We start from the raw sequence: 72,089 nt of genomic DNA on the forward strand, positions 1-72,089 counted from the left end.
TTACTTAAGTCAATGGGAGAGCGCTCTCCCATCGACTTATTGCATCTTCACCAGACCCGCTAAATCAATGCCCGCTGCATCAATCGCAGTGGTGCCAATTTAGCCCATAGTATAGACAAGTCCTCAAAGTCTAAATGAAATGTTTCATTTCTGGTCAAGCATTTTGTTCAACCCACCAAAAATTTACCAAAAAAAAAAAAAGGGGGGGCGGGAGGGGGGGTTCAGTTCAACCTGAGGTGATTTCTCTTTTCCTTTGGAATTGCCAGCAAACCAAAAATCCATTATTCGGCCAGCTCTAGCCAGAAAGACTCTCAATAACTTTATTTGGCTTTGGACGAGGCCTTTAGGTGCTTCATCTCTCACAGCCCTGGCCCGCAAGAGGCTATGATGTAATAGCTCAGCACACAACTGCGAGACGAAAAGCAGAGGCTCCAATTCGAGCACATTTTAAAATGTGTGTGTTCAAGGAAAGGACTTTTTAATGTTTTAATAACAAAATATTACAAGACATTTTTCTCCATACCCGGTGCCTGCTGAGCCATCATGCTGGGCCCATATTTATGGCACTGTAAAACACAATGAAGGCAACAGCACTAGGAATACTAATAGCCTTAAGTTTATTACACTAAGGCTGAGTGCTTCATTTTAATTGCATGGAAACATTTAATTTGTTAGATGAGGTGTCATGTAGTTTTCCTCAGGCACCAGTAACTCATATCCACACAGGGACAATCTAACAAACTAAGGGAGGTTATAAAATTACATGGATTTTTCTGTTTCTTTCCTTTTCTTGTGGGCAGGTTCTTCTGCGTGGTAAAGTTAAAATACCGATGGCTGCTGCTGGTTGTTGGGAGGAACAATTGGATATTCCCCTAGAACGAACCCCCCCACCCAAGACAAGACTGATCCTGGAAGGCACAATATTAGATTGTAAGCTCTTTGGGGAAAGCTCTTGCTGGTCTATACCGCCAGACACAGACTAATGGCACTCCACTGTTTATATAACACACTAAGTAGGCTGTGTCCCCACTGTTAGTAGTGGGTTCACAAAAGAGGATAAGAGCCTACTACTGCTATCAGCCAGACCCGCTGACAGCAATTCCGGGCTCCAGGGCAGAACAGTCAAGGGGGACGTTGTGTGCCTGACATTTGGCCAGTGCTGTGCTTGCGCTGGCTGCTGCCTGGTGAGCTGCTGGCTGCACTGCTGGCTGCGCTGCTGGGCATGCTTTTCTGGCATCGCCAGGGCTTCCACATGCCTGCCTCTTGGCCTTTGCTGACGCCGGTACCACCCCGCACGCGCCTAGGAGCCCTGCCAGAGGTGACTGTGTCCCTCCCACTAAAGGGGGGTACCAGCTAAGGGTTGGGGACAACACATGACCCCTCCCATGTGACCCCACCCCCAGCCCAGGGCCCCCCGTGATCTTCCCATCCCCTCCTTCCCATCCCACGTTACCTGGGTGGAGGACTCTGTCCTCCTGCTGCGCTGGCCCAGCTCCCCCCGGCTGTTCGGCTGCTCTTCTGGCAGCCAGGCTCCAGAGCCACTCCTGGAGGCTGCCCAGTGCAGCACAGCAGGTGCCTGGGAGAGCGCCTGGCGGTGGCAGCAGCAGGCCACCCCCTCCTGGGAACCACCACCTCTCCTGGGGACAGGAGCCGCCTCTGAGCATGCCGGGGAGGGCTCTGGTTCACTTGGCCACTGTCCCTAGGGAGCTGAGCCCCAGGGCAGCCGCTGCACTGCACCAGGCAGCATGGCCGGAAGAGGAGAGGCTCTGGCCCCACCTCTTCCTCTCCACAGCTGGGGCCCCAAGTAGGCATTTGGGGAGGGCGGGCAGCCGACCGTTCCCACCCCCCACCTCCCCGTGTCGCCTGTACCCTGCAGCCCGGGTCCCTGGGCAATTGCCCCCCCATCAGTGGGCCTGCTACCAGCTGATGGCATTACTCTTTTAGTTCCAATAGTAGAGAACAAATGACTTTAGTGCTGAAGGCTGTGGATTCAAACTCCAAGGAGAGGAAATCATTATGGATCGGATCTTCAAAACAGCCCCCTTCCCCCAGCCCTCACCCTATTTCAGTGGCAAAGTTTAAAAGAGGAGGGAAAAACCAAATGTGCTGATTTTGTTGGAGAAACAGGAAATTTCACAAATTGAAAGTTTGCTTGTGAAAGTCTCAGGTTTTTTTTTAAAAAAAGCACCATTTCTGTGGGATTCCCCCCTCTCCCCCGTTTTCCAATATGCCCCATTTTTAATGACTACACAGGGGCAGAGCAATGGAGAATCAAGCCCAGTATGAGTAAGGGTGGCATAATCTGGTCCTGCTGTACTGAGCCACACATGGGCAAAGTACAAATAGTATTAAAAATGGCCTATGTTTCCTGGGTATATGAAGCGGCTCCGCCCAGCCCAGAGACTGTAGTGATAAGGAGGGCATAAATACGTGAAACAGACAGAATTTCACCCCACCTCACTTGTCTCCAGTGCCATGGTTTCAGTGACTCGTGTTAGATTGCTTCATGCATTGATCCAAGAAGCTTTGACCCTGACATTAGAAAAATTCATACTGGAAATAAAAGGCGATTTTTTACCAGGGAAGGTAAGTATTCAGTGGAACAGTTTCTCAGAGGCTTTCTGAGAGATACACTCTAGTTCAACCACCACTCATTGGGTTCACTGGTGCCACTGGCATAGGAGGGAAGAATAATTCCTTCTACTGCAGGAATCAAAACAGTGCATTCTCTGACCTGTGCTAGGCAGGAGGTCAGACTAGATCAGTGACACTCAGACCTCAGTGGTTCAGGAGCCAAATTAGCGATCAACACTACTCAGAAGAGCCAGTCGTGTGAATTCATGATTTACTATAGTACTGTTCATATTTAAATAAACGATAAGGAAAATATTTAGTTATATATTTATTCTCACAACAAATAAGTTAATAATTTAGTGCCAGTTGATCACTTAACTGGCTAATAACATAGTAAAAGCATTCTGATTGGTTAATAATTAAATCGCACAGTGTGTTAATATCATGTGCTACAAAGAGCCACAGGAGACACATTAAAGAGCGACTTGTGGCTTGTGAGCCACAGTGGGAGTATCACTGGACTAGATGATCATCATGGTCCCGTTCAGCCTTACAGTTCATGAATCTATGAACTAGACACCCTAACTGTATCCAAGTATGACTCCCCCACTAGCTGCATAATACCCAGCAGTATGTTAATGAAAGGCCTGGGGAAGGTGCAAATAATCCAGCCCGTTACCTTAAGGAATGTTGCCTCCAGGAAGTTGGAGATTGTACCTTAGCAGTGAATGCAGTACTGGTATATGCCCGAGTACACTCCCTGCATTGTCTGTCAAGCGAATTGAAGGGAAATATGAGTAACTTAGTGCTGGACACTGATGTCAATGTTCTAATCGACTGTAGGTTTTTCCCATTGCTAAATGTCAGCGCTGAGGTTGTCAGCCCATCTGAGCTCTTCGCTCCATCAGACGCCAATGGGAAGCTTTTTATAGAAAGTTTGTAGGAGGTGTCTGCCAGAAAACACACCAAGTGCAGGAAGCAAGTCACGGAAAGACAGAGAGAAGGCTGCGAGAGGGATTTTTCTATTGTCTGAAGGAGAGAGGCATAGCGATGGGCCTGAAACTGGAATGCCTCCAGCAAGAGTTTGGGTTGGTCTTCTGAGGGTAAATTTTGGGATTGCTTCTAAGGAGAGCCATGGCAAGTGAACGCCAAAAAGGATTTTTTTTTTAAATCAGTATTCAGTAGCATTTTAAACAAGTTCTCTTCATCTTTGATGCTGCTTTTTGTGTGTGTTTTCTGAGATTAGCCTAATGAATGAGTTTGCTAGGAAGAATATCCATTAAAATGTGTTGTTTGGAACAGACATTCCAGAACATTCATCCAATGGGTGAGCATCAGACACCACCAATTTGGTTGACTTAATATACCTGCTCTACACATACCCACCCACAACCTCATGCCTCATTTGAAGCTTATTATGTCTAATTTAAGATGATGTATGATGTGCAGCTCTCAAATGGTGCTGTTACCATAGAAATGGGGATAAACAATGACACCATCAACACAGTAAAGTGTCCACTTGGAAATATCCGCATTTGTTTCAGTTAGTTTAATGACTCTGTGTTATTTCTAGACATAAAATTGGATTTCTTTATGACCTCAAAAGCATCACAACAACAATCTACAGGGTAAAACAAAATCTAATAATAAATTTGCACAATATTATTGAAATGTAATAGCGCTGGTAGCATTTTCAGTCAACATCATTATCATCATCTTGTTCATCATTATGACCTCTAACGGGAGTGCATAGGTTACCGCAGTCTTCGCTGCCTTGGCACGTACGCAGTTCAGTTCAAGGAAGATCATTCTAACTACAGACGCAGTTGATTGTGCAGCAACCTCCACTGGTACAGGCACAAATATGATCTGGTAGAACCTCAGATACCATTAGGCCCGTGAAGAATACGGGAAGTAGTTCATCATCCACATTTTTCCATCCATGTTGCAATGGTGATCCAATTACCGGTTTACTAATGTGCAAAGACATCCAAATTTGTGTTTGTCAAGATGCTCTTTTGACATGGTCCTCAAAACTGTCCTCACATGGTGGAAGTTTGGCCAGTGATTTGTCCTATTTAATAGCTAGACTGAGGCACCAGCAATTCGTTTCTGTGGCTTCCAACTTCCTTGCAGCAGAAATTGTGGCTTGTCCATCATTTTCCCCCAACTGGGCAAGATCTCTGAAGCAGTAAGCTCCCTTTGTTTTGACAACATTAAACACAGATTCCTCCCCACCCCACCATTACCAAACAGGGATGATACAGAGTCACATCTTGTTAATGCGTGTACAGCAGGAGGTATGTTACAGAAAAACAAGAGGAAGGGCATCAAAAATTGTATGCACAAGCAGAAGCAATGCATGTCAACTGTGCTGGTAATGGTGTCTGTTTCAACCCACATGTTGTGTTCCATTTTTCTTGGAAATGAGTGAAGAGCAAGGACATCTGTAACAGGTGACCTAATTACTATGGTTCCTTTGATAGCAAGAGACCCAAAAGCCTTATTGGCACATACAGCAGGAAGCAGCATCTTTGGATCTGCTTCCTCCCAAGTATTGTACAAGCCTTGAGCTTCTACAACACCTCCCCTGGTGATGGACTTTGCTACTACACCACTGGAAAAACCTCCAGCAAGGAGGAATGTTTGGGGTGGGGATGCTCCTACACTCTCAGGTGCATTTTGAATCATATATTCAGAAGAATTTTACAAATGACTGCTTGTTGGATGCCATGTTTAGAACCATTTTCCATGGAGGCACAGGGCGTTCACCAGTCACCTGGTATTTCTTGCATCCAACCTGAGATCCTGTCCAGCACTGTCTTTCTACAGCTTTCACAGAGTTACTGTTGTCATATATGTCAAAGACTTCCATTACAGAATTAGCTTGGTCAAATCCTTTTAGGACCTGCCTCAGGTACTCAGCATCCAATTCATCAACATGTCCTATCAGAATCAAGTGCAGCTCTCACAAATCTCTCCATTTGTTCCTCACCAACTTCTGCTATTTTCAGTAGAGACTTGGTACTTCTGATGTTACAAGCAGTCCAGTAGATATGTTGATAAGCACCTCTGGATTGATTCAGGATCACGGGTTTTTCATATTGTTGATGGCATAGTTAGAAAGAGCTGTAACATGCTCTTCATTCCTCTTCAATGCAGAAACAAGGATTTGTTTGTGGACTTTGTCTTCACTACTTCTTTCTCTCATAGCTTTTCCATATTCCTTATATGAAGCTGTGTATTGTCATCTCTAACACTGACCTATGCATAAGTGTCACTGAACTAAAAATCTAGTTTCTAAAATATTTCAAAGGTTAGTACCCAGGGCTGGCCCACATCATTTTGGCACCTGAAGCAGGGAGCTCAAATGATGCCTCCATGCCCCCTCGCTTGGGCCAAAACTTTGAAAGGTCTCAATTCTGCCTTCTTCCTGTTCTAGTCCCCTCAGGGTAGCGCTCTGCTACCTACCCCAATAAAGGAGAACTAACAACTTAAAATGCTTTGTTCAATATTTTTAAGTAACTCTTAACTTTCAAACGCCTGAACAGCAAATGTAACTTTTCTTGTCTGCATAGTAAACACTGGCATTTTTATCTGTTTGAATAATCAAAGTGGTGCTTTCTGTGTCTTCTTGATTACAAAGATTTGAACTGCTTCCTGCTGAAGGTCCACTGTCTGGGCCAGCTTATGCTCTATTGAGATGGTTGCAAGGCCGACCAGCCTCTGTGTCATTGTGGAGCATAGATGTGTTTTTATTAACTTCAGCTTGGAGAAGCTGCGTTCTCCACTGGCAACTGTTACAGGAAGTGTTAGAAGTATGCGCAGAGCAACAAAAACATTTGGAAAGAGGGTGGTCATCTTTTTTGTGCACATATATTCCAGAACAGCCTTTGGAGTTGATCCTGCTGAAATGTATCTTGAAAGGGCTTTCAGTTCATCATCTAAATCACTTGCATCAATATTGCACATATCATGTGTCACTGTCTCTAGTGCCCTGCATTGCTGGTGTAGGTCTTCTTCAGGCATAGTGAGGAGTTTTGGAATATCATACAACATCCCAAATATACTGCTGTGTTCCTTGAGCTGCATGAAATGTTCTTCAACTGACTGTATTGCACAATTTAGCACCTGGTTAAAGAATTCAACTTTGAATTGTTGTTTGGGGTCTCTTATGGGATTATCCCGTGCCTCATAATCAAAATGTCTTCTTCTTCGGTGACTCTTGTATTCTTGAATGGGTGGGAAAATAGCTTCAGTGTGAAGTTCCTCTGCCAACTTCTGTGCATTCTTCAGAACATTTTGAAATCCCTCATCTGACTGGTAAGACTGTAGGTATGACTTTACTTTGTCCAGTTGTTCCATTGCTCCAGATATATCAAAGTCAACACCTTGGAGTGTCTTGCTTACAACATTTATTTCAAACAGTATGTCATGCCACGACACGAAGCCACACAGAAATTTGAAGTTATGTATGTTTCTGGTGATTCCACTTCCCTCAGTCACTGTTCTCCCAAGAACAGTTCCTGTCACAGCATTATCCTCCATAATGGCAACTATGGCATCATCTATCTTCCCAATTTGGTGTTTGATAGGCTTTATTGCCTCCACTTGACTTTCCCATCGTGTGGCACTCAGTGGTTTCAGTGTCAGAGAGGATGTTCCCAAATGTTGCTTCAAAATTTGTCATTGATGAGTTGATGCAGAGAAAAATACATAGATGCTTTGAATTACATTAAAAAATTCAGCAGCCTCACTAAAAGCTGATGCTGCATCACTGACCACCAAGTTCAATGAATGAGAACTGCATGGGACAAAAAAAGCTCGAGGGTTTAACTCTCAGATCCGTGTGTGCACTCCTCTGTTCTTTCCTCTCATGTTTCCTCTAATTATCGTAGCCCTGACCTCTCCTGTCAGCTATCACAATTCCCGTATCATCCAGCTTTTTAAGAAGCACATTTGTCATACCAGCTCCTGTAGTATCATCAATGTCAATAAATTCCAGAAAATGCTCTCTGACAGTCACCATTGCAGGGACATTTTCACTAGGTTCTGTTGTTGTTACAAAACGCACCATTAAAATCATTTATTCCGTATGGCTGATGTCAGGTGTGCAGTCCAGAATAACAGAATAATATCTTGCTGACTTCAGATCTGCCACAATCTTCTGTTTGACTTTTGTTGCCAGTAACTGTATGATCTCATTTTGAATTGTTTTTCCAAGGTTGTGGTGTGTGTACATTTCTTGGGTGGTGACTCTTCTTAGGGCACATCTACACTATCCTCCGGATCAGCGGGTAGTGATCGATCTATCGGGGATTGATTTATTGCGTCTAGTGTAGATGTGATAAAATTGATCCCCGATCACTCTGCCGTCGACTCCAGAACTCCACCGTGGCAAGAGGCGGAAGCGGAATCAACAGGGGAGCGGCAGCGGTCGACTCACCGCCATCCTTACAGCCAGGTAAATTGACCTAAGATACGCCGACTTCAGCTACACTATTCGTGTAGCTGAAGTTGCGTATCTTAGGTCAACCCCCGGCCCCAGTGTAGACCTAGGCTTAGATGCTTCTGGAGTACAGCATCAAACTCAGTCATCAGCTCCACAATTTTAAGGAAGTTTCCATTGTTTGGCACATACAGCTGATCTGAAGTGCCACGCAATGCTAGGTTTTGGGTAGCAAGCATTCTCACAATGGCAATGAGCTTTTTCAGAATATTTTGCCAGTAAAGAGACTGATGCAATCTCCTCTTGATGCTGATCATCTATGGTGGTCTTTAACCTTAGTCTCATCTCAAGCTCTTTCCACCTGTGGAATGCTCTCTGGTGATTTGCTGCCTTCTCATGGCATGCCAGATTTCTAGCCAGATTTTTCCAGTCCTTTGTTCCTGTAGAACCCAAGGTGGCTGGAATATTAGACTGGAAGAGTTTGCAACAAAAACAGTATGCAGCATTCTGGGGTTTTGAGTACATAAGCCATGGCCTCTCCACTTTGTCACCATTGGGGATTTCATACCAGTAAAGTGTTGGATGGAAACTTCTATTTTCATTGTCTTTGGGAAACATGAAGTTTTTCACTTGCTGTGTCCCATGCAGTAAAAGGAAGTCCCTCAGGCTACTGCTCAAGTGGGTCCACAGTCCTGGATCATCTAGACTTAAGGAACTAAACTCAGCAGCAGCTGTTTCTTGAGCCTCCACCACACTCTTCTCTGATCTACACTTTTCTTCAAGAATGTACATGGTTACATCCATTTGAAATGGAGATATGGATGCTGCAGTAGCTGCCAGTTCACCTGCACTCTGACTAGCTGGAAGATCAGGCATCTCTTCACCACCCACATCCTCGCTGGGGCCGGAAGGCTCACCGTGAACATTTGTGTCTATGTAGCTCAGGAGAGCTCCTTCCTGCTTAGTCAGAAAAGCTTCCTTTGCTTGCTTTCTTCTTCTGAATGCTGCCCCAGAGGGGTGTTTTCTTCTTTCACTCATGACTGCTGTTCTGTGCCAGCTATAGTGGCTCTCAACACTCAGTTGAAGGGGACAAATAAGCAGGCTGGTAGCAGGGCCTGAGTGAGGGAAGATATCAGCGTCTGAAGGGCCTAACTGGCCCCTACTACTTCAGCTGACTGCCTGTTCTCCTCAAGTGGGTTCAGGGAAGCAGCAGGAAACAGGAAGCTCCCTGAGAAGCTGGTGTTAATCAGTCCAGGCTCCTGGGGGTGCTAGATAGGTACATAAGAGGGTCCTCCTCCTCTCTCTCTCTGCAGCTCCTGCTGCTTTCTGTTATTCTCTCTCACCTTTTCTCCTGCCTGCCTGTTATGTCTCTTGTGCCCTCCTTCCTCCAGCACAGCACTCCACCAGCTCTGTGCATCTAGAGCAGAGCGAATACATATGCACCAGGAGCAGACACCATTTTCTACACTCTGGGTCCTAGTGGCGCCCTCCCCTCCCCCCAGTCTGGCACCTGAGGTGGCCGCCTCAGTTCGCCTCATGGTAATGGCCAGCCCTGTAAGTACCGTGTACATAGGCAATTACAAATTAAAACCTTCCAGTAGGCAGACTAGATGCTACATAGCAGTATAAGAGCTTACAAACAGAGAAGCATTACCTTAGGAATTTAAATACATTTGTATCTACTCCCTATGCAGTACACACTGTGGGCACACAATCTACTGCTCCTGGTTCACAACCGTCCGTGTGAGATTAAGCTGGTCAGCAAATTTCAATTGGAAATACAGAAACCTGTTATAATCCCTTATGGGATTATAAATGGACACAAATCAGATATTAGGAATGGCAATATACAAAAACCTGTAGGAGAACACTTCAACCTCCCTGGCCACACAATAGCAGATTTTAAGGTGGCCATCCTGCAGCAAAAAAACTTCAGGACCAGACTTCAAAGAGAGACTGCTGAGCTTCAGTTCATCTGCAAATTTGACACCATCAGCTCAGGATTAAACAAAGACTGTGAATGGTTTGCCAACTACAAAACCAGTTTCTCCTCCCTTGGTTTTCACACCTCAGCTGCTAGAAGACGGCCTAATCCTCCCTGATTTAACTAACCTCGTTATCTCTAGCCTGCTTCTTGCTTGCATATATATACACCTGCCCCTGGAAATTTCCACTACATGCATCCGACGAAGTGGGTATTCACCCACGAAAGCTCATGCTCCAAAACGTCTGTTAGTCTATAAGGTGCCATAGGACTCTTTGCTGCTCTTACAGATCCAGACTAACACGGCTACCCCTCTGCTACTTGTTATAGTCCCTTGTGAGACTGTAACCCACACATTTTCTGGATGTGGTGTTCTGTCCCTTCTAGTGGCCCCAAGATCACTGAGAGAGTAATGAGTCTGCTAAAGCCTTAGCTAAGGGCCATGTGGCTTTTGGCTCATGCATTGAGGTCCCAGGTTCAATCCTGCCTGCCAACAACCAGGGTCTGTCAGTGTTACAGGACATTTTGACAATCCAGAATATGTTCATGCATTACAAAATGTCGATATTCACCATTTTTGCCACATACTAAACAGTTTCATTACTTCTGAAAAAAAAATACTTGCCCATGCAAAACCAATAAAATGTTGTTTAGTAGCTTTGACCAATGAACGCCACATTTAGGTGTTGAAATTACCATAAACTGTTGCAGTGTTTTTGGAATTGTGCAAAAAATGACACTCTCTCATTTTGGAGACCATTGTTTCACCTCGCCTACAGGCTTACTGCACTTGGCAACTGCACATCATGCCTTGTCTAAATGTACAGAATAGAAACTTTCAAATGGTATGCGATGTGGGTATGTGTAGAGTGAGTCTGTTAAACTCCAACAATATGCCCCTTTTTGGAGAATTGCTGTATGCCTACAAAGGGAATCTTGAATTCATAGATTTTAAGGCCTTGAAGAGACTATTAGATCATCTAGTTTGACCCTCTGTATAACCAGTGACTGTCATCCAATTGTTCCTATATTGAGCCCAATAACTTGTGTTTGACTAAAGAATATCTTCCAGAAAAGCATCCAGACTTTAATGCAAACATTAATGTTGTACTTTGAAACCCAATTCTTTAAAATTACTCATCCAATTGAGAATGAAAACAATCATGTGGCCAGTTTGCATTAACCAATGCAGCTCAAAGGTACACGCAAAGATGCATATATACACGCAGACACTTATACACAGAGCTAGGTGAATAATGGATTCTGAAAAATTAGAAATCATTCCAAATTTTCAGTGAATCAAACAAGTTGGAAAATTCATTTGGGTCAAATTAAAAGTTTTGTTTGGCCCAAAATGAAATGTTTTGTTTTGATTTCAAGAATTTAATGTTTTTAATATAAAAAAAATTAAAGGAATTTTCAGAACAGAAAATTGTTTTGAATTGAAAAATTGAAACATTTCATTTAGAAAACGTCAAAACACATTTTTGGGGGTGGGGGTCAGTGAAACTGACACTAACTTGCAAAACATTTTGGGCTCAGAGAATCAATGTTTTTTGCCCTCCTGCTAAAAAGTCACAGGTGAAAAAGGTCACCCAGCTCTACTTATATGGCCCCTCTTGCCATAATAGTCAAGCACATCAGACATTAATAAATGCATCATCACACGATACTCTTCTGGGGAAAGAGAACATTAGCCCAGTTACAAATGAGGAATTGGTAGTGGAGAGAGAGTAAGTGATTGTCAGGATCCCAACCAGGCCAGTGGCAAACCCAAGGCTAGGAGTAGCCAAGGAGTCATACTCAGCTCTAGGCCAGGGCAACATCCAAGTCAGGTTTCAGGGTCTGAATCGGGAGGTGACGTCCAAATCAAGCCAAGGTGAAACCAGGAATTCAAGTAAGGACCAGTCATGACAGCAACAGAAAACTCACACTGTTTTCCCTAGACACTTCCTGGAAGGCCCCTTGGGTTTATATAGGGCAGGGAGCCAATCATGAGTCATGGGGCTGCTGTCTGTCAAACCCTTGAGGCGGAACTTCCCATGGTCTGTGTCCACAGTGGGTCATGGGAAGTGGAACACACGCTGGCTACAGCTGCTGCTGGGTGGCAGCCTGGAGCTGTCAGCTGCTTGGTAGCTCTTCAGGCCTGTATTCTTTAGAGTGGTTTGCCGTAGGTCAGAACCAGCTCTCTTGACTGCTAGTCCTGTGCCTTCCCCACAAGGCAATGCTTTCTCTCTCAAATAATACTCCTCACAAACTTCTTATGAATAAACCTAAAGGCCAAGAAATATTCACAAGGTCATCAGCAAGCAATTTGGAATAATGGGCCATTCTGAGAAAATCACAGGCTGCTTGCAGACAACTCATGAACAGAAAGAGGCAAAGCTCAAACAAATTAGTCACCAAAAATCCTTTCAGCTGGGTTTATTAATGCAATGCAATTGTCTTATCCCTGCCAGAGATGCGATTGTCTGATGTGCATTGATAATGTAGAAAAATTCAGCAGCTAAGATTTTCAAAAATAAGTTCAGGGGCGCTGGAACAATTTGTATAGTGGGGGCGCTGAGAGCCATTGAACCAAACTGTAAACCCTGTGTCTACACTGTGGAAACCACTTCAAGCCAGGGGGGAGATGACAGCCCCCCAGTAAACCTAGTTCCAGCACCTATGCTAAAGTTAGGCTCCTAAAGTCTATTTTTACCCACCCAAGTAGCCTGTTTTTCAAAATTACTGAGTCCCCAGTAGCTTCCACTGAGTTCAGTAGGCTCTTTTGGATGCTCAAAATCAGGCCCCCTAAGCCCCAGTTCAGAAAGGGGTCTCTATTCAGAACAGCATGTAAGCACCGATTAACTTTAGATGTTTAGAACTTCAAGGGACTTAAGCATATGTTTAAAATTAAGCACAAACTTTAGTGGTCTCCTGAACAGGGAAGGACTTAAGCATGTACTTTTTGTTTTCCTGAATCAGGGCCTTAGCTAGGTGCCTGAAAAAGTCTTTTAGAACTTAACTGTACACACCCACTTTTGAAATTCTTGGCCAATGGGCCAAATTCATCCTTGTGGGGAACTCCATCACTACAGAGGATTTGCACCAAGGAAGAATTTGGGATGATGTGGCAAAAGACATACACAGATTTGGGAGGTTGGGTTTTTTAAGGAAAAGACAAAGCTACTTGGTGTCTGCTTTGAATTTCAGGCAACTGCTTAGCAGACCATTTTCTTTCCCCTAATCTACAGTACAGTCTCTAATAACAAGCTAAATTACTATAAATTAACGTTAAATGTCAAAACGACAGAGATGTGCAGAAATGCAGAAGGCAATCTCTGTGCAATTGGGGCTGTTACGGAGCGGCTTTTATCCACTTTGCTTGCATATTAAGTGCTCTTCCTGGAAAGGGTAAAACAACTCTCCATACTTAAAGGCTTCCCCACTTCCCCTCACTGGATATGCTGCCATGAGTTCGCATTTCCAAGTACCAACAGAGCAGTAATCATTATTAGTCGTCCATTGTATTGCTTTTTTCACTTGAGTATTTGCAACATGTTCCTAGAAGAACTCTTTCCTCTCAATATACAAAGTATCAACCAGCCAAGCAAAGGAAAAAATTAGGGAACGTTTCCCAGTGGTGTGATCCATTAGGCTGTGGAAGGGAAGTGGTAAAGTCTCTACTTATGTTGTTTCAAACTGGTCTAGAAAAAGAACATCCAGGGAAAAGTTCAGTATTGGCTAGTTGGTCCCATATGACTAAGTAAGGAATGAGGAACAGGGCTGGTGGGCAGAAGACCTTGATTCTATTTCCACTCCATGCCCAGGCTCAGCTTCTGGGGACAGGAGCCGACGCTGAGCATGCTGGGAAGCTGGGGGGAGGCTCTGGCTCGCTTGGCTACAGACCCCAGAAGCTGAGCCTGAGCGAGGGGCAGCCGGCTGCTGCCGCAGCCAGGTGCTCTCCCAGGCAGCTACTATGCTGAACCGGGCATCGCCCCAGGCAGCGTGGCTGGAAAAGGAGAGGATACGGCCCCGCCCATTTCCCGCCCGGCTTCTGGAGGGGCACTTGACCCTGCTTGAGGGTCAATTGACACTTTGTGCCCGTCCCACGAGTCACATCATCCCTGATAGGTCAATATTTTCAACCACAAAGAGTGACAGAGATTGAGGCCAAAAAATTGCAAATTAGGGGCCTAACTGGGGCTTTCAATTCTCAACTTCGGGGACCAAAGATTGAGCCTGTTGGGCTAAGTGATTTACCCAGGGTCATACAGGAAGTCTGTGGTAGAGCTGGGATCAGTATACCGGTCTCCTGCCTACCACCCTGTGTTTTGGCTCTGTAGCCATCCTTCCATCGTTCACAGAGAGACGGCAGCATTATAAGGTTGGAATTCCTATGGACCTATCTACAAACATGTCACCAAGGAGCAGTGCTTTCTCTTTATATGAAAACTACGTTGTAGGAGTTAAAAATACCATTGGATACTACTTTTAAGTGGGATTAACTCAGCAGAGCTCTCAATCCCGGTGCTGCAGAATTAAAAATGCTCCCTAGCTGAGGTCACCAACAGCAACAGAATAAATTATTTTTGCCAAGTATATTTGGAACTCACAGGAAGATCAAAGGTTCTGGAGCTAGAACTTTTGAGGCTCATTTGGCTCTAGCACAGCACAAATTCTGGAGCTGTTGCAGGCTTCTGTGTTTGTTTCCCCGGTGGTTCTTGAAGGAGGGCAAGAATTCCTTTCGAACAAGACTCTCTATTGTTTGCATAGTTCAGGCTGTTATTTAGTAGGCACACACCCACTTTACTCATAGGGAAAGCACAAGAGACATACAGACCTATAGAAAAACAACAAATCCTGCAAGCCAATCCCTTGCTCTCATGTCCTCACCACTTTGAAAGCCCTCTGGAGTTTGGGCCGTCCTTCCAGGGGTCCCACGTCCTTTTTGCACCCCTCTCCTCCTGCTCAACTGCCAGGTTCTAGTCAGGGTCTCTCTTTCACTCCATAGCTTGGTCAGGTCTGGGGGTCAAAAGACTCCCCCACTCAAAGAGCATGTCCCTTTTTTAATAGCAGCTCCTAACACTTCTTCCTTTGATTCTTCTTTTCTGCTGGGGATTTACCATTGCTCCAACCCTACCCCCTGCACACAAGCTAGCAGAATCAGCTTGGCCACTCTCTTTAACATCCTATTGTTCTACCGGCCAGAGTAATTCAATGTTAATTACCCGCCTTAGGTATTTATATGGCACCCATTAGCATAGTATCAGAGTGCCTCAAAATGTTTAGTGTACAACACCCCTATAAGACAGGGATAATATCCCCATTGTAAAGATGGGGAACTGAGGCACAGGAAGACTATGTGAAATGCCCAAGGTGGTACAGGAAGTCTGTAGTGGAGCAGGGACTTAAATCAAGAGCTTGTAAATCCTACGCTAGTGCCCTAACCACTCTACCAACATTTCTCCAACAAGTGCTTGATTGTCCGTATCAGCTTCCAGACAGGGTTGGAGAGCTTAGTCTTTGCTACCAAATGGCTGATTCAATATGCACAGAATTCATAAAATCAATCAGAATTATTAATTTTAATACAGACAGATTCCCCAAAGTGTTATTGCTGGGTTTACTCTTTTCCATGATGCAAGCAGTACTGGAGCCAGAGTGCCCAAGACAGGACACTAGCATAAACGGACCATGGGTCTAGTCTGGTATAATGATTCGTATTTATCTGATCATGCTACCCTGGAAATCAATGGGAATTTTGCCTTTAACGTCAATGAAAGCAGGATTAGTCCCAAAACTCTTAACACCCAGAGCCTCTTGTGAGTTCTTCCTCCAAATGAACCATTCATAGACTAACAGCAAAGGAGTCGGGCACTGAAGAACTAGCCAAATCCATTATGCAGTGTGGCAGGAACATAGTTCCACTCAGAGATAGCCCAACAACAGACTGACCCAATAATACAACCCAGATTTGATGCTAAGGATGGGAAACCTCCCAGAAAGAAAAAGGAAAGGTTGTAGGTTGAACACCAGAGAAGGCTGCTGCTCCTGGTCCATCTCAAGAAGCAGCCTTCTGTTAACATCACCATCAGTTATGAGGTGGAACCTTTCCGGACGTATCCCATACTGTGCATCAGACACACCCAATGTGTTTACAATAGGTACATGAGCTCTGACAAGCTGACTGCTCATTCTGGCCTCCTTCTGGACTTAAATCCCTCCAACTAGTGCACTCACTTATGAAAAACGTGAAGCTATCTACCAGGAACCTCCTACCTCATCTCTTGCCTCAGTTTCCCCATCTGGCGGTGCCTGGATTTCTTTTTCCATTAATACAGTCGTCTAATTTAGCCTTGTACCTAAGTCAGGGAAATTCCACCCCTTCCAAGGTAAACAAGAGTCCAAACAAGCAATAGCTCCAGGAAGCCCTTCTCCATCATCTCCAGCCACAGCTCTCGCTGGAGGGTCTGTGCAGGCTTCCCAATCTGATGCCAGGGGATGAAGAGATGGGCTTCTTTCCATCATTCTCCACTGGAAGCCTGAACCCTAGGCCTTTAGAGGGAAGGAGATGTTTGATCTAGTCTCCGCTCCAACACCTAGGGTCACTTCCTTCACCCAGAATGAAACCCCTCCGAGCAACCCCATCACAATCCCTGAACTCTCCCATCCTTCACCGATATCTCAGTTCCCTCTGTAAACACCTTTAATTACCTCTCGGGCTCTCTCCCAGACCCATTTTGCAGAGACTCACCAGCTATTAGTGCTTCCTTTGCTGCTTTCTTCCTGGGAACTTGGATTAGATGAGCTATGGGTCCAATCGGGAAGGGTAACTCCTATGTTTGCTATGCACTGGTGTTCTATCAGCTGCTTTCAGCACTTTCAAACTCACACGTTTCCAATTAGGTGTTTTGGCTTTTTACTGGTGCACATGGTAACTGGAAGAAATACAGGATTCCAATATAAGTTACACTACATAAAATTCCTATAGACGTCATCCGGCAGGATTGATTGAAACAGGCAATTTATCGTGAGCTACAAAGTTCTTCCCTGAATCAGTGACTCATGGTGTCCTATAAAACACACACTAAAATGTCATAATGACCTATCACTATTATTCCTTCCCTAAATCTTCCCTGCGAGAGGAAGGTAGTTTGCCCAGCGAGGGCGGGAGGACTCATGCTCACTGCAGCAAGAGAGCAGGCACTTGACTCATCCCCTGCAACCTGCAGCAGATCCGCGCAGCTGACATTCTGCATCATTGTCAGCCGTGTCTCTGCTGCACGGGCAGGTGGGAAACGTGGCAGGGAAATATTTTAATAGGACTGATCCTGCAAAGTGCTGAGTGTAACTGAGAGGCATTGGCCCCTCGCGGTCCTCACTCATTTCCCTGGGAGTGGAAGATATTGAACATTCTGCAGAATCAGATTCTAGGCTAGTATTGCTATGTGCGTGAGGGAACCCCAGCAGCTAGGATGCTGCTTTCCACCAAAAAACGTCTGCCCCTGTTCTCATCAACATCCATGGGAGTTTTGTAGAGCTGGCCGAAAAGGGGTTATGATATTTTTATGGGGTTTTATTTATTTATTTTTCAATTTGTTTAGGTCCAAATTTCCCATTAACTCAGGATAGCTAAGTCCAAGGCTGACTGCGAAGAGTTACAAAGGGATCTCCCCAAACTGGGTGACTGGACAACAAAATGGCAGCTGAAATTCAGTGTTGATAAATGCAAAGTAATGAACACTGGAAAATGTAATCTCAACTATACATACAAAACAATGGGCTCTAAATTAGCCGTTACCACAAAAGAGAAAGATCTTGCAGTCATCTTTGAAAACATTTGCTCAATGTGCAGCGGCAGTCAAACACGCTAACAGAGTGTTAGGAATCCTTAGGAAAGGGATAGATAATAAGAGTCAATATCATATTGCCACTATATAAATCCATGGTACGCCCACACCTTGAATACTGCGTGCAGATGTGGTAGCCCCATCTCAAAAAAAGATATATTAGAAATGGAAAAAGTACAACAAAAAATGATTAGGGGTATGGAACAGTTTCCATATGAGAAAAGATTATAAAGACTGGGACTAAGGGGGAATATGATAGAAGTCTATATAATCACGACTTGTGTGGAGAAAGTGAATAGGGAAGTGTTATTTACCCCTTCACATAACACACGAATGAGGGGTCACCTGATGAAATGAATAGGCAGTAGGTTTAAAACAAACATAAGGAAGCACGTCTTCACACAACGCACAGTTAAGCTCGTTGCCGGGGATGTCGTGAAGGCCAAAAATATAATTGGGTTCCAAAAAGAACTAGCTCAGTTCCTGGAGGATGGGTCCATCAATGGCTATTAGCCAAAATGGTCACGGATGCAACCCCATGCTCTGCGTGTTCCTAAGCCTCTGGCTGCCAGAAGCTGGGACTGGATGACAGGGGATGGATCACTCAATAATTGCCCTGTGCTGTTCATTCCCTCTGAAGCATGTGGCACTAGTCACTGGTCTGACCCAGTATGGCTGTCCTACCATTACCCCCTCCCCCCCAACAAACATTGAAAACTGCACAATTTTAGGTTTTTGAAAGTTGTTTTTGGCAAAAAAAAGTTTGGTGTTCAGTACAAGTGTTCTAAACTAAACCCCAAATATTTTTACTGAATTTTTGGTTTTGGTTTTGGGCAAGATAGAAAGAAAGAAAGAAAGAAAGAAAGAAAACCTGAAAAATTTTGGCCAACATGAAAATTGTCCATAACATTTTTTTGTTTTGGTTGAGAAACTATTTTTTGTCAATAAAATGTTTTAATGAAAATATTTCAACCAGATCTGAAGTTTTGCAAAAGGAAATTCACACAAAATGGCTGAGTTTTAACTGTCCAGTCAGAACTACATGACTCCAATGAGTTATCATCTGTAACCCTTCTGCCAGGCCGAATTGATAGCAGCAAGGGCCGGGTTCAATACATAGGGGTCCCTTCCCCACAATGTAATGCAAACCAGCTCGAGCCCCCACCCAGTGACCTGGGAAAATCTTACACACACCCTGGGCGCCTCGAGGAGGCAATACTTCCCCTCTCGCAAGCACAGAGTCTTGGTGTAGCAGAAAAGGTTTAATTACATGAGATAAACAACAAGCATTAAATTGGGAAAACACCTCAACTAGAGTTCATAGACCAAATCATGAGCAAAGACCCACCCCAGCAAACTGGGCCGTGTCCTCTTCCCTGGGCTCTTGAGTCCAGCAACCCCCAAATCACCCCAAGACTCCAAAGTCCAATACCCCAAATGTCCCTAGAGTCCAGCAACCCAAAGATCACCCACAGTCCCAAAAGTCCCGCAACCCAAAAGTCTCTGTCCTGGGTCAGTGCAGCCCCAGAATTCAAGAGTCTCTCTGCAGGGGTTTTCCCCCCGCCAGACTGGGTAGAAAGGGGCACCTTATGTGGTCCAAGGCCAACTGCCCTGCCTCTCCGTGGGATTCTGCTTCCGCCTTCCACACGAACTGCTCAGCTCTGCTCCGCTCTGCCAGCTGCTCTGCTCCATCAGCCGTCCTGTGATCTGCTCCAGCCATCCATGCAAACTGCTCAGCTCCGCTCACTCCGTGGGCTGCTCCAACATCCCACAAACTGCTCCGCTCCGCCAGCTGCTCTACTCCGCAATATAGCTTCAGGCTCCCCCACTAGTTAGCACAGCTCTTTAGTGATTTCAGCTCTTAGTGAGTTCAGCTCAGGACCCTGTAACTTAGATTCTTAAGGGAATCAAAAATCAGCTCTGGTATTCAACAGTGGAGAGAGGAGGAGGTGCAATTGATGTTTCTGGCTCACACAAGGAGCCCACTCCCTTGTCTAGCGAGTGCCACTCAATTGATGGTGAGACTCCCTGTCACAAAGCAGTTTCACAATTCCTCATCCACACAATCAGGGTGACAACACTCCACTCCTTCTGCCCCAAAAACAAAGAAACTGGGGATCCCACAGCTGCCAAAGCAACCATCCCAGGCTACCGTGAACTATGTCAGGTGGGGTGGGTGTGCCTATGCAAACACAATCAGCCCCTGAAATTCTTTTCCACACTCACCATAATTCACCACCAGATGTCAGGGTAGAGCTCATCCTGACTCTGCTTACAATTTGTTTTGCACTGAAAACAAGAAATCTGGCCCAACACCCACTTCAGATCTCTGAAGAACTTGATCGAGAGTCACTTATAGTTTGTAAACTTCTGTCAGCTTTCTCTGAGGGCCCAACAGAGCAACTGGACTAGTGTTCAATCTTCTCTCTGCGCATGCCATCTAGGGAGACAGGGGTATCAGCCACCTTATCTAAGAGGGAAGAATAAAGCAATGCCATGAAATCTAGCTCACATTTGCCACATAACTCATCAATGAAAGGGCCTCACAACGCCAGACTGTTAAAAATGCCTCTCTCTCATGTAACACTTTTCATTCAAAGTGATCAATGGCTCCATGTCTAGTTGGCAGCCGGTATCAAGCGGAGTGCCCTAAAGGTCGGTCCTGGGGCCGGTTTTGTTCAATAGCTTCATTAATGATCTGGAGGATGGCGTGGACTGCACTCTCAGCAAGTTTGCAGATGACACTAAACTGGGAGGAGTGATAGATATGCTGGAGAGTAGGGATAGGATACAAAGGGAGCTAGACAAATTAGAGGTTTGGGCCAAAAGAAATCTGATGAGGTTCAACAAGGAAAAGTGCAGAGTCCTGCACTTAGGACAGAAGAATCCCATGCACTACTACAGACTAGGGACCGAGTGGTTAGGCAGCAGTTCTGCAGGAAAGGACCTAGGGATTACAGTGGACAAGCAGCTGGATATGAGTCAACAGTGTGCCCTTGTTACCAAGAAGGCTAATGGCATTTTGGGCTGTATAAGTAGGGGCATTGCCAGCAGATCGAAGGACGTGGTCGTTTCCCTCTATTCAGCACTGGTGAAGCCTCATCTGGAGTACTGTGTCCAGTTTTGGGCCCCACACTACAAGAAGCATGTGGAAAAATTGGAAAGAGTCCAGGAGAGGGCAACAAAAATGATTAGGGGGCTGGAGCACATGACTTATGAGGAGAGGCTGAGGGAACTGGGCTTGTTTAGTCTGCAGAAGGGAAGAATGAGGGGGGATTTGATAGCTGCTTGGAACTACCTGAAGGGGGGTTCCAAAGAGGATGGATCTAGACTGTTCTCAGTGGTACCAGATGACAGAACAAGGAGTAGTGGTCTCAAGTTGCAGTGGGGGAGGTCTAGGTTGGATATTAGGAAAAAACATTTCACTAGGAGGGTGCTGAAGCACTGGAATGGGTTACCTAGGGAGGTGGTGGAATCTCCTTCCTTAGAGGTTTTTATGGTCAGGCTTGACAAAGCCCTGTCTGGGATGATTTAGTTGGGGGTTGGACTAGATGACCTCCAGTGGTCCCTTCCAACCCTGATATTCTATGATTCTATGAAAGATCTCAAAGTGATTACTAATTTTTAATAGATTTATTGTCACAGCACCCCTGTGAGGCAGGGCAGTGATATTATCCTCATTGTACAGATGGGGAACAGAGTAATAGAGAGGCTAAGTGACTTGCTAAAGATCACCCAGGAGATCTGTGGCAGAGCAGGGAACTGAATCCAAGTCTCCCAGCTCCAATGCTAAGGCCCCTACCACTGGGCCATTCTTCTATCCTATTACCCTAACCCTTAGACCATCCACCCTCGTTAGCTGAGAACACATAGGAAAGATTTCAGGTTGACAACCAGCCATTTCCTCTTGTTTTAGGTGTTGTTAAGGAGCTCAAAGAGCGGTGTAGTCCAGACTCCACTGTAAGGGTCACATTTTCAAAATGAGGCAACTAGATTGGGCCCATGAAATAGTCAATTAGTTGTGCAGACAGGCAATTATGTATGCAAAAGAGGTGATCATGCATGCAACTCCATCGGTGTAATTTTCCATTGGGCCATACCTTGGGTAGTCATTTCCATTAATGTAAGTTGAATATAAAATGCTGTAGATCAGAATGTCAGCTTTCTATAGCCACTTCCCATTGAGTTAAGCAACTACAAAGGGTGCAGGCCATGGGGAATTAGACCTTAAAAGTGCTATTTCCAATTAATGTGCAATTTAGACAAAGTAATTCCAAATCTCCTCCACATTCAGATCCTTGAGTTCTTCAGTCTAGTCCACTTCCCTAATTCCCTTCTTTTTAAAGTTTGCCCTTTTGAAAACAAGGACCCTAGTTTTGTCGAATTAGCTCATGATCCCTCAAACCAAGGTTGTCCCCTACAGCCAGTTCTTCTATGAGGTCCTCGCTACTTACCAGCACGAAGTCTAAAAAGGCCTCACCTCTTGTTGGTTCGGTGACTATTTGGTGAAGAAATCTGTCAGCTATCACACTAAGGAATATCTGGGCCCTACCATTATTAGTAGCACTTGTCCTCCAAGCTATATCTGGGAAAAGAAAGTCTCCCATAATCACACAATTCCCAGTAGTATTTATTTCATTAAAATATTACAAAGGTTCTATCCACGCCCAAATTGATCTTTGGGGTCTGTAGCATATCCCAAGCACCAACCCAGTGGAGCCACTGTTCGCTTTCTTCCCCAAAGTGATTTTGACCCAGACAGATTCCGTTTTATCCATTCCAGCACTTCTAATTTCTTTACAATCTACCGCTTCATAAATATTCAGTGCTACCCCACCACCTTCACTTTTATTTCTGTCTTTCGTGAGCAGCGCATACTCTTCAATACCTGTACTCCAGTCATGACGACTATACCACCGTGTTTCTGTTAGCCCCATAATATCTGGTTTCACCGTCCCCACAAGCCCATCATTTCAATCAGCAAAAGAACCAATCTCTCAAGATTATGTACTATAAATAAGGCAGTGAGTCTTTCAGGGAGGTCACGGATTTCGTGACTTTCCAGGGCCGCCGTGACTTCTGCAGCAGCCGGTGTGGCTGGCTCTGGAGCTGCCTGAGCAGCTCAGGCATCCCCAGGGCGAGCCACAGGGGCCACTGCTGGGGCAGTTTCGGGCCGCCGCAGGCTCTCTACCTCCCAGAAGCAGCAGTGGGGGTCCCAGTCCGCCACACCCCCCACCTCCCAGCAGCAGCGAGGGTCCTGGACTGACACTGCCAGGCCCCTCCCTCCCCAGCACCTGTGGTGCCATCGGGCAGCAGGCTGCCTCCCCCAGCACCCAGGATGCTCCCAGAGCACCCGCGGCACCTAGGGTTGCCAACTTTCTACTAGCACAAAAGTGATCCCTCTTGCCCCACCCCACAAAGCCCCACCCCTTCTCTGAGGCCCGCCCCTGCTCACTCCATCCCCCCTCCCTCTGTCGCTCGCTCTCCCCACCCTCACTCACCCGCTCATTTTCACTTGGCTGGGGCAGGTTTGGGGTGCAGGAGGGGGGTGAGGGCTCCAGCTGGGGGTGCAGGCTCTGGGGTGGGGCTAGGGATAAGGGGTTCGGAGGGTGGGAGGGGGATCAGCACAGGGGCAGAGGGTTGGGGCACTGGGGGGGGTGAGGGCTCCACCTGGGAGTGCAAGCTCTGGGATGGGGCTGTGGATGAGGGATTTGGGGTACAGGAGGGCGATCAGGGCTGCAGGGGGTACGGGCTCTGGGGTGGGGCCAGGGATGAGGGGTGCAGGGTGTGGGTGGAGGCTCTGGGCTGGGGGTGCAAGCTCTAGGGTGGGCCCGGGGATGAGGTGTATGGGGTGCAGGAGGGAGCTCGGGATGCAGGAGGGGACTCAGGTCTGGGGCAGGGGTTTTGGGTTTGGGAGGGGGTGAGTGTTCTAACTGGGGTTGCAGGCTCTGTAGTGGGACCAGAAATGAGGGGTTCAGGGTGGGGGAGGGGGCTCCAGGCTGGGGCAGGGATTTGGGGTGCAGGTGGAAGTGAGGGTTCTGGCTGGGGGTGCAGGCGCTGGGATGCAGCTGGGGACGAGGGAGTTGGGGTGCAGGAGAAGGCTCCAGGCTAGGGGGTGAGGCAGAGGGAATCAGAGTGCAGGAGGGGGCTCTGGGTTGAAGCAGGGTGTTGGGGTGTGTGTGGGGGGGTGAGGGCTTCAGCTGGGGGTGCAGGCTCTGGGGTAGATCCAGGGATGAGGGGTTTGGGGGCTCCGGGTTTGTGGGGGAGCTCTGGGCTGGGGCAGGGGCCCGGGCTTACCTCAGGCAGCTCCTGGGTCAGCGATGCTGTGGGTCTAAGGCAGGCACCCTGGCTGTCCTGGCACCACGCTGCACCCCGGAAGTGGCCAGCAGGTCTTGCTCATAGGCAGGGGTCCAGGAGGCTTCACGTGCTGCTCTGATCCACAGGCACCCTCCTCCCCAGCTCCCATTGGCCATGGTTCCTTGCCAATGGAATGCAGAGCCGGTGCTTGGGGCAGGGACAGTGCTCAGAGCCCTGAGGCCCCCCAGCTGGGAGCCGGACCGGCTGGCTGCTTCCAGTGCGCAGCACGGTGCCAGGACAGGTAGGGACTAACCTGCCTTTAGACCGGCAGCACGGCCAACCGGACTTTTAACAGCCCGGTCAGCGGTGCTAACCGGAGCCACCAGCGTTTCTTTTCAACCAGGCATCCCGGTCAAAAACCAGACACCTGGCAACCCTAATAGTGAGCCAGACCAGAATCTGGAATTGATGCCAGAACAAGGAAAAAGTGTTTCTAAATATTCTTGCCCTTTCCCCCTGACATATACATTTTATTGACTTTTACTAAATCTGTTCATGATGTTTTTTTAATGGCGGACATCAGCAAATTTAGTTGGGATTGGCAACCAACATGCATAGAGAAACACAGTAGCATAAAGGTCACTGAAGTGAGACATAAGGCGATAAAAACCTTTTGATTTGTATAAATGGCATCCAAAGAGGTTTTTTTCTACTTCTTTTCTTGTGTCCTAATTCTACAAAGAGAAACACACACGCTTAACATTAAGGTCGGAGTAGTCCTACCGGAGCTGACAGGACTATTATTTATTATTAGTAGTTTGTCTTTGCACGATTGGGGTATCAGCTAGTAGCGCTGGTTGGAAAATGGCTTTTTCCCTCTGCCCACAAACGATTTCAACAAAAATGTTAAAGAATCATTTTTGTTGACATTTGTTTTTTTCATCAAAATAAATATTAAGGTTTGTCCAGCAAACGCCTGAATATTCTGGAGAAAAACATTCTGTGTTAATTTTCATTTAGTTGAAGTTTCATTGTCGGGGGAGGAGGCGATAAATGTTTGGATGGAATTTTTTTAACCAACTCAATTAATCATAAAGGTATTTTATTTCTGTGCAAGTTTATAACATTTTTGAAGAGCAGTTGTGAGGCTATGACATGAAGAGGCTGTGGGTTTTGGTTTTTAAAACACCACCTGATATTCCACTGTCTTGTACCTTGTGTCATCACTGACACCAGTGCAAAGAGTGTGTAAATCACTACCATCCTGATGATCAGGCAGCACTTTGCACAATACACAGTGCAAGTCAGGGGAGAATCAGTCCTCAATGCTATAGTTGTTTTAAAAATGAATTGCTAATGCTTGTGAAAAAGGCTAGAATGCAGAGCCATCAATTTAAAGTCCTCTACTCAGCCATTGAGCAGGGAAAGTTTTCCCCAGAGTGCATTGCCAGCATAACTTTCACAAGAGACGTGCATTTTCTTTTTATAACTCATTGCATTTTTTGCCTTTCTGCTGAGGCTACCAATGAGCGCAAGCTGTGACAGGGACACTTTGCCACTCATCAGTGGTGCTCATTTCACATAGGCTATAACTGAAGACAGCTCTCAGAGGGAAATAACTTCCACCTATCATTGATCTGGGATGGACTTGAACTGATGACCTAAAGGAGGGAAAACCCATAGCCCACAATTAATCTCCCGCACCAGACCTTTGCATAGTGCTAGGAAATTTGTTTCAGATGGAGTCTTGCCAGGCAGAGCTACATATCTTGATCTGCTGGTAAATCAGGTTCACGGCTGCTGAAATGAATGATGGAAACCTTAATGATTCAGCAAAGGGTTAAAGAACATGCAAGTCCTCCAGAAGCAGTTTAGCGCAGTGATTACAGGCAGGCAATTGGGAAACTGCACATTATCGCCGCTGAATGAGTGACCCCTAACGTCATGATGACACATCACCATTGTCCCGTTGTAAAATATTTCCTTTGGGAGCAGGATAAGTGAGAAATGAGCTCCCAAATGATTGCTATGGGGGGAGCGGGCGGGGAGGAAAGGCTGTATAGGCTAAGAGCAAATTACTCTGCAATTCAGAGAGTGATTTCGGGAACATGCTGCAGGGATAATGTATTCTGAGTGGCTCGAATTTCATCTAATTCCACCTCATTGTGGAGCATCTTTTCCAGTATTTTTATGACCAAACACTGAGTGCCCATTTTCCTTATTCTTAAGCTTGCAGTTTGACAGTACACTGTGTTCATGTTTATTTGCAGGAAGCCTCTTTACAGCAAATCCCTCCCCAGAACTCTCCTCGGACATGATGCCTACAAAAAAATTGGCAACAGTTAGGCGGCTGCTGTTCTGACACCACTGCCCCTCAGGCCGAACGATCCTGTCTCATTCTTTCCTTATTCTCCCCCACGGGTCTGTATCGAGCTGCTGTCTCTTGTCTTAGGTACTTAGACTGTAAACCCTTTGGGAGCAGGGAATATTTTTTGTTCTGCCATTGTACCTAGCACAACAAGGGCCGGGTCCATGACTGGGGGTTCGAGGTGCTACAATAATGCAATTAATACACAAGTGTGTCCCTAAGTAGAATCAAAGAAGATCAGGGTTGGAAGAGACTTCAGGGGATCATCTAGTCCAACCCCCTGCTCAAAGCAGGACCAACCCCAACTAAATCATCCTGCATGAGCAAAATATTCACAAAGAAACCACCAATCTTGCCTTTAGGTTTCATTAGCGACTGAGAACTCAAGACCTTTGCTTCCGTTCAACCCGGGTGCGAGAGAGTGAACACAGCTCCACCTCAGTGAAGAACCTGGAGTTGCATCCACTTACGCAAGGGCTGAACGGGGCCTGATGTCCACTGAAAGCTCTTCAATTGGTTTTGAGCTGGGAGAGAGAGACAAGGTGGGTGAGGTAATATCTTTTATTGAACCAACTTCTGCTGTTGAGAGAGACAGGTAGTTGAAGGCTGCTATCAAATCCCCCCTCACTCTTTTCCTCTGCAGACTAAATAACGGAGTTCCCTGATCCTCCCCTCATAAGTCATGTGCCCCAGCCCCCTAATCATTTTTGTTACCCTCCACTGGATTCTCTCAAATTCTGTAGTTGGGGGACCAAAACTGGACACAATACTCCAGGTGTGGCCTCACCAGTGCTGAATAGAGGGGAATAATCACTTCCCTCAATCTGCTGGCAATGCTCCTACTAATACAGCCCAATATGCTGTTGGCCCTCTTGGCAGCAAGGGTGCACTGCTGACTCATATCCAGCTTCTCGTCCACTGTAATCCCCAGGTCCTTTTCTGCAGAACTGCCGCTTAGGCAGTCAGTCCTCAGCCTGTAGCCGTGCGTGGGATTCTTCCTTCGTAAGTGCAAGACTCTGCACTTCTTGTTGAACCTCAGATTTCTTTTGGCCCAATCCTCCAATTTGTCTAGGTCACTCTGGACCCTATCCCTACCCTCCAGCATATCTACCTCTCCCCCCATCTTAGTGTCATCTGCAAACTTGCTGAGGGTGCAATTCATCCCATCATCCAGATCATTAATAAAGATGTTGAACAAAACCGGCCCCAGGACTGAACCCTGGGACACTCCACTTGATACTAGCTGCCAGCTAGACATCGAACCGTTGATCACTACCCATTGAGCCTGACAATCTAGCCAGCTTTCTATCCACCTTATAGTCCATTCATCCAAGCCATACTACTTTAACTTTCTGGCAAGAATACTGCGGGAAACTGTATGAAAAGCTTTGCTAAAGTCAAGATATATCACATCCACCACTTTCCCCATATCCACAGTGCCTTCTATGATGAGATAACTGGCTATCAGGTTGGTCAGGCATGACTTGCCCTTGGTGAATCAGTGTTGACTGTTCCTGATCAGAATGTGACCAAATTTATCTGCATGTGAGATTTTATAAATTAGAAGTTCTGAAGTGCAGAAAATTGATATAGGAAGCTAGGGACATGAGAGAAAAATCCATTGCTGGAAAGGCTAAAGACAATAAGGAATTTGTATATTGGGAAAAGAAATGCTAGGCACAGTATGGGCCCATTATTAGATGGTGATGGTAAAATTGTTAACAATGCACAAAGGCAGAAGTGTTCAACAAATACTTCTGTTCTGTATTTGGAAAGAAGCAGGATTATGCATGCAGATCTAGCCTTGCCAGAATTTGATTTCTATAATGTTAATGGATAATATTGATGTTTATTTTTAAGCATTTTTTCTGTTTCTATCAATTTATATTTTCACAGTTGTGGGAAACTGATGGGGGAGGGTGAGACAATAATTATTTATTGACAGTAGACTTTGAGATCAAAGAGATAAAGCTTTATGACTGCTAAAACCCAAACTGTCAACATCACGTGTCACAATGTACCAAGTCAATATTCTTAAATCAAACTCAAAAAAAGTTCTCAAACAGCGTTTTTCTTCCTTTGCCTATCTGTAAATTTCAACTGTTATTGATAGAAATATGTTTCCATTGGCTTGTATATGCACAGTGAAATTGATGTTTACTGATAGAAGGATTAGATGTTTAAGTTAACTCATATTACATGAGGATGATGAAGTATTTTCCAGTCTGAAAAGGAAGACAGAACATATCTGCTAGGGGTGTGACAGAGCTGGCCTCTGGAGTGTCCCCTTGTGACCCAGTTGGGCACTACTCACCCTGTTGCGGGGGCTCTGACAGCCGGTTGCTGCATCTCACAGGGTCCGGCACCGCGGTGCTATAGCCTACCCTTACATCCCACCTCTTCCAGGGTATTAAAATCTAAAACGAAAGCAATGCTAAGAACTCAAAACAGGACTCACCAAGGAGTCTTCGGCCGGACCCCTTCTACTTAGGGCTCGTTTTCATGCAGCCAGTGCTTCATTTGGTCTCTCTAGAGCCAGTCATAACATCTAGTGGGAGGCTCATGCAGGCAGTAAGCTGTCTCAGACTCTGGGCTGTATCCAGGTTTTCCTCACCAGGAGAGGCACAGAGCTCTGCTCTCCTTCCTGGCCGGTCCCAAACTAAACTGGACCTTCTTCTGTTAACTTCCCCACCCACAAGTGACATCTGCTGCCGGTATAGTGGGGAGGGGCCAACTGGGTCCACAGGCCCTCATTAACCACCTCATTGCCAGGATAAATATTTTTAAATCAGCAGACCTGGATATCTTGCACCCAAGAGTCCTAAAAGAGTTGGCCGAGGAGCTCACCGGCCTGCTGCTGTTAATTTTTAATAAACCTTGGAGTACCGGGGAAATATCAGAAGACTGGAAGAGTGCTAATGTGGTTATATTCCAAAAAGGCAAGCAGGATGAGCTGGGAAGCTATAAGCCAGTTAGCTTGATATCAATCCCTGGAAAAGTAATAGAAAAGCTGATGCAGGATTCAACTGATAAAGAATTAAAGGATAGGAAAATAAAAATGCAACCTACATAGATTTATGGAAAATAGCTGTCAAACAACCCTGATTTCATTCTTTGATGACATTACAAGTTTGGTAACTGTGAAGATCCAATATACTTTTGAAAACCATTTGACTTAGTACCACATATTCTGATTAAAAACTAGAAGCATGCAGTATCAGTAAAGTACATGTTAAATGGATTAAGAACTGGCTAAGCAACAGATCTCAAAAACTAGTCGTCAATGGGGACACATCACTGAACAGGGGTGTTTCTAGTGGGATTCTGCAGAGATCTGTACCAGTCTTGCCACAATTCAACATTTTCATAAATGATCTGGAAGTAAATACAAAAATCACTGCTGATAAAGTTTGTGGATGACACAAAGGTTGGTGGAATAATAAATAATGAGGAGGACAGGGCAGTCGTGCACAGCCATCTGGATTGCTTGGCTCACTGAAATGAAATATGGTTTAATACAGCCAATATAGAGTTATGTACGCATCTTGGAACAAAGAATGCCAGCCCTACCTACAGAATGGGGGGCTGTATTATGCAAAGCTGGGGCGCTGAACGGGATTGAGAGGTTACAGTGGATGAACAAGTCACTGGAGCTCCCAGTTCAATGCTATTACAAGGGCAGCGAATGCGATCCATGGATGTACAAACCGGGGAGTCACGGGTAGGAGTAAGGAGGCGATTTTACCTCTGTGCCCGGCATTAGTGAGACAGATATGGGAATAAGGCATCCAGTTCTGGTGTCCACACCTTAAACAGGTGGTCAAAAAATTGGAGATGCGGCAGGAAAGAGCCACAAAGGGCTGGAGAAAATGCCTCACAGTGAGAAATGGAAAGAGCTCCATCTGGTTAGCTTATCAGAAAGAACAGGGGTCGGCAACCTCTGGCATGCGGCTCGCCAGGGTAAGCACCCTGGCAGGCTGGGTCAGTTTGTTTACCTGCTGTGTCGGCAGGTTCGGCCGATCGCGGCTCCCACTGGCTGCGGTTCCCCGTCCCAGGCCAATGTGGGAGGTGGGAAGCTGTAGCCAGCACATCCCTCGCCTGCGCTGATTCCCGCAGCCCCCATTGGCCTGGGACGGCGAATTGCGGCCAGTGGGAGCCACGATCGGTCAAACCTGCCGACGCGGCAGATAAATAAACTGGCCCGTCCCGCCAGGGTGCTTACCCTGGCGAGCCACGTGCCAGAGGTTGCCGACCCCTGAGAAAGAAGATTGAGAAGTGACTTAACGACAGTGTCTAAAAACCTTCACAGGGAGTAAATACCAGATGTTAGAAGGGCCCTTTAATCTAGTGGGAAATGGCAGAACAAGAACCAGTGTTTGGAAGCTGAAGCCAGATAAATTCAAATTAGAAAGCAGTAAAAAAAATTTTTAACAGTGAGCGTGATTAAAGAATGAGGCTTGTACACATCCAGCTCTGTCGCTGACCTGTTGGGTGAGTGGGGGCAAATCCCTTCCCTCCCGCCCACTTCTTTTCTGCCTTGTCTACAGGAGGAACCATTGTGATCCTCTCTGACCGCCTTCATAACACAGGCCTGGGAATCTCACCTGCTAATCCCTGCATGAAGCCCATAGCTTCTGGGCTGAGCTAGAGCATATACACAGAAAAACACCCAGTCTGGATTTAAGTATTTCAATGGTGAATTCACCATATCCCAGGTGAGTTGTACTTTGTAAGTTCTTCAGGGCAAGTACTGTCTCTTACTATATGTCTGTACAGTATCTAGCACACCAGGGCCTTGATTTTTGTCTGGGTCTTCCAGGAGCTACTCTAGTGCAAATAAGAATGAGAGTGAGAAGAAAGCAAAGGGAGAAACAGAGATGGAAAAAGAACCTGTGTTTTGAGGATACCTGCGAGTAACTCTCATTGCACACAGCTGGCAATGAAACCATGCTGCTGGCTGGGCATAGTCCATCATCCTTGGGAGAACTCAGCGGAGCATCATGCCGCAAATGGAACAGGAACCACATCACAGAGAGTCATGGAGTATAAGGCCAGAAGCTTTCCTCTTTCTTGATCAGTGTTTCTCTCACTACCTAGTCTCACGCCCGTGGCTTCAGTGGGATCTCAGCTGTCCGTTCACAAATTGTTATGGAGCCTTCCAGGGAGCATCACCTGGTCAGAAACCCAAAGAGACTTAACTGCAATACCAATGGGCATCTGAACTGCCAGCCGGGACTCAGAGCTCATCACATCCAAAAACTGAAAGTCTCCTCACTGACGGAAAATAAGAGGTTTCAGAGTAGCAGCCGTGTTAGTCTGTATTCGCAAAAAGAACAGGAGTCCTTGTGGCACCTTAGAGACTAACAAATTTATTTGAGCATAAGCTTTCGTGGGCTACAGCCCCCTTCATAGGATGCATGCAATGGAAAATATAGTAGGAAGATATATATACACACACAGAGAACATGAAAGAATGGGTGTTACCATTTTGATTACCACTACAAAAAAAAAATTTTTTTTCCTCTCCTGCTGGTAATAGCTCACCTTAACTGATCATTCTCGTTAGAGTGTGTATGGTAACACCCATTGTTTCATGTTTTGTGTGTGTGTGTGTGTGTGTGTGTGTGTGTGTGTGTGTGTGTGTGTGTGTGTGTGTGTGTGTGTGTGTATCTTCCTACTGTATTTTCTACTGCATGCATCCGATGAAGTGGGCTGTAGCCCACAAAAGCTTATGCTCAAATAAATTTGTTAGTCTCTAAGGTGCCACAAGTTCTCCTGTTCTTTTTAGAAAATAGGAGCCATCACATGGCTTCCAATAAAACTAGAAATGAGACCAGGGGTTTCCAGGCAGGCTCTGTGCATCCCTCACTTTGTTTTTAACATCTTTTTTTAAAAGCAAAAATAATATTCCCATCCCATGACGACAATAACGTCTATTCACTGCTATTTACTCTTAGCTGATATTCACCACTCTCAGGCTGACACTGGCAGCGGATTTCAATTACAAGGGACGGGGATGTGGTGGCAGGGAAGCTAAAGTCTATTGGTCCGATCATTAGTGGGTGCAGATTGGCAAAGCTCTGTAGAAGCCAATGGAACTATTATACCAGCTGAGGATCTGGGGACATGTTGATTAAACCCTGTCCTCTCTTTCCAGCCCTTCCACAGCTGTGAACTCCTGCCATGGCATAAGGGAGATTGATTCTCATCATCCAGAAGCATTGGGATGAAATTAAACGAAGGAGGATTTAGGAAGAACACCTGGAAGAATTGCCTAACAGTGAGATCCGTTAGGCTAGAGAATACTCTCCCAGCAGAGAAACCACATCATTTGGGTCATTGAAACCTAAGCTGCTCAAAGCACTGGACAAGATGCTGTAGGGAACAATCCTGCTCTAGCCTCGAGTAAGTACGGGCTCTGGCTGAATTGCTGCAATTGTATGATTACCTGCTTCTGAGTGAGTAATCTGTCTTCCCAACTATATGCTATCCAAGCAGGGCATCAGCTATCTGAATGATTATCCAAGCAAACACTCTCCCTCTTGAAATCTGGGAAGTTTTCCAGCTTAATTAACATTAACATTTGTTTTCACTAAGCCGTCTGTCACGGTGCCACCACAAGCACTAAATATGTGCTCTGAGCACGGGCAGGTAGGATGCATTTCAGGTGGACCATGCAGTTTTATTCCCAAGGGTTGTTCCTTAAAAGCTTTGTTACGTCTCAGCACTTTAAAATTATCCTTTCTTTGAATTGCAGATGTTTCCCTCGACACGTGGCCTCACCATAAGCCCCACGTAGCATCTATGGCTCAGCTTCACCCATAAATTAACCCTGGGCATTTCTGCTGGTATTGCTGTTGATAGCAGGGTAGAAGGGAAAAGATTTAGAAAGCAATGAAGCATGAGAGCAATTGGCAGAAGAGATGGACCAAGAGGCAAGGAGCTATTTTATTGTTGGTACATGTTTGGCTAATGCTGTATCTAACATTCTCTGTCCTCTTAGGGCAGGTCTACACTATGGGGGAAAATCGATATAATCTACGCAACTTCAGCTACGTGAATAACATAGCTGAAGTCGAAGCATCTGATATCGAATTACTTACCGTCCTCACGGCGCGGGATTGACGTCCGCGGCTCCCCATGTCGACTCCGCTACCGCAGTTCACATTGGTGGAGTTACGGAGTAGACATGAGCGCGTTCGGGGATCGATATATTGTGTCTAGATGAGACGCGATATATCGATCCCCGAGAAATCGATTGCTACCTGCCGATACGGCGGGTAGTGAAGACGTACCCTTAGTGAGCACACACCACTCACCAACAGAATGGTCCGTAGGTGAGAATAGCATGAACCCGTCACCCACCTTCACCCTCTTTCCTCTTATTCCTTCCGTGGGTTCGCTGCTCACCCCCACATGCCTAGGCCAAGGGCTATACGATCCCTCTGCCCAGAACCCAGTGCAGATGTTGGAGGGAGTTTGCCAGATGTGCGCAGGCAGATGCGATGCCCCAAACGAGGGAAGGCAAAGGGAGGAACTGACCCAAATGATCAAGCCAGCAACGCATTCTCCTTGCTAAAAATCGGTTAAATTCTTTGGAAAAAAAAATCAGGCGATTGAGACCCAGACCCCCGTAGGCAGCTTTCAACTTGCACAGCTCATCGGATCACTATTCGTCTCCCTGTCCTAGGCAGCCTTGCAAATGTCATGTTTTCCCATGGCCAACCTGCTCTTCAGCAATTTATTTGGGACAAACAGGGTCCTTGTCAGCATTGGGCATGTTACACGCCTTTGCTTTGCAGCTGTTTGTTCAACAGACGTATTAATCGCTGCCCTGGCGAGGGGAATCCCACTCAGCATTAGCGCTTGTGCTCTCTGGCAGCAGGTCCCAGACGGAGTGACAAAGGGGTTCCATTGTGCCTGGGTTGCAGTGAGAGGAGTCTGAGCCAAACCCCAGATCTGGCTTCATACTCAGCGGCTCAGCCCCGTCTCGGGCTGGGGTGCTAAATGGAGCTGTGAAGAGGTTTTTCAAGTGAAACCCGGTGCCCGGCAGGCTGAGTTTGGCTTGGGTTCACTTTGTTCAGGTTTGCCAGGGAGGGATTTATGGAGTTTCAGGTGGAACTTGGTGGGATTTGGGTGGTAGGGGGGAGAAGGGGAGTTTCCATTTGAGATATTGTGTCTGTTTGATGCAATCAGAATTTGCAGTTGGCACTCAGCAGTTTGCAAGTTCACAGGCATTGAAACAGATCACAACGTTGGCAGGGACCCCTGGGGTTTGCCCAGCTCTTCATTTAACCCATAAAATACCAGATTCCTCAATTCCTGATCCTTCCCACAACCACCTCAACTGCTCCCCCTTCCCCTCAACTGTCCACCCCCTCCCCTCACAGCTCTCTTGCCACTCCCAGAATGCCCCTTCCTCCCCTGCTCATTTTCTTCTGCTAATGCCCAGTCTTTCCACTGCCACAAACTACCCCAGCATCTGCTCTCCCGCTTCACAGCCTCCCACCTGGCAGTTCCCCCACCCAACTCTGGACCTGCCGCTCCTCTGAGGCATCAGAGAACCTGCTGTCCCCTGGAATTCGCACCCCTTGCAGGACTCACCTGCCAGGCCTACTGACTCTCCCTGGAGCCTTGCACAGACCAACTACGCTCAGTGTTTAACTCTGGCCATCTCTGTCTTGGGGTGCCCAGCTTCCGACTCTCTGAGCACCCACAACTCCAGCTGCAGCCAGTGGGGCTTTTGCCTGGGCGATGGCAGAGAATGCAGCGGCCAGGTTTGACCCTAAATGAATGCACATGAGGAAAGGTCTCTCCGGTGGGCTAGGAAAGTCTGTTATGGATAGGAGAGTTTGCTATGGGCTGAATATGACCCCCCCCGGTCCTACCTGAGTCACTGGCCTAGACCCTGGTTGGAGGCAAGAGGGAGAAACTCCCCCCAGTGAGGTTGGTGAGTCGGCTGGCAGCTACATACAACCCCTAACGCGCCCATTCTATGTGGGGTGGGCTGTAGGTATAACTCATGCCTGCTTAGTGTGGCATTCTGTCCCCTTCCAGCAGGGCCGGCTTTATGAACTGCAGGGCCCGATTCAAACACCCGGTGGTGGTCCGGGGCTTCGGCAGCACTTCAGCGGTGGGGGCGCCGCTCTGAGTCTTCTGCGGCACCGAAGGACCCCCCGCCACTGAAATGCCACCGAAGACCTGGAGCAGACCCCCCCACACTGCACCGAAATCCACCGAAGACCTGGAGCGGACACACACAACCCCGCTGCCGAAATGCTGCCGAAGACCCGGAGCACACACACACACACACACCCCTGCCGCCGCTGAAATGCCGTTGAAGACCCAGAATGGACACCCCCACACCCCACCCCACCCCCACTGAAATGCTGCCGAAGATCTAGAGCGGACCCCTCCCCCCACCGCCAAAATGCCGCTGGGTGAGTAAATCGGGCCCCTCTTAGGCGTGGGGCCCGATTCCCCGCAATCGGGGGAAATTGGCCTAAAGCCAGCACTGCCTTCTAGTGCCAGCTAGACTAGCTAGAGATCGATGAGCCTGCTACAGCCTTGGCTAAGCAAAGGCAGGAGAGGCTCATGCCTATTTTAGCACAGGCAGTGGAGGCTCATGCATTAAGCTCAAGAGGTCCCAGGTTTGATTCCAGACGATGACGACCAGGGTCTGTCAGTGTTACATAGGGGCAGATCCTCTGGCCCCATTCATACCACTTCTGAGCAAAACATTAAAACAAAAACAACAACAAAACCACAAACCTTCAGGGAGCTGTGCCTCCACACTGCGTGGCCATCTGGAATCCACCTCTCCTCCTATGAACAGTGGAACCGCACTGATTCCACTCCCTATGGTTCCCTGGGGCTGGCTTTGGTCCTGGCTGCACTCGGAGTTCACTATTGATGGTCCTCGCTGGATAGATTGGGTAGAACAATGGTGACCCAGGCTAAACCACCGAAGAGAATGAAGAGGAACGTTCCAATAGCGTGTTGGAGATGAAGGGCCTTTGAGAAGGCCATGGTGGGACCTGAGAAGGGATGATGGGCTGGACAACACACTTGGAAATAACCTGTAGGGAATGACAAGTGATACAAAGGTGAGCCACATTTTCCCTTGATGCCAGGTCTTCACTATCCAAGAATACTATTAGGCACATAAGAACCCTAAAGCTGTTTGGGTGTTGGAGGGGAGAGAATCTCAGTGGGACTCCTTAAGGAGCAAATTGCTTCTCACCAGAATCAGGTCCTTCATTGTAACACTAGGTTAGTCTTCAACTTCATCTGCCTAGTTAAAAAAAAAGAAAAAAAAAAGAAAAAGAATTAAAAAAAATTCACTGCAATATACAAAATACAGTCTCCCCCCTCCCGACACAGACTCGCAGTCCATCGTAAACACTGCTGGATTTAAATATCAAATCTATTCAATGCATCAACCACAACAACAAATAATCCGGGTAATTTTATCTGACAATGCACAAAAATAGAAAGTCCTGCTCCGCTAAGCTGCCACCTCAGCCCGCACTGTAATTATAATCAGTAGCTTCTTCAGGGAAAAGAAAAAGGGAATGTGGGAAACAGAGGAGAGAGAAATGAGGAAGCACTTTCCATCACACTTAAAAGACCAGATTCTGATCGCACACCAGCATTATGCAGGCGTAGCTCCCTAGACTTCAGTGGCATTCCTGTTACTCCTGATTTACACCCCTTGTAAAGGAGGCAAGAGCTGGCCCATAATGGTTATATGGGGCTGGATTCTCACCTTTCATTGTCATTTACACCTGTGCAAAGTGGGTACAAAGGTTCCCAATTAGAATTTTCCACTCACTCTCAGTGCTGACAGCCTTTTGCGCCTGTGCACAGTGAATACAAATGACAACACAGGGTGCAAAGCCGTGGAGAATAAGGTCTAGAGTGTCAGTTTTTAATTTGCAGAGGATTTAGCTATTTGGTCCCAGTTTCGTTTCATTAAGGATGGGCTCAGACAAAGAGTTATAATCATAACTATGTATGGACAAGACCTGTTAGGTCATTTAGGACATATTCTGCGGGTCAAGGCTGATCTCTGTAGTACATCTTCTAATCCTTTGTCCAGTCCAGTCGGAAACCACCAAGCTAACAGTGAGACGTGTTAAGCGAGGAGTTCTCATTGTGGGGAAAATGGCCCTAAGGCATGTTAAGAGGTTTGGACAACCCTACGGTTGTCATATTGCTCAGTGGGAATGAGGTACAAGCTGGATGGGAACAAGGTCCTGGTATGAAAAAGTTTGAGGACCAGTGTATTGTTATGGCAGGAGTCACAAGAAGGTGCTGTTACATCTAGTCTTAAAAATGCTTTTTGTGCAAGCACTGTACATTCCTTGAAGAAATGCCGCCTTGTCATTAGTTTGGTAAGCAAGGCCTTTGGGGGAGCTGTTGCAAACAGAAGGAGAGTTTACCCTCTGCCTTAGGCTCTTTAATTAGGAGTACATTTTTGGGGCAGAGGTGGCTCCCAAGAATCAGGCACTGGGGTTTGAACTGAGATTTCTGAAAAAGGAGCTTGCTCTGGATGTTGTTTGTGCCCACCTCTGTTCAAGGACTGGTGCACAGTGTTGACAAAGAAGCTGCATTAAGAAAACATTCAGGGTGAAATCCTGGCTATATTTAAATCAATGTGAATTTTGCCATTGACTTCAATGGGGCCAGGATTTCTAAGACACACCTCTCTTCCTCCTAGACTTCACGCCAGGAGAAATGGTAAAAGGCCAGCGCCACATACTGTGCAACACCCCCACCCCAAGACATAGGCTCTATTAACATCACTATAAAAGATGTGTTATAGCAAAGTTTGCCTCTCCTTAGGCCACATATCAACTCAATGGGAACCAGATTTCAGACTTTAACTCCAAGATTATTTTCTTTATCACCACCAAAACCTAGCTTTTATGTAGCACTTTGCAACCGTAGATCTCCAAGCGCTTTACAAAGGAGTTCAGTATCATTGTCCCCATTCTACAGATGGGGAAACTGAGGCACAGAGCAGTAAAGTGACTTGCTCGCGGTGAGTAGCCCAATGACAGAGCCAGCAACAGAACCCAGTCTCCAGTGTCCCTGTCCATGGCTCCAGGCTCAGAACTAGAGCTGTGGAAATATTTCAAATGTGGTTTGTCAACACATTTGATCGGAAATTCAAAGGGAATTTCCCCACCCCAATGAAAAATTTCATCTACATTTTTTTCTATTTTTTGACCAGCTCCAGAGCTGGTTATAATATTTCAATAGCGCTGACATTTTGAAAAACCAGCAAAGTTTTTTTTTTTTTTTTTAAAGCATCATGGCATTTTAAAACTGGTTTCCAATCAGTTCTACCAGGAATTTGCCAGTGGGACCCAGCCGATGGGCCTCCTTGCGTGAGTGAAGTTTATGCATGTAAGAATGAGTTGCACGGTCTGTCCCCAGGACTCCAATCCATTTAGAAGGTGTTTATCCTTCCCTCCTGCAGCAACAGAAGCCAGTCTTTGTTATTGTTACTTTTTTAGCATTGATTTATGGAAATGAAAGTCAGAAATACCAGCACTCCACTCCGAAGGAAAAATGCTGCTTTTACAGGCTCAATATTTCACACCGATTATTCATTCTTCCTCACGAGCTGCTACTTTTCCCTCACATTATATTTTTACTGGTAGCATTAAATGCTGGATGTAGACAATATCTTTGATATATGGACACTTTACAGCACATGCACACACAGACAGAATCCTGACGGGATTTTCCCATCTTCTGGTACAGAAACGAGGGGGGGGAAATAAGAAAAGGGGTTTCTATGAAAGGCAGATGGGGACATGTTTTGAGGGGTTATAGCATGTTCTGTGCATAACATACCCTGTGAGTGGCAGGCTGTATTTGCCCTCATATTTTCTTTGAATACAGCATGCTTTTAGCAATACTGATCTCCTTTGTAAAGGACTTTGAGAACTACTGATGAAAAGCACTATGTATATCAGAGTTGGGTATTTCTCTCCTCTCTTTGGGATAGCTGTACTATGGGTCAAAGCATAAGGGAATGAACCCAGGGCTGGTGCAACCATTTAGGTGACCTAGGCAGTCGCCTAGAGCGCTAGGATTTGGGGGGCAGCGTTTGCTTCGGCAGCGACCCTGGCGGCCGGATCTTCAGCCGCCCCAGTCGCCGCTGGCATTTAGGTGGAGGGAGCTGGGGCAGGGGAGCGCGGGGAGGGCCGCCTGCAGCAAGTAAGGGGGGGCAGCACACAGGGGAACTCCACACCCCAGCTCACTCCTGCCCCGCCTCCTCCCCGAGCACACTGCGGCAGCTTCACTTCTCCCGCCTCCCAGGCTTGCGGCACCTAAGCTCATTGGCGCCGCAAGCCTGGGAGGCGGGAGAAGTGAAGCAGCGACAGTGTGCTCGTGCTCGGAACAGGGGTGAGCTGGGGTAGGGGGGGTGCCTCAGGGCGGGGAGCTGCCGCAAGGGGGGGGCACCTCAGGGTGCAGTGGGGGAGCTGCCGTGGGGGGGGCACGGGGTGGGGAGGGCACAAGGTGGAAGTTTCGCCTAGCATGTGAAACATCCTTGCACTGGCCCTGACTGAAACACCACCATAGACAGGTAGGGGTGGAGTCGAGGAACTGGCTAGCACAGCAAAGCAGGTGGTGATCCATGCCCAGGGTAGGGCTGGTGTGGATTGTATTCTCCTGGAGGAACAAGGAACCAGGTTATGACTTTGCCTGCTCTGCTCCAGGAGGTGAATACACACTGCTCTTTACTCTGGGTTGTGACAAAGCCACCGTCAAACCCCAAATGCTTAGATAACTGGAAAAAACCAAGCAGGGCGAGGTGCTAATGCCATAAAACAACGGATGGCACTTCTATAGACCTTCCTTCACTCAGGGCCGCCCGGGGAGGCAAGTGGGGCAATTTGCCCCAGGCCCCGGGCTCCGCAGGGGCCCCCCACGAGCATGGCTGAGGCTCCCTTCCCGGCCCCATCTCCTCCCCTCTCCCGGAGCCTCAGCCCATCCAGCAGCGTCCCGGACAGCTGCAGCGTGCCCCGCTCAGAGCGGCGCGGTGAGGGGACGGGGCTGCGAGCTCAGGCTGAGTGGAGGGAGCTGAGCTCAGCGTGGAGCTCCCAGCCCCGCCCCCTGACCACGTGGCTCTGAGCGGGGCGGGGCTCAGGCTCCGCCGGAGACACGCTGCCTCTGTTGAGCGAAGCTTTTGGATGTGCTGAGGCTCCGGGTGAGAGGGGAGCCATGGGTAAGGGGCCAGGGAGTCCCGGGGACAGGCAGGAGGCAGAGGTTGGGGGGGCGATCAGGGGACAGGGAAGGGTTGGATCGTGGAGGTTCCAGGGGTCTATCAGGACTCAGTGAGGGGGTGATAGGGGTTGGGGCAGTCAGGGGACAGGGGTGGGGTCCTGGGGTGGTAGTGGAGGGTCTCTGGGGGACGGTGAGGGGACAAGGAGCAGGGTGGCTCGGGGATTCTGAGGGGGGGCGGGCAGTCGGGGGGCAGGAAGTTGGTGGGGGTCGGATAGGGGGCAGGGCTAGGCTGTTTGGGAGGCACAGCCTTCCCTACCCTAAAGCTCATTCAGCAGTTTGAGGCTTGCAGAAGAGCCAAGCTGTGAGCTTTTCCATTAGGGCTCCCATCCCTTTCACTTCTCAAATGCCAAATCATAGTCTATATTTCATTTCAGTGCCATAGGGAGATTCATGTCAGGGGAGGGTAGCTTCATTTAAAATTAGCCACTGGGAAGAGATCACATGAGAAGAGCAATATCCTTCCCAACCCTACCAAGGGAGCCCCCACCCTGCATTCCCTGAGGCTCCAGAGGGGTTAATTCAGTGGTTCTCAAACTTTTATACTGGTGACCCCTTTCACATAGCAAACCTCTGAGTGCAACCCACCCACCCCCTTATAAATCGAAAACACTTTTTTATATATTTAACACTATTATAAATGCTGGTGGCAAAGCAGGGTTTGAGGTGGAGGCTGACAGCTCGCAGCCCTCAGTAATAACCTCATGACCCCGAGGGGTCCCGACCCCCAGTTTGAGAACCCCTGGGGTAATTTAATTTTAACACCCTATGTCCATTCACATGCATGTGCTATTTTGAGCATTTCAGTTTTCACAACATAGGATCATCCCAGATTTGGAACAAGCTCAAATGCTCAGTTCATGGAGTATGTACATATGCTATACTAAAGACAAACCCACAGTAACCATCTCCAGTTGGTGAGGGACCCCATGGAGCCAGTCTCTAGGAAACAGATAAATGCATGGAGGTTAAGTCCATTAATGGCTATTAGCCAGGATGGGTAAGGAATGGTGTCCCCAGCCTCTGTTTGTCAGAGGGTGGAGATGGATGGCAGGAGAGAGATCACTTGTTAGGTTTACTCCCTCTGGGGCACTTGGCATTGGCCATTGTCGGTAGACAGGATACTGGGCTGGATGGACCTTTGGTTTGACCCAGTATGGCTGTTCTTATGTTCTAACCTAAATGAACCCAAAGTTATGGAGACTGATATGAGTCAAGGAAGCCAGCAGAGTATCAGAAAACTGGAAAACTCTCTGACTGGATGGGCTCAGGCGTTTGGTCACAAGCTGAGGTGGTTCAAAAGTTTTGGATTTTTTTTTTTTAAAGCAGAATTTTTTTTATTGTTTCTTTAAACAATCAAACACAGCAAGCAGCAGATATTTGGCCACACACTTCTGAAACCCCAAACCATATTCAGGTTTTGGCAGACTAATTTCAGCTTTTCAATTAAAAAAACCACAACAAATTTTGAAGGAAAGCAGACATTGTTCGTGATTTTTTTCTGGTTTTTAAAAACCCCTAGTTTTCAATCCAGAAACAGTTTTGACGGCACATATTTGTCCAACCCTTTTAATGAGCTTTAGTGCCGTTTAGCACTAGCTGATGCTGAGAACCACTGATACCTTGTAAAGAAGTTCTTTCAAAACTGGATTTGTGCCGAGATGCAGAAGGTTTATTTTTCCCAGGGCTGCCCATGGGGGGGGAGCAAGTGGGGCAATTTGTGCCAGGCCCCGCAGGGGCCCGCACGAGAATATAGTATTGTAATTTTTTTATGGAAGGGGCCCCCGAAATTGCTTTGCCCCAGGCCCCCTGAATCCTCTGGGCGGCCCTGCCTTCACCATCAGCTAAGAGAGCTTTGCAAACACAAAGGCCAAATTTTTCACACTCAGGTGCCTAAAGTTAAGCATTTAAATCCATATTCAGAGACTTAAAAAATCATGGTTTGGAGAGGAGGTGTGTGCGGGGCAGCCACAATTCCCTCTGAAATCTAGGTTCCTCTGAGATCACCCATCACTGTGGTACCAGAGTGGTGGCATACAGAAGAGCCTGATGCACTGAAACCCCCAGAAAGACAGAATCACTGCTTTCCGTCTAATGGTCTTGGATTACCAGGGGCAAAAGTCTGTCTGGGGATTGGCCCTGCTTTGAGCAGGGGGTTGGACTAGATGACCTCCTGAGGTCCCGTCCAACCCTGATATTCTATGATTCTATGAAAAGCAAAAAGAATGAGGAGTTCTTGTGGCACCTTAGAGACTAACAAATACATTTGCCCAAATCAATGTGTTAGTCTCTAAGGTGCCACAAGGACTCCTCGTTCTTTTTTTCTGATACAGACTAACACGGCTACCGCTCTGAAACATGTAAAATCACAGACTATTGCCCGAGGCCGTTCCAGAAGCAAGCCTTAGGTATGTCAGCGATACAGTGTGCTGGAACTGTACTAACCTTAATCTACCCGCAGTCCTCACATCCCTTCTCGGAGGACATTCAGTCATTCTTATCCCCTTCTCAAGGGGGCTGGTAGGGGAGCCCACTCCCTCCCGCCACTCTGGGCTCCAGTAACCAGCAGCCAAAGTCTGCTCGGTCAGACTCCTGGCCGCAGGTTTCCTGGCACTTCTTCCTACCATAGCCTTTCAGCAGGCCTCTCCCACAGCCTACCTAAATTCACCCTTCTCTCAGGACCAGGACTCACAGGGCCCCCCCGGCACCCCTCAAAACTAACCCCTCAAAGTACATCTGGAAACCCACTTCTGCCTTCCTCCAGCTTGGGTTTTCATCCCTCTTATACTTCCCTGACTCAGCTCCTCACTTGAACATCCCCCAGGACGTTCTCCTTGGGAGTCCAGAGCCTACCTTTTTATAGGGCTCCTCACCACCAGAGCCTGCCCCACCCACAGTAGCCACTCCTCATCTCTCCCAGCCTCCTACTCTGGGAAGGATCCGAGAGCCAGCTGTCCCCTGCATTGCCTGCTTGACCCTGCCAGTCTCACCCCTTGCTAGTACAGAGCGAAGAGCTGCAGAATATCAATATCCATCCCTATCCCCTACCCCTCCATGGAGTCCTCCTCTAATCTGGGCTTCCTTTCTTTATACTAATCACCCATCTTCTTCCCCAACTGAGTTTCATCTTTAATTAGGCCTGGCCCACCCTCCTGGTGCAGCTAATTGGCCTCTCAGGCCTATACTAACCCATCCCTTGTCTGCATGAGGTATACACCCCCCACCCACGCTACAAGTGAGCTGGGTGCTTCAGAGAAAACAAAGGAAGACAGGTCCTGTCCCCAAAGAGTTTACAACCTATGGCTGAGATTTTCCGCACTGCTCAGGGGAATTACCGAAGAGCTCCCATTGACTCCAATGGGTGCATCGCAATCTCTTAGGCAGGTTTAAAAATCTCAGCCTGATTTGTATCCATTTACTGTAATTAAATGGCATGCTGCCCAGAGGAGTTTGTGCTTTCATTGCTGCTGCTGTGAAGAGGGGGCTTGAACACCAGGAAATGGATGGAGGCCACCAGCTGGCTAGGCTGCGGGCAAATTAAGCCCTTGCTCATTTTGCTATTGCATATTGTCCTTCCCCACGTGCGCCTGCCTCTCTTTAGCTGTTTCGTCCACCTGTTGCATCTTATCACTAAACCACTACATGCTGGTCTGGGACCCTCCCCAGCCCGGGAAAATCCAGAGGCCTGGTCTCTTTCAGGCTCTTCACTCAGGGCCTGGTTTATTAATTCAAACACAAAGGCGGCTAGTTCCCAGTGCAAAACAGCCTGCAGCAGTCATTCCCCTTGCACTGCTCACTCTCTGCCCGTGGAACATGCCCCTTCCTCTAAAGCCCTGATGATTCATGTGACAAGCAGGCAGCCCTTAACCCTTTCCTGCCTCTCCCAGGAAGTTTATATATAAGCGGTCTAGGGCAGGAACTGTCTCCTTATTTAGTCTGTACAGTGCCTGGCACAACAGGGCCCCGATCCTTGATTGAGACCCCTACAGATATTATTAACAATAAACATCATTTAATATAGGTCCCCACAGAGCCAGAAATACAGCTGACTTTCAGTTTCCACTGACCTGAGCTAAATTCAAAAGTGTCCCCACAGTTCATAGATTCCTAGCCCAGAAGGGACCATTCTGATCATCTAGTCCGACCCCATGTATAACACAGGCCGTAGAACTTCACCAAAATAATTCCTAGAGCAGATCTTTCAGAAAAACATGCAGCCTTGATTTAGAAATTGCCAGTGATGGAGAATCCACCGTGACCCTTGGTAAATTGTACTAATGGTTAGTTATCCTCGCTGTTAAAAATTTACTCTTTATTTCCAGGCAGAATTTGTCTAGCTTTGGGTTCCAGCCATTGCATTGTGTTATGCCTTTCTCAGCTAGATTGAAGAGTCTATTATTAAATATTTGTTCCGCAAATAGTTACTTATAGATTGTAATGGTCACCCCTTAACCTTCTCCTTGTTAAACTAAACAGATTGAGTCTATCACCATAAGACGTTGTCTAATCCTTTAATCATTCTCATGGCTCTTTTCTGAACCCTCCAATTTTTCAATATCCTTATTGAATTGTGGACACCAGGACAGGACCTGGTTTTCCAGCAGCAATACTGGTTCAATATGAACTTTCTTCCAATCTTCTGGAACTTCCCCAGTGTTCCAAGACTTATTGCAAATGAATAACAACAGCCCAGTGAGCTCCTCAGCCAGCTCTTTTAAAACTCTTGTATGCAAGGTCTCTTGACCTGCTGATTTCAAGATGCCTAACTTTGGTTACTGCTGTTTAACAACCTCCTGAGATGCTAGTGGAATGGAGAGCATTATCATATAATATGATCACATTCCCCAAAATACAGAATGTGAGGCTGACCAACCACGTGTCAGCTCATGCCAAGTCCCCATGTCTCAACTGAACACTGACAAATATGTAGCTGGAATAGTCTGGCTCACCTATGTGTTAGTATTGTTAAAATAAATATTAGAGTTATGCAAAAGTGTTTACTATTTAGACTTTATTGCATGCTTGAAAATTGCTGCCTGCATTAATCTCACTTATAATATCTGTGACAAGATGGCCAATGTAGTATGGTGGGTCCTGCGCTTTTCTTGGTGAGGGGAGCTAAGATGCCACCCCTTGCCCCTGCTCTTGGGGCACCAAGGGCCCCACTAGCGGCCCAGGAAGGTGGTAAGGGGGGAAACAGGGGAGGAGATCTGGGATTGCTCCTCACTCTGAGTCCCAGCCCCTCCCAACCCCTACAGGTCCTTACCCTCTTCCCCCTTGGGTGGGGTACCTTCAGTCCTTAGATGCTGGAGCAGGGTCTCCCTTACTCCAGTTTTCTGATCTTCCAAGTCTCACAGCATCCCTCCAAGCTCCAGTCCTCCCTCCCTCTCTCCCCTGACTGCCTGAAGCAGGGGGGTTTTATTAGGTTGCTAACAGGGCCTTAATTGACTACAGGTGCTCCAATTAACCTGTAGCAATCTTCCCTAGACTTCAGAGAACCACACCTTAATTAGCCTAGGGCTTATATACTTTCCCTCTACCACTCTCCCACTGCTCCTTGGCCCTCCTGTATCACACATCTATATCCCTTATTGCAAGGTAATATTTGAGCATTTGTGTTGTAAGCATCTGTAGCTGTGTCTACACTAGAAAATTAGGTTGGTTTAACTACATCAGTCAGGGATGTGAAATATCCACACCCCTGAGTGGTGTAGGTAAGCCGAATTCTTCCATCGACCTAGGGACCGCCTCTCAGAGAGGTGGATTACCTGTGCTGATGGGAGAAGCCCTCCCGTTGGTGCAGGTAGTGTCTACACTGAAGCACTATGGGGTGCAGTTGTGCCACTGTAGCATTTTAAGTGTAGACAAGCCATGAGTAAGTCACCAAACAGGAGAGAGGCATTGATTAGTGTGACATGCTGGCCTGCAATAAAAAAGATGTTCGGATCTGCCCCACAGAAAAGGCCCATCAACACCAAACAAACTATTGTGGAACATCAAAGAGGACAAAAGACCCTGTTGCTTGCTATCCCTGGAACCCATGAAGAGGAGATCTGCAAATGAATTCCTCTCATCAGCTACGCTGGCAGCTCAGAGAAGTGGGGAAGGGAATAAAAATCCCTGACAAGGAGAAAATATTTCTATGCTGCTTGTACACCGGGGGGGCAAGATTTTCAAGGCATAAGCAAGTGATCCTCAGTGTTTAGCCTGGGTTAGCTCTCAGGGACATATAGATCTTGCTTATTATAGAAGCTTCTATTACATTTTGAAACTTAAAACTGTAACTCGTGTGTGTATATATGTTGTCTTTGGTGTGAGATCTAAGGTGCAATTAACATGGGGTAAGTGACTGGTCCCTTGGGACTGGGAGTAACCTGAACATTATTGTGATTTTAGTGTAAGGGACCATCTGTCACAAAGACAAGCTTGTCTGGGTGGCAAGGGGGCTGTCTATGACTCCATGATTAGGCTGTGATAGAGCCTGAGGAGTTTACACTCGATACTTGGTTGGTGACAGTATAGACCTCACAGCAAATTTGGGGTTTGTGCCCTGCCTCTTAACAGGCTGCCCTGCTGTTGGTGCTCGTGCTCTTGAACCACTGCAGGAGAGCTTGACACAAAACACGTGTATTGAACACTTCTGCCTTTTCTGCATTATTACTGATAACGCTACCATTTCTCACTAGTGATGGACCAACACATTAAGATTCTTTTCATTCCTAATATAGTTTAAAAACTCCTTATTGTCTTAAATTCTGCCGGCCACAGATTTCTCCTTGTGTCCCTTTACTTCCCTTATCAATTGTCTGCAATTCCTAGCTTGTGATTTTATTCTTTGCTATCCATTTATCCTTTCTTCTATTTGTCATATACTATTTTATTTTTTATAGCTCCCTTCAGTTCCCTTCTAAACCTGGTTGGTTTACTAATACAGCCTTCTTCCTCAATTGTGGCTTTTATGGCAACTAGTAAAGTGGTGTTATATAATTCCAAATTATCAGTCACATATTTCTGATTAAAAGCAGCAAAGAGTCCTGTGGCACCTTATAGACTAACAGACGTATTGGAGCATGAGCTTTCGTGGGTGAATACCCACTTCGTTGGATGCATTTAATTTCTGATTAAATTCTTCCTCCCAGTTGATCTGGCTCTTAATTGTTTTCAGTTTTGTTAAGTTGGCCCTTTTAAAGCATCAAGTATAGAGATCACTTGTCTGGACTGTATTGTGTTTGCACATAACAAATGTGATCAAGTCATGATCACTTGCACCTAAGCTACCATTAACTTTTAGTTCTGTGATCAGTTCCTCTTTATCTGCTGAGACAAGGTCTAAGAAAGAATTGCCAGTGAGAGGCTCTATCACCCATGCCTGAGCCACCCAGTCCCCTGTCCTTCAGCCCCTTTGAAATGGGCGCTTTCTCTTTTTGCCTGATTGATGCTGACCCACAGTCATGGCAGATGTTCCTGTTACCCACAATGCAATTGGTGTGCTGCCACTTAACCACAGCAGTATCTTATTCAAAGGGGAGGGAGATTCTGCCTACATGCCTGATTCCATTAACATAAAATCACCAGTAAAAAAAAAAAAAAAGCCCAGCAGACAAAAGAAAAGCATGCAATCAAAAAGCCTGAGACAGGCTCACTCGGTGAATCACAGGGCTCGTGATGGTCCATCAGACACACAATAAAATGTCACACCATGACAAATCCTCAGTGTCTTGCCATAAATCCTTTCCCTGATTGTTCCTGTCTCCTGCCTTTCTAAAAGCCACTGAACATTTCAGACCCTTTTGTAGTGCTCCCTGGTGCCCTGCTGCCTGTGGGAATGAAGCCAGTGCTCTCAGAAGGGGGAGCGCCAGGGGGTCACTTATCCCATCTGGATCCGATTCAGGTTCAGGGTCCTCTCAGAGATCAGGGTTCAGAACCGGCAGCAACAGTTGTCACGAGGTTTAGAACAGCAGAGGCCAGCTGGTCCTGCAGGATTTCTGGGCCAGAACCTTGTATAACTGCTCTTGTGGGATTTCAGCCATGGCTGAACTAGAAGCAGAACTTCTGAATTCCAACCAGGAGGAAAACTCTAGGAGAGGACTCAGATCCAGCCAGCCCTGAAGTTTGGAGGGGCTTAGTTTAGAGGCACTACTTCAGACTCATCTCTAAGGCCCTGGTTCAGCAATGTACTGTGACAGACCCAGACCAGTGGGGTACCGGAGTCTGGTCGAGGGCAGATATACTGGTCACTGGATGAGCAGTTTTCTGTTCCCTGAGTGACCAGAGCAGGGGCTGCACTAGAGTAATCAGGAACCTGCTAGAACCAATTAAGGCAGACAGGCTGATTAGATCACCTGCAGCCAATCAAGGCAGGCTAATCAGGGCACCTGGGTTTGAAAAGGAGCTCACTCCAATCAGGTGGTGGGGAGCTAGAGGAGAGGAAGAGAGGGGAGTGAGAGGCTGTGCTGCTGGAGGACTAAGGAGTACAAGCGTTATCAGGCACCAGGAGGAAGGTCCTGTGGTGAGGATAAAGAAGGTGTTGGGAGGAGGCCATGGGGAAGTAGCCCAGGGAGCTGTAGCTGTCATGCAGCTGTACCAGGAGGCACTATAGACAGCTGCGATCCACAGGGCCCTGGGCTGGAACCCGGAGTAGAGGGCGGGCCTGGGTTCCCCCCAAACCTCCCCACTCCTGATCAGACACAGGAGGAGTTGATCCAGACTGTGGGGAAGATCACTGAGGTGAGCAAATCTGCCAATAAGTGCAGGACCCACCAAGGTAGAGGAGGAACTTTGTCTCCGTACCTAAGCACGTGCTTAAGTGTTTTTCTGACTAGAGAAGGATTTAAGCTCACGCTTTGCTGAATCAGGGCCTACTCTGAAAGGACTCAGTCCTGCAAGGGGCAGAGTTGAGTTTGCTCAACACCTGGAAGGGGCAGGCCTGGGGTTAGGTGCACAATGCGCTTCTCGTCCAACTTCAGCTCTGCTGTGAAGCCTTTCAGAGCTCAGCTGCCAGAGAGAGATTCAACAACACAGAACGTCCTGGTGACTTTGGGAATTCTCCATTAGCCCGTCACCTGGGCCCAGTTACACTGGTGTAAATCTAGAGTAACATCTCTTCATCAGTGTGATTACTCTGGAGTTACACCTGTGTAAGTGAGAGCAGAATTTGACCTGATGGCTGTGAATTATACAGGCTCCCTCAGGGCAGAGCTTGTCCTGAAGGGCTTCAGCCAAATCCCTTGGAAGTCAACAGAAGGATTCCTATCAGTTTCAACAGCCAGCAGATCAGACTCATAGCCTGTGCGCTGTTTGGGGCAGATAACTTTCCTTCTAGCTATTGTATTTATGCCTACTCCTCACTATAGTGCCTTTTTCTAGATCCAGATGGCCCCTGGGGCTCAAGACACAAATGGGAACGAATTAGCAGGTAAAGCTCGGATCTTGCTGGAGGTGGAGACGAAGCAACTCAGGCCAGTGGCTTATGGCTGGCCACACAGACAAGCCAGAACATTAGCAACAGCAAGCGACTGGGGTGAGTGATTTGTACAGTTGCAATGTATGGAGATACGTCATGAGGACACCCCTCCACTGTCCATCCTAAAACATTTTCTTCTAAGAAGATGGAGCTGTGTGTCTGGGGAGGACTTCTCAGCTGATTACGATTCAAAAACACGCTGCCCGGCTCTAGAAAATCACCCTACCATCCAGAGATCATTTCTAGTGAGTGGTTAAAATTTCATCTCGGCTGATTGCTTATCACTACGTGCACTCATGTTTCTCTTTATTCTAGCGGGACAGAGGGCTGCCCTTGCAGTGTTAGCGGGCTGCTGATTAATGCCCATCTTTATATACCCAGCAACCCTTTGTGTTTGGCCCACGTTTCAGCTCCGATAAACACACCCTGGAAAGAATTCTACTTTTAAGCATGGGTAAATTGCAGCCAACCTCCCCCCTCCCCACCCACAATCTGTCCAAAGGCGGCGGGGGGGGGGCAATCCTCCTCCTGACGTCAGTGGCAACACACACGTTAGCTATATAGGAATTTCCATCACGTAGCAGACCCATGGACCATCTAGTCCCATGGCCGGTCTTCAACAGTGGCCAGCAGAAGAGGCTTCAGAGATATGTGCACGAAAACCCCACAACAGGCAGATATGGGGTAACCTGCCCCCCCCCCCGGGAAAGTTTCAAAGACTGAATGGCACAGAGGATGAGACCCTCTGCACTTAATCGGCAATGGTTTTGTTGGCCTGTGGGTGTAGTGGGCCCTGGAAAATTGGAGGTGGAAAGGGGTGAGTGAGTTAACCCCGTGGAATGGAAGTTTGTTCAAAACGCATAGGCTACGTCCACGCTAGGGGGCTGATTCCCTTTTTGCCTATTCCTGCTAGCACTCATCTGCACTAGCACACAGCTGCAGTACTCTGGGCACTGGCAGCATGTGCTAGCCATCCCGAATATGTACCCACAAGGTTCAGGCGGGGGTGTATGTGGGGCGGCTAGCAAGATGCTGATCCTGTGTGTGCTAACACGGCTACACTACTATTTTTAGCACACAAGCTCAGAGGAGAGCTAGCAGAAGTAGGCCATCATAACGCCAGAAGAGACTGTTGTGGTCATCTAATCTGACCACCTGTAATCACAGGCCATGTGACTTCCCCGTAGTCATTCTTGCTGTGGTTGAATCAGAACTTGTCTTTTAGAAAAGCATCCAGACTAGATGTACAAGTGTCTAGTGATGGAGAATCCACCACGACCCTTCCTAAGTTGTTCCAAGAGTTAATTACTGGAGCTGGCCAGGAAGTTTCTGTCAGAATGACTGTCCACTGGGAAATGCAACAATTTAAGTTTTCCATGGGAGAGTTCTGGTTGTGCTGAAAACCAAAATGAAATATTCCATATCGGGTCAATCTGATCCAAACCGGGCAGTCTGATTCATTGAAATGATCTGATACACGTTGTTTCAAGTCATTTCAACATTAACCGTGTTTCTTTTCACACGCCCGTTGCTTTATGAGTTGTAATTCCAGTCTCCGAACTCCTCAATGCCTGTGCTATCCATGAGCTCAGGCTCGATGAATTAATGGTTCCTTCTGGCCTTGAACTCTGTGATCACCTGTCAGGGTCTGCAGCAGAGTGAGTCTCCAGGCAGCCTCAGCAGTACAGCTGGCCTTACAGCAAGCTGCCTGATTAGCCACGCCACCTGCTTGGCTGGAGGGGCCAGCCAGCCGGCTTTTAAGCCAGCAGCAGCAGCAGCCACTTGCTGGCTGCCCATGCCCACCCCTGTGCCTGCTCCTGTGTTACTTTGTTCCTGTTGCTTCTGCTTTGCAATCAGTCCTGCCCCTTCCCTGAACCGCTGCTTGCCTGATACCCTGCTTGCCCCAGTTCCTGCCCTCCAGCTTGACCCGTGGTTTTGGCTGACTGCTGACCCTAGTCCTTGGTTCCTGAAGCCTGCTCCAACCCCCAGGTCTGACACACCACTCTGACCACTAGGCTAGACTGCTTTCGTTCCAGTCGGCTGACACTACCTCTCCCACCAAGCTGTATGGGGCAGTATGGGAGTCACATGACTATGTGCATTATGGGAGATGTAGCCCAGTCATGGAGAGACCGAGGCTCCCAAAATACAACTCCGATTTGGGATGCAAGCAAATATCTAAACGTCAGCATTTCCCAGAGGATGGGCATTTTTAAGTTCTCTCAGCTCTATAAATTGCCCTCCCTGTTAAAAAACTGGTGCATTATTTCCAATCTGAATTCGTCTAGCTTCAACTTCCAGGATTTTTTGTTGTATTTTTGTCTACTAAATGGAACAACTGTTGTGATAATTTGGCCTACAGATGTACCTAATTGTGAGCCCAACTGAGAGAAGTGAGTGAAAGTTCATCAAGTATTACAATAACCTGTAGCAACAAATGTTGCAAATGGGAGAGAGGGACTGAATTAGTCCAAACAAAAAGGCCCGCTGGTATAATTCAAGGACTGTATTGAGATCGTGCCTGGTTAACAAGAAAAGAGTGGGAGACATTAAGGACAGCCAAGGGCAGACGGCAAGGGGCACCTGATATGCGGTAATGATCTACAGCCGGCTTAACCCATTCAAGTGTACACCACTTCTTCAGTGTCATGAAATGTATCTAAGTGCCACGCAAGGTGTCAATGAAAAGCTCCTGATTCACTGGTCATTAACATCATCACGTAATGTGGGTGCAAGCAAATGATGCAAAGTTATGGACATAAACTGAAATTATAATTCTTAAAATGTTTGCCAGCCAACAAGGAGTTAGCCCACTCTAAACAAAGGAATGTGGTTTCCCCACCTGGAGTTACTTCCGAAGTATTTTGAAAGACCATGAGAATGTATTTACGTGTCACATAAGCAGAGCCATCAAGCTAACAAGGGGCGGAAACAAACCACACACTATCACGGCAGGGGAGGAGATTAACAATCATATGTCTAATGTTCATTCACTTGCAGGAACTAAATAACTTGCATTTTAGCAGACAATAAGCAGCAGGACACTTCCTTCAAGACAGACTCCATGTTGCCTTCCTCACAGCTGGAAATCGCCTTTATCTGGAAGTATCCTTCGGAAGAATCCATTCAAAGATTCAATGGACTATAAAAGAGAGGGGGACAGAATCCAAAGTTGTGTCTTTCATCTAAGAAGATAAAGGTACCAGCCCTTTGACTCTGTGGGATAGACCCTGAGCCAGGAGCTTGGTCAGCCATCTAGCTGGAATCACGAGGTTTTAGTCACTAGAAAGTATTTCAATCTTTATTTCTCTTGCAACCATTTTTCACTTTAAACCTCTTTGGAATTAAATTGATTTTATTATTTTTAATCTAGATCAGTCCAGTCCTGCGTTTGAAATGATCTGTTTGGTAACTCCAGTTAAAGTAACAAACTGTTGGATATTGACGCTTTAAGGGACCACTGAACCTTAACATTCCTCTGATTGTTCCAGGACAGGGCGGGACCTTTCAGAACACCTGTTTTTGAGGAAACCAAGACTGGGGAGAGTGTGGAGTCAACTTACTGGTTGCTAACCAAGGCTGGTGGAGATCACTGGAAGTCTGTGGTATTGCCTCAGGCTCCTGGATCCAGTGTTCTACCAGGGCTGCCCAATAGACAGACATACAGGGCATAGTTGTTGCTCACTGTGGGTATCACCACTACAATAGCAAAGCATGAAGGTACCTAAGGGTTACAGGGTAAGAGGCGGCACAACTCTTCACCAATCTGGACTGCACCTCACAAAGTGACATCCGCCCATCACTCCCTTTTGGGCTCCCTAAAGAAATAGGAGTGAAAATTTTGCTATTGGAGCAAGCAAGTGTTGTAAGTAAGACACAAGAAGGAATTCTTCCACTCTGTTCCATGCTGATAAGGCCTCAGCTGGAGTACTGCAATGCAGTTCCGGGCGCCACATTTCAGGAAAGATGTGGACAAACTGGAGAAAGTCCAGAGGAGAACAACAAAAATGATTAAAGGTCTAGAAAACATGACCTGTGAGGGAAAATTGAAAGAGACTGGGTTTGTTTAGTCTGGAGAAGAGAAGACTAAGGGTGAACATGATAGTTTACGTACATAAAATATTGTTACAAGGTGGAAGGTGAAAAATTGTTCTCCTAAATCACTGAGGCTAGGACAAGAAGCAATTACAGCAAGGGAGGTTTAGGTTGGACATTAGGAAAAAAGCTTCCTAACTGTCAGGGTGGTTAAGCACTGGAATAAATTGCCCAGGGAGGTTTGTGGAATCTCCATCATTGGAGAGTTTTCAGAGCAGGTTGGACCAACACCTGTCAGGGATGGTCTAGTTAGTACATAGTCCTGCCTTGAGTGCAGAGGACTGGACTAGATGTCCTATTAAGGCCCTTTCCAGTCCTACATTTCTATGATTGACAATCATGGCTGCCACCCACACTCTCTCTTAGGATCCCAGACCTTCTTTATTCTAATGCTGAGAGATGTCTAGAGACTGGGCTACAGAGAGGAAGCCAAACTACAGCACTACCTTCAGCGAAATCCCAGCTACCACCTGGGATGTTGACTTTGCCACACACACACACACACACACACACCATTTGTGTGTTCTTTTCCTTCCCCATCTTATTGCTTCTCTTTCCTGTACCTCTCCTTTTTCCTTCTGCTTAATAAGAGTCTGGCTTAAATCAGCCAAACCTGTGTATTTTGCAATACTGCTGTAAGCCTGTGACCAGAAAGAGGCAAGTAAAAATCAATGCCCTAAATACCCCGATGCCAGTACAAGTTTGTCAGGTCTTGGAGTGGCTGACAAGACCATGCACTGGGCCAGTGTTTTCCCAGCAACAAGGTTGCAAGTGAGAGTCAATGCCAGAGACAGAAGCTGCATTTTCTATCCCTGCTGTTCCTTTTCCTCCTCTTTTGTGTTTGTCTTAGAAAATGGGATCAGACTTTAACAGCAACAACCATGCCACTGACTCCTTCTCTTCTTCCCAAAAGAACAGTTATTACCATCTTTAATACCACCTAACAACTGTCAAGCAAGGGGTAGGTCTTTCATAGAATATCAGGGCTGGAAGGGACCTCAGGAGGTCATCTAGTCCAACCCCCTGCTCAAAGCAGGGCCAATTCCCAACTAAATCATCCCAGCCAGGGCTTTGTCAAGCCAGGCCTTAAAAACCTCTAAGGAAGGAGATTCCACCACTTTCCCATTCCAGTGCTTAACCACTGAGTGAAAAAGATTTTTCTAATATCCAGCGTAAACCTCCCCCACTGCAACCTGAGACCATTACTCCTTGTTCTGTCATCAGGTACTACTGAGAACAGTCTAGATCCATCCCCTTAGAACCCCCTTTCAGGTAGTTGAAAGCAGCTATCAAAATCCCCCCTCATTCTTCTCTTCTGCAGACTAAACAAGCCCAGTTTCCTCAGCCTCTCCTCACAAGTCATGTGCTCTAGCCCCCTAATCATTTTTGTTGCCCTCCGCTGGACTCTTTCCAATTTTTCCCCATCCTTCTTGTAGTGTGGGGCCCGAAACTGGACACAGTACTCCAGATGAGGCCTCACCAATGTCGAATAGAGGGGAATGATCACATCCCTTGATCTGCTGGCAATGTCCCTACTTATACAGCCCAAAATGCCATTAGCCTTCTTGGTAACAAGGGCACACTGTTGACTCATATCCAGCGTCTCATCCACTGTAACCCCTAGGTCCTTTTCTGCAAAACTGCTTCCTAGCCATTCGGTCCCTAGTCTGTAACAGTGATTGGGATTCTTCCATCCTAAGTGCAGGACTCTGCACTCGTCCTTGTTGAACCTCATCAGGTTTCTTTTGGCCCAATCCTCTAATTTGTCTAGGTCCCTCTGTATCCTCTCCCTACCCTCCAGTGTATCTACCACTCCTCCCAGTTTAGTGTCATCTGCAAACTTGCTGAGAGTGCAGCCCACGCCATCCACCAGATCATTAATGAAGATATTGAACAAAACCGGCCCCAGGACCGACCCTTGGGGCACTCCGCTTGAAATCAGCTGCCAAGTAGACATGGAGCCATTGAGCACTACCCATTGAGCCTGACGATCTAGCCAGCTTTCTATCCACCTTATAGTCCATTCATCCAGCTCATACTTCTTTAATTTGCTGGCAAGAATACTGTGGAAGACTGTATCAAAAGCTTTGCTAAAGTCAAGGAATAACACATCCACTGCTTTCCCCTCATCCACAGACCCAGTTCTCATCATAGAAGGCAATTAGGTTAGTCAAGCATGACTTGCCCTTGGTGAATCCATGCTGACTGTTCCTGATCACTTTCCTCTCCTCTAAGTGCTTCAGAATTGATTCCTTGAGGACCTGCTCCATGATTTTTCCAGGGACTGAAGTGAGGCTGACTGGCCTGTAGTTCCCCGGATCCTCCTCCTTCCCTTTTTTAAAGATGGGCACTACAGTAGCCTTTTTCCAGTCATCCGGGACCTCCCCCATTGACCATGAGTTTTCAAAGATAATGGTCAATGGCTCTGCAATCACATCCACCAACTCCTTTAGCACTCTTGGATGCAGTGCATCCAGCTCCATGGACTTGTGCTCATCCAGTTTTTCTAAATAGTCCCGAACCACTTCTTTCTCCACAGAGGGCTGGTCACCTTCTCCCCATACTGTGTTGCCCAGTGCAGCAGTCTGGAAGCTGATCTTGTTTGTGAAGACAGAGGCAAAAAAATCATTGATTACATTAGCTTTTTCCACATCCTCTGTCACTAGGTTGCCTCCCTCATTCAGTAAGGGGCCCACACTTTCCTTGACTTTCTTCTTGTTGCTAACATACCTGAAGAAACCCTTCTTGTTACTCCTAACATCTCTCGCTAGCTGCAACTCCAAGTGTTATTTGGCCTCCCTGATTTCAGTCCTGCATGCCTGAGCAATATTTTTATACTCCTCCCTGGTCATTTGTCCAAGCTTCCACTTCTTGTGAGCTTCTTTTTTGCGTTTAAGATCAGCAAGGATTTCACTGTTCAGCCAAGCTGGTCACCTGCCATGTTTACTATTCTTTCTACACATTGGGATGGTTTTTTCCTGCAACCTCAATAAGGATTCTTTAAAATACAGCTAGCTCTCCTGGATTCCTTTCCCCCTCCTATTATTTTCCCAGGGGATCCTGCCCATCAGTTCCCCGAGGGAGTCAAAGTCTGCTTTTCTGAAGTCCAGGGTCCGTATTCTGCTGCTCTCCTTTCTTCCTTGTGTCAGGATCCTGACCTCAACCATCTCATGGTCACTGCCTCCCAGGTTCCCATCCACTTTTGCTTCCCCTACTAACTCTTCTCTGTTTGTGAGCAGCAGGTCAAGAAGAGCTCTGCTCCTACACTTTCCAAAAACTTCCTGGATTGTCTGTGCACCGCTGTATTGCTCTCCCAGCAGATATCAGGGTGATTAAAGTCTCCCATGAGAACCAGGGCCTGCGATCTAGTAACTTCTGCTAGTTGCCAGAAGAAAGCCTCATCCACCTGGTCTGATGGTCTATAGCAGACTCCCACCACGCCATCACCCTTGTTGCTCACACTTCTAAACTTAATCCAGAGACTCTCAGATTTTTCTACAGTTTCATACCGGAGCTCTGAAAAGTCATAACAACTTACTAATAACTCTCCCCAGCAAAGGGAACACAGGGTGTTGTGAAAATGCCAGCCTTAGTTAACACTTTACAGTGCAAATGCTGCAGCAGTTTTTCCTTCTTTTCTGTATCTTTAATAAGAGGATTTTTAATGGCGTGTTTGCCCTGGTGCTAAGCAGGCTGGGGTGGCTCCATACCAATCCCTGAACCTCGCTTAACACTGTTTAACGTTGGACAGTGAGTGGGTTATATTAACACCTTTGGCCCGTGTGTTCCCTCGAAATTAATACAGCAGAACCCTCTGTTAGCAAATTTCTGTTCCCCAAGCAGGTACTTTCCAACTGCGAGCAAGTCGCCTTCTCTTGGTAGCAAGGAAATCAGCTGGACCCTGTAGCGTTGCAGACTCACCCCTGCAGCGCCTCCTGCTTGTGACTTCCAGGAATTAGCTCTTGCCAGCTCCGGAGTGCCCTCTGCCGGCCGGTGATCCGCCTGTCCTCTGGCCCCCGTGTCCCTCCTGGACCCAGTGCCCCTTTAACTGGGTGCTTCCCCACCAGAAGTACCCCCACAATTCTGGGTCTCCCCCTCCCAGGGGAACCCCCATCCACTATCCCCACTTTGCCTCAGAATATGGCTACTGCCGGTCACCATCTAGCCCCCGCTCCCTGGGGCAGACTGCAGTGTCCACACCCTTCATCACTGGCCAAGGGGGGAGCGGGGGTTTGGACCTGCTGCCTTTGCCTACACCAGGCTACCCCTCTGTAGCCCCAGTACCTGTCCTGGCCTTTACCAAGGCCTGCAGCCTGGGAGTTCTCCAGGCTGGAGCTCCCCAGCTCCTCTGGCCTTTCCCCAGTCCTGCTCCACTCTCGATACCATTCCCAGCTTGTGAGCAGCCAGGCCCTTCTCCCTCAACAAGCAGAGGGCAATTCTGTCTGTCCCTGGCTTCTCTGCCTTTATAGGGCCAGCTGAGTCTGGTTGGGGCATGGCCACAGCTGCAGCCACCTCCCCCAATCAGCCCAGCCTAAAAGCTGCTTTCTCCAGCCACAGCCCCCTCCCAGGGCTGTTTTTAACCCCCCTGGACTGGAGCGGGGTGACCCCCCCGCTACAGACCCCGACAAACTTGTTAGAACTTCACTGGGGGCATGGCCCAATCTCAGATTTTAAGGCCCGAAGGGACCATTAGGACCATGTAGGCTGACCTCCTGCCAACCAGGGGGCAGAGAATCTGACTAACATGTCATGACATGATCACGCCGCCTGCCTGCCTGCCCTTTCCCACCCTTTGCCTTTTCACACAACGTAGATTCTCAATTTAGACTGTAAACTCTTTGGGGCTGGGCCTGCCTCTTCTTCTGTGTTTGTACAGCACCAAGCACAATGGACCCTGAGATGGGGTATACAAACCCCACACTGGAATGGAAGGGGTTAAAGGACTATATTGGACCCGGCTCCAACCCGGCAGAGCATGCTCCAGCTGGAGAAAGGCTTGAAAGGGGAGCAACCCAGTTCAGAAGGGGGAGGCAGGAGAGGAGCACAGACCTACCCTGCTGGGTCCTGCCAAAGGGGCTGGCGAAGCCTCCCTGAAGGATCAGAACTGTGTGCAGAGCCCAGCTTTTCGCCTTATCTGGTACCAGAAGCTGATGGAAGGGAGCAGTGGTAGGAAGCAACCCAGGAAAGGTAGTTTAGAGGGCCCCTCCCACAGGCCAAACACTGCTGACCTTCCTAGGGCCCTGGGTCGGAGCCTGGTGGAATGGGTGAGCCCAGGGTCGCCTACCACTGCCTCACGACCGAGTGGACACTAACCCCTAAGCTCCTCAGCCCACCGAGGACCCCATTACAGACCCACATGCTCAGTCAGCCACATGGCACCACCATAATAAAAACTTATCATTTTGTCCAATAAATTCATGGCATGTGGGTGGGGAATCTCTTCAAACTGTGTGCTTGGGACCCATCAGACCATTACTCCACCATTGGTCGGACACACACACACGTGTCCTAGGAGGCACTTGAGCCCCCAAGGAGCCTAAATGCCAGCTGTTCACACAGCATCTCTGTCCCAACCCAAATACTACCCAGAAACCACAGAAGGAATGTCCACATGAGGCTTCAGTCCCTAGACCAGGGGTCGGCAACCTTTCCGAAGTGGTGTGCCAAATCTTCATTTATTCACTTTAATTTAAGGTTTCGCGTGCCAGTAATACATTAACATTTTTAGAAGGTCTCTTTCTATAAGTCTATAATATATATAACTAAACTATTGTATGTAAAGTAAATAAGGTTTTTAAAATGTTTAAGAAACTTCATTTAAAATTAAATTAAAATGCAGAGTCCCCCAGACTGGTGGCCAGGACCTGGGCAGTGTGAGTGCCACGCAAAATCAGCTCACATGCTGCCTTCAGCACACATGCCATAGGTTGCCTACCCTGCCCCAGACACTGGGGTGACTAACTCTGTACAGAGACAGAATTCTAGCTCGGGTGAACAGAAGCCAGAGATGAGGGTATTCGTGGACCCATCTGAAACACTGGGTGTTCAGTTCATCATTGCACTGCACCTTGGGCAGTTTTTGACCCCAAGGAACAGGGCATCCAATGGAACAGTTTCCATATGAGGAGAGATTAAAAAGAATGGGACCGTTCAGCTTAGAAAAGAGATGACTAAGGAGAGATATGATAGAGGTCTATAAAATCACGACTGGTGGGGAGAAAGTGGATAGGAAGGTGTTATTTACCCCTTCACATAAAACAAGAACCAGGGGTCACCTGATGAAATTAACAGGCAGCAGGTTTAAAACAAACCCAAGGAAGTATTTCTTCACACAAACACACAATTCATTGCTAAGGGATGTTGTAAAGGCCAAAAGTATAACTGGGGTCAAAAAAGAATTAGAGAAGTTCCTGGAGAACAGGTCCATCAGTGACTATCAGCCAATATGGTCAGGAATGCAACCTCATTCTCTGGGTGTCCCTAAACCTCCGACTGCCAGAAGCTGGAATGGGCAACAGGGAATGGATCATTCAATGACTGCCTGTTGTGTTCATTCCCTCTGAAGCACCTAGCACTGGCCACTGGTCTGACCCAGGATGGCCGTTCTTACTGAATTAGAAACATAGGACTGGAAGGGACCTCCTGGATTACCACATCCAGGCAATCACGTCATATAATCTTGTTTATAAACTTATCAAGCTCTATCTTAAAAACCAGTTGATTTGTTTATTGGGCCCTGGGCACTCATCCAAATTGACCCTCTGAAGTACCCTAGGGTCACTCCTCACTCAGGGATATGGAATATCAAGCGTCTCCAGTACCTTATTAATCATACCCAATCAAAAAGCACAAAAATACTTAACCCAGGAGATGCAAACTGGTGCGCTGTTGTGTTGGATGAAGCCGTGTTACTTTTCTATTGCATCTAACAGCTGGACCAGTGCCAGCCCAGCATGGTTTCATGATGTCTCTCTAAATTACAGTTTGACAGTGACATGCTCAATCAGTGTTAATTCTCTCCACAAGACATTCAGAGCAGGGAGAAAGGTCTCATTCAGCCTGTGAGCATATTGATCTGAGCGTGCAGGATCCTTGGCGGGAATGAAAAAGTGATGGTCTTTATAAGCATGAAAGAAGCTGCATTGTGTTCGGCGGGAGGAGAGGAAAAAGGCTGCTTGTCAATTTCAATGAGTGGTTTCATATGTAAGGAACTGTTTATGGCCCTTTCTAATTGCTGTAATATTCCTGCAGCAGCCACAATTCTCTTTCTATTTGCTCCGCTTGCTCTGACAGATCGGCTGCCGAGACAAGGGAAAAGAGGAAAGTAAATAATGTCAGAAATGAACGGAATGCTGACCAATGCCGCTGACTTCTCGATCCACTGCCTGCTTGTGAGCTGCATGAAGGGATGTGCTGTACCCAGTCAAAGCACTGCTCCATCAAGCCTGACATCCAGCCTCCAGCAATGGACAGTCCAGTACCAAACACTTCAGAGGAAGGCAGTCCCCCTGCCCTGCAATGCATCTGGCCTGTGGTGCACTACTGCCCACGAGCACTGACAGCGATTGTTGTCTTCACTCCTGCAAATGATCCCTCTTGCTTAAAGCTTACGGCTGGATTGCCCTGGTTTTAACCTTTGTAAGACAAAATGTCACTGTTGCTCAGAATGTTCAGCATCACTTTTAAACCCAGCTGCTGCATCTGAGTCAACCTCCTGGTCCGACTGTTAGTTTAAACTAATATTAATTACGAACGTGACCCAGTTTTCGTTTAGCAAATCATTTGTCAACTGACCCTGCATTCATACTTAGACTGTCAGCTCTTCAGAGCAGGGTCAGTCTTTTCTTTCCTGTGTATGCACCTGGCACGATGGGGCCATGATCCATGATCGCAGACTATAAGCTCTACTGGAATACACATAATAAATAATAATCCTATCATGCATCTGCACATGGAGTCACAGATGTGCACTGAATAATATAACAGGTAACATGACCCCCTGTGCATTCCAGTGACTAAAACTCAGCCTTTTTATCCATGGGAAAGTTGTGAGTCCTTTAAACACCTGTAAAGTGTTGCGGGAGAAGTTAAATCGCACGGCGTCCTGATGCATTGGTGGCGAGGAGCAGTCTGGCTGGAGTTTTGCACAAAGCTGGTGACAGGAGTCCTGGAAGTACGAGGCTACATATGTGAGTTAATGAGCGCTCGGCTTTCACTGGGTAATACTGCTGTTCAAAGGGGCTCATAGAGCAAAGGAGACAACATCTCTCTCCCCGCAAGGAAACTGACCCCTTTTGGAGACCAGCCCTGCCTTGGAATCATGGACAATGTCTCGGTCTCACATCCAGCACTGTAAGATCTGAGCATCTTGATATGTACAAGAGCGAACACACACGCTTCTTTCACTCACTCCTAGGTACATTGGGCTGTATGTCTGCTGGAGAGGAAGGGTGGATAAGGTAGTTGCCTGGGTCTGAAGAGATGGGGGTTCAAGTCCCTGCTATACCCCCCAACTTCTCGTGTGAGTTTAGACAAGTCACTTAATTTCTCTACACCAGATTTTTCAAGGGTATTTAGTTGCCTAAAGATGCAGCTAGACAACTAAATAGCTTTAAAAACTGCGCTTCCGTCCCCATCTGTAAAAGAAGAAGAATAGGACTTCCATATGGTACAGGGGTTGTGAGGATCCATGCATTCAAACCACAAGGTGCTCATATGGCTCAGATACTATGGTAACAAGAGCCATATAAAGTACCATCGATGGATCAGTTTAATCGCTGGTATGTCTATGGGCCTATGGACCGAGGCCTGGTCTACGCTGGGGGTGGGATTGACCTAAGATACACAACTTCAGCTACAAGAATAGTGTAGCTGAAGTCGACGTATCTTAGGTTGACTTACCTCCCGTCCTCACGGCATGGGGTCGACTGCCGCCGCTCCCCCGTCAACGCTGCTTCCGCCTCTTGCCGCGGTGGAGTACAGGTGTCGACGGCAGAGCGATCGGGGATCGATTTATCATGTCTACACTAGACACGGTAAATCAATTCCCAATAGATTGATCACTACCCGCCGATCCGGCAGATAGTGTAGACGTACCCTCAGACTCACATGCCTCATGAGTAGCCATGGGTAAGACTTTGCGATCATGGTCTGACCCCTGCTGGCTTTGAAGAAGTAAGCCAGAGGTGAAGGGCTCCAAAACCCATTAACCAACCCTCTAAGCTATTTATCCCCCCCAGCCCTCAGTGAAGACAGAGTTGCAATGGGGCCCTAACGCAAGCTACAGCCCACAACAAACAAAATCCAACTGGCCCAGTTTGATGGAAAATGTCCAGATTAACGAGAGCGCCTCTTCCCTACCTCTTCAGGCAGTGGCTTGTGAAATTGATTAGCAGACACCCACAGAGAGGAAAATTGGAAGCTTACAAGATAGAATTGTGCTTTTTCTAATAGAATTGGGGGGGAAGGGGGAAAATAGCCTTCCTCGACCGCTTGTTTTACGCGACACTGTTTTCGAGATGGGTGGGAGCTGTGAAACTGGGAGGAGGGCCAAGATCTAACAACCTCCCAGTTCCCACACAGACAGACAGCAGGGGTGCTGAGGAGGCCCAAGGCGCTGGCTCGTCCCATTGGAGAGAGAAGAGCCAGCTGCAAGATTCAGCTCCTAGATGAGCACTGGCAGGGCAAAATTCAATGTGGGAGAAGGGGACAGAGGGCTGATCATTTAGGGCTTGATCCTGGGCGATACAGAGCCCCTTCCTCTCAAGATCAGACCCACAGGGTGTGGTTAAGCGCCACACAGTCCTCTTGGCACTAGCTCTGCCAGTAAAAAAGGCACATGGTTCTGGCCCCCTGAGCACTCCCTCAGTGTAAGGGGATTCCCCTGGGTGACACAGATCCAGTTTAATGGCACTGTGCTGCCTCATATAGCAGCCCCCTATGTAAAGGGTGGTGGCACTGGGATGTGACCACAGCACCACCGTGCTTCAGCTATTAGCAGGAGCTGGAACACCCTGGGGACATCAGGGGAGACCCAAGGTTGCTGCAACCCTTGCTGTGGGCCAGAACAGAAGAGATGAGATGAAAGTAAGTTAGGCCACTTACCGGTAGGGGCCGGGGGGTGGCCCTTCGGCCCCCGGAAGGGGCATGGCCTTGGGCAGAAGGGGCAGACTGGGGGTCAGCATCATCCAACCAGCCCTTTCATGCTGCCTGGCCCATGCCGCCCGGGGCTCCTGTGTTGATTTAAAATGGCCCAGGGCTCCGGACGCTGCTGCTGTGCTAGGGGCAGCACCGTCCAGAGCCCCGGGCCGTTTTAAATCGCCAGCCCCAGGGCAATTGCTCCCTTTGCCCCCCCCCCGCCCATCGCTACCATTGCCCCCTTTTTCCCCCCCTCCTTCCTCTGAGCTCAGTGTGGGGCCACGCTGAATGAGGCCCACCCCCCTTTGTGGGATGGAGGTATTTCAAGAGAAACAAACAAAAGGAAGTCAGATCCCACCAAGCTGGTGCCAGTTTCTTTCCTCCTCCAAAAATCCCACTCACTCAGCCAGAGAATGAACGAACGGATTGTTTGGGTTTTCCCAGGCCAAGACAAAAGCCGGGGTATGTCACAAACACCCCATTTAAAAACGGCCATAGGCAGGCCTGCTTGGCCCCAGCGCGGAGCGTGACATTTCAGTCGTGCGCACACTGTGCCGAGTGAGATCACCGCCGCACCGCCACTGGCGCAGAAGGCTTCCTTAGGAACATACTCCTCCATCTGTTGCCTGTAACATTTCAGGGTCTGTTTCAGACGGTATTAATGGGATCAATTTAGCCAGAGGGAAAGATGGTTCTTGGTACTTGTTAAAACTTTCTCTTTAACCATTAATCCTTATAGTCCTCTCTATTATTAATTATTACGTTAGCACCCACCAGCCTTAGCCAGGATCAGGCCCCAAGATGCGAGGGGCCATACAAATGCATGGTAAGAGAGAAACCCTGCTTTGAAGAACTTACAGTCTATATTTTATTTTGCTATAGATTTCAATGGCACTTGAATCAGGCCTGTTAACTGCATGATCTTATTAGCAATACCCATCTCCTCCCTTCCTATCATTTGATATAGTTACATTGAATTGAGAACAAGTCTCAACAAATTAATTGTGAGCATTTTGGATTGGGAACTGAGTCTGTCTGCACAGCACCTAACATTGGGCCCCCGATCCTGATTGGGCTCCGAGGACGCAATACAAATCACACCACGTTCCCATGCGGGTGTTACAGGCCAGGAAACTGCAGCACTGATCAGTGAACTGATGGGCCCAGCAGCCCCGCAAGCTGGTGGCAGAAGCAAAGAAAGAATCTGGTGCACAGCCCCCTGCTTTAACCATTAGACAAGGCTGACTATCTTCATCACTGCTTCTGTGAGCGGCGTCCGCATGGTGTGTCTAGCTGCTCATTGGTTTGGTGAGCACGTGGCCCTGGTGTAAGGGGAAACAGAGACCCCCCTCGCATGTCCAGTTACACAGCTTTCAGCACCTATATGCCTGCAGTTTGGTAAGCATTAGTACAGAGACAATGGGTTCCATTACTGGCAGGGATTCTCAGTGCTTCTCTTGAAGAGGGCGGGGTACCAACTTCTCTTTTAAAAGCAACTTTCAGGCCTACCTATGTTTTCTTTTCAGCCATCATCCTCAAAGCACTTTACCAAGTAGGTCAGTATCATCATCATCCCAGGTTCACAGAGGGGGAATCTGAGGCACTGGGAAATGAAGGGATTTGCCTGGCATCACCCAGCAGATCAGTGGCAGAGTCAGGACTTGAATGCCAGTCTCCAGATTCCCATGCCACTGCTCTTTCTACTAAGCAGCACTGCCTTGCGAAACCTTTGCTTCTTGGCATTGATACAGTCACTTAATTAGCATTGTTTAACCATTTGTATTGCAGAAGCCCCTGAGGCCTTAATCCTGGATCAGGACTTCATTGTGCTAGGTGCTGCACAAACACAGCACAAAGATACAGACCCTGCCCCAAAGAGCTGACAATGTCTGCATAAGACAGGAGACAATAGATGGGATGCAGCCAGCCAGATGGCGGCGAACAAGGAAATGAGACCAAACTAGTCAGCACGAAAAGCAGTAGTCTCAGCACACCTGCCACCTAATCATTGTCACGTACACCTCTACCCCGATATAACAGTCCTCAGGTGACAAAAAAATCTTACCGTGTTATAGGTGAGACCGTGTTATATCCAACTTGCTTTGCCCCACCCTGTTCCTTGACCACCCCCTCCAGAGACCCCCATCCCTAATCACCCCCAGGATCCCACCCCCTACCCAACGCCCCTGTCCCCTGACTGCTCCGACCCCTAGCCACCCCCACACTCTGACGGGCACTCACCACCGGCGGCGGGAAGCAGAGCAGCACGGCCCCAGTCCGCACTCCCCTGCCAGCTCCCAGCTGTGACGCTCCGCTTCCCGCCGCCGGTGAGTGCAGGGGGGTTGGGGAAAGGACGCCCCCCATACTCATCTGCGGCGGGAAGCGGAGCACCACGGCTGGGAGGTGGCAGAGTGGAGCGGGCTGGGGACAGGCTGCTCTGCTTCCGCCGCTGCTGGTGAGTGCGGGGGGAGGGGGGAATCTCTTCCCCCAAGCCCCCTCCCTCGAGCAACACAGCTGGGGCTGGGATGAGGGAAGCAGAGCTGGCTGCTCCCGGCCCCCCGCTAATCCCCTGGGCCACTCTGGGACTATGGGCCCCCCCCAAAAAGTGCCCTCCCACAGCTCTTGCCCCCCAGGCCCTGGGGGGGAGCCCCTGACTGCCCCCGAGACCCTCTGCCCCTTATCAAACCCCTCAGCCCTGGCCTGGCCCAACACCCTTAACACGCTGCTCAGAGCGGCGTGCCAGAGCTTTACCGTGCTGTATGCGAACCTGCGTTCTATCGGGTCGCGTTCTAGCGGCGTAGAGGTGTATTTTGCAAGCCTCATAGCAAAGGAGAGTTTTAAGGATGGATTTGAAGGACTACACGGTGGCTTTGCAAAAGTTTACCGAGAGAAACTCCTGTGAAGGGGCAGCCTGGTGTAACCAGTGCGTGATGAAGGCTGGCTTCATTGCCAGATCGGAGGTGTGGCTGATGTCTCCATAGCGCCTGAGAGAGGATAAGGTAGAGAGGGGCTAGGCCATGAAGGGCCTTAAAATCCAAGATGAGTAGAATGTGGTTGATGCGATGGGAAAGGGGGAGCCAGAGACGGGATGTAAAGAGATTGGTCACTTGGTGGAAGCAACAAGCCAGGAAAATGCTCTTTGCAATACTGTAACTGATTGGTTAACAAATCATCATTGCCTCGACTCTGGTCTTCCCCTCATGGTGAAAGACAGAGCGGCAAAACAACCTGAGAGCCCTGCTAGACCATAGTGATGGTGCAGAGATCGCACGGGTCAGCGAACTCCTCTTGGTGATGAATGAAAAAAATCACGTCTATGCTGATTCTTCTGTATCTAACAGGTGTCTTTGCTATTGCTGACCCACCTCAAGGTGGTGTTGAGTACAGGCTATTCTGCCTTATGGCACAACACCCCTGCAAGACAGGGAAATATTGTTAGCATCCCTATTTTAGATAGGGTAAACTGAGGCACAGAGCAATTGACTGACTTGCCCAAGATCTGTGAATTGAAATCTCCTGAGTTTTGTTAACAGGCCTCTGGCAGGGGTGGCCGGAGCCATTGTTCAGTGACTATGTTCTTTGCTTGCTGACAGGATACAGGGGGCAGTGCTGGGGTTCACATGCCCTGAGGGCTCTCTCATGGGGGGTGCTGCCGAGGTGGGTCATGTGGGGTTGCTTTTTGTCCTCTGCTTGCGTCTGTCGAACCAAAAAGGGAGAGGAACCCTGCCAGTTCATTGTGGAAAGAGATAAGAGTTAAAAAACCCAAACATCAAACATTGTAATTTTCAATTAAAGAGGTGTTTGAATAAATGCAAAAAAAACACAAAACTCAAGCTACATTTCATAGTGTCATTGGTGGTTAGACACAACCCATAATTTCAATAAACAAAGAACACAACTGAAACACACAGCAAGAACCTTTTGGAGCTAATTCTGTGTACGCTGCATTAATTCCGCATATTAATGCAGATGGGGAAGCAGTAAACAATATTTAAACCATCACATCATCCCCAGCCAATCCCCATCACTCGTGCTGGGTCCAAACTAAACAGTCTCCCAGCACTCCGACTTGTGCGGGTTGAAGAGTGTTGTTTTGACTGGGGAGGTTCAGAAATAGGGTGACCAGATGTCCCAATTTTATAGGAACAGTCCCGATTGTGGGGTCTTTTTCTTATATAGGCTCCTATTACCCCCCCGCCCCGATTTTTCACGCTTGCTGTCTGGTCACCCTATGCAGAAGGGGGAGTAATATTTGGTTGTTGCCAGAGGAGGTTAAGAAGAATTGGCTCTATGGAACCAGAAAAGGGGCCAGGGATGTAACAACGCGTTCAGGACGAGTACAATGTTGTTCCTAAGGGTGAGTAAACTGGCATGGTTAAAAGGACGCCCCCAACTCTGCACCCACCTTCACATCAGGCACCATCCTGAAGTGGATTGAACTCAGTGGAGCTGAGCAAAAATTGGAATTTCCGTCCCACAGGAAATTCTGCTATTTGAGTGTTTGGTTTTGGCCCAAATTGGGACATAAAGCTTAAGTATAGAGATTTTTCATGGAATGAAAAGTTCCAGAAGATGTTTAATTTTGAGTCAGTTCAACACTAATCTGCATCTCCCTATGCTGCCCCATTGCCTCATGCCCCTGTTTTCCGGTATGGGCTGGTCTCCTAGGCCTGGACTACATCTCCCATGATGCACCTACAGTCATGTGACTCCTAGGGCACACCATTCAGCTTGGTCAGAGGACATTGTATCATGGTAGGTGTAATATGGCCTGAGTTGCCTCGTCCATAGGAGTGAAACGGAGCAACAAGAACCTGAGCTGCAACACCCTTCAAGCAAAGTGGCACCATATTGAACTAATCTGAAACCAAACGTTTTGGGTCAGCTCAACAAACTGAAATATTTTGATTCAGGTCGAAATGACCGGAAACAAAAATATTTCATTTCTGTTTTTTTGTGATGGAAACATAAAAAAAGTTAAAAATGGGGAAGAGAATCAGAAATTTTCCTACAGAAAATTTCATTTTTGCATAAATTCTCTTTGCTGTCAGATAATTGTGATGGATAATTCCCAGCCAGCTCCAGAACTCAAGGTTAGGAGGTCGAGTTTGAATTCCACCTCAGCTACTGGTTCACTGAGGGGCACAGGCAGAAGTTCTTCCCCAGTGCCCAACTATTTCCCCCAAAAATAATAATTAAAAAGTAGTGGAGACAGAGCAAATCTTTGTGTCTCATTGACCACGTGGAGGCAACTGTTCTCACAAGTCTGTCTCATGGTGTTGCCAGATGGATAAATTGACTGCATGTGAAAACAAACAGTACTGTATAAACTCTAAGAGCTAGATATAAGTCTGGTTGCCAACCCTCCAAGATTGTCTGGGAGTCTCCAGGAATTAAAAATTAGGTCATGTGATCAAACTTCCAGGAAATCTCCAGGAATACATTCAACCAAAACTGGCAACCCTACAGGAGGGACTGAGAATCTGCATCTCATGTTGTCTTCAGTGGGAGCTGCAAGCATGCCTCACCATTCAGGATTTGGCTCCCGTTAACATTTTCGGGTTGTACTCAAATTAAGCCATTGGTAGGGGGTCTAAAATATCAGGATTAGAGATGGGCCCAAGGTGTAGTGTTTGGATCAGAATCCAGACCCTTCCAAAGTTAGCTCCTTTAATCTTCCCACATGGGTCAGATCTTCCATCCCTCTACTCACTTATGTGGCTGTTCTCCGAACTCCATCCAGTCTGTATATATCCTGCTGGTGTTCAAGACAGAGCACAGTGAGCCAGACCCCCCTCTGGTGTAAATCAGCGGTGCTCCCTTGATGCCAATTCACACCAGCTGATGGGGCCTATAGATTAAGGTCAGAAGGGACAGCTCTGACCATCTGCATAACACAGGTCAGCCCCCACCTCTGTGCCACCCTATTTGCTATTATCCCCTGTTTTGATGCCAGTCCCTCCCCCTGCATTTGTGGCTTGTCATCACATTATACAGAACCAGGGAGTCATTGCAGCGTAGGGCTGTTTAATCAAAGCCGTGGCCAGTGAAAATGACAGTCAACGTATTAATATGGGCCCTGGGTGGGATGAAATGGTCTGGCCCTCTTGCTGTGGTGTACGGGACGGAGTGGGGATGGTGGAACTTCAAAAGGCTCTGCAATTTGGCTAGGTCCTTTGGGTGCTTCTCTGAAACTGATCTGATTACTTTCTTCAGGTCCTTTTCCTGCTTCATCCTCTGGTTCGCCACTTCCCATCCTGCTGCTACTTTCTTCCCATTCACAGCAGAGTCTTCTCCTCCCCCCAACCCTGCTTCCTTGGCCACGAATCTCTTCCCTCTGACTAACCCACAGCTGAGTGAGTGGAGGCTCTCCACCCCCCACCCCCCATCTTGCTGTCTTTATGCTGGGCTCTGACTCCCTTATTAAAGATCTTATGCACTCCGGGACTTAATGTATTGCTACCTACCACCCCCACCCTTCCCTGGAGCAATCCCCAGAGCTTGCAGGGCCTGACCCTGATGTGTTTGCCAGAGCTTTCCAAGACACCCAGGGATGGATTTCACCTAACCAGGGAGTGGGAGGACAGTGTTTGCACATTGAGATCAGGTTTGGCCCAAGGTTTAAGCTGAGCTAGCATCGGGGGCTGCGTTATCTTGAGCTGCCAGACAGGTGAGTTCTTGCCCATCCCTAGCGACCTTGCCCCTGAGCAACCGTGACTGAAGGCCAAGGGTGAAATCCTGGCCCCATTGAAGTCAATGATGAAGGTCTCATGGACGTGAGCAGGGCCAGGATTTCACCCCAGATTTGTGGGGGTGGGGTTGAGAATGTGAGCAGGGATTTGTATTTTAAACACCGCGCGCTTATTAAACCTGTCAGAGGGGGTTAAGTTCTTTGATTCCTCACGGCAGGCCCGGGCCACCACTGCTAACTCTCATCAAGTATGTCTGCTGATTGTGCAAGGAGCTGATTGTGCAAGGAGCCGTTCCTGGCTCAGAGACTGGGCTCTGGGAACAGGCAGGCAGGCAGCCAGCACGTACTGCACAAGGCCCGGTTTTTAATTTCCTGCAGGCAGCCCGTCTCAGGGCAAAGGGGCGGGAGGTCTGTGGCTGTTCCTCGGGCCTTTTATGAACACACGCTGCCGTGCTAGCGATCAGATTGCACGTAACAGCACGTTCGCCTTTGCAGGCTACGGGGACACCGTGCAGAGGGGAAAGGAGGAGATAATGACGACGACGGCGGATGCGGCAGCACGTGGGCAAATTTCAAATGGCTTGCTGCCCCCGCAAGGCGAGGGTGTCACTCACTGAGCCAGGCTGCAACTGTCTAGAGTGACACTTGACGCTAATCCCATCCCTGAAGGCACGATTATGGTGCAATCAGTAATGGGCTATTAGCCGTGCGTGTTGGAGGGCACGTGGTTTGGCAGAGGATGCTGCTGTATGGACACAGCCCTTCACAATGATACTTCCCCAATTTGCCAAGGGCTTACATTGCTCTAGAGCAATTTGTTCTCCTTTGCTTTGTTTTGGGGAGGAATTTCTTGATGTTTTACTGCCTCCTCTAACACTTATTCCCAGCAATCGAT

General features: G+C 47.6%; 1 long non-coding RNA gene across 3 annotated transcripts; it reads right to left on the reverse strand.

Moving 5' to 3' along the window:
* Positions 1–26,346: 26,346 nt before the first annotated feature.
* Positions 26,347–46,193, reverse strand: LOC120407057. Of its 3 annotated transcripts, none has more exons than XR_005599768.1 (4): positions 46,075–46,193; positions 36,751–36,801; positions 36,279–36,586; positions 26,347–26,460 (listed from the first exon to the last, which is right to left on the reverse strand). It is a non-coding gene; the product is annotated as an uncharacterized LOC120407057 (long non-coding RNA). The 3 variants fall into 3 exon arrangements; XR_005599767.1 differs by lacking the exon at positions 26,347–26,460 and adding an exon at positions 30,807–31,679; XR_005599769.1 differs by lacking the exon at positions 26,347–26,460 and adding an exon at positions 34,432–34,520.
* Between the last annotated feature and the right edge of the window lie 25,896 nt (positions 46,194–72,089).

Source organism: Mauremys reevesii, linkage group 5 (assembly GCF_016161935.1).
Source record: "Mauremys reevesii isolate NIE-2019 linkage group 5, ASM1616193v1, whole genome shotgun sequence".
Lineage (NCBI taxonomy): Eukaryota > Metazoa > Chordata > Testudines > Geoemydidae > Mauremys > Mauremys reevesii.